This window comes from Ambystoma mexicanum, chromosome 9 (genome assembly GCF_040938575.1).
Source record: "Ambystoma mexicanum isolate Mex_15411 chromosome 9, UKY_AmexF1_1, whole genome shotgun sequence".
NCBI classification, from domain to species: Eukaryota; Metazoa; Chordata; class Amphibia; order Caudata; family Ambystomatidae; genus Ambystoma; species Ambystoma mexicanum.
The window spans coordinates 466,837,983-466,910,071 of NC_090931.1; positions in this window are offsets into that span (position 1 = coordinate 466,837,983).

Consider the following 72,089-nt stretch of genomic DNA (forward strand, 5'->3'; position numbering starts at 1 on the left):
CGTTAACAAGGAAGACACTGGGCCTCATTACAACTGAAGCCGGAGTTGTGATTTTTTCCGGCGCCTGGCTCCACAGAAACACCTGGGGATTACGACCCCGGTGTTCCTGGAAGTCAGGCGCCGGAAAAAGTAAATCCCAATTCCCATTGAGTCACGTAGGACTCAATGGGAATGGGGATGACGGAAGCATTGGCACCATTAATAACCGTGCCGATGCTTCCCGGAAAGTCTGCAGGCGGGTGCCATCCCAGACCTGGCGGCGGGACGGCATCTGCCCACAGACTCGCAGTGTGCCGGTCCGGTAACAATGGTAAAATGCAGCGTTATATCTAGCTCACTGATACCACTGCTAAAGCCAAATCGATCTCACTTTAAATTTACAGTCATCATTCAAACGTTGGAAGTAAATGTGATAGACACACAGATTTAAGTAAAGGTCATGGTCGCCATGCAATTCCGACATGCACAACCTGAAACAGACGTTGACAAAAAATACATGCTTAGGGCAACATGCCTCCACCTCGCTTAGGGGCACCCTCTAAACAGCAAGAACACAGAGAAGCCAGGGTTTAATGGTGAAGATTTTCATTGCAGAAACTGGGAGCTGCATAATAGCTCCACATATGAACTGGGCAAATGCCCTTTGCTAGGCAGTCATTGATATATTATCGCTCAACAATTTATCAGTCTGAATTGTTTGTGGTTGCATGCTTTGAAGTCATTCTTCTGTAAAATTTGCTTATACATGAAGGTGCCAGACACATGTGTATATTTTCACTTCTAGTGTGCTGTTTCTTTGTATTTTAGATTGTAGATGTATTACATAGTATGTGATGGAAATGTTGTATATAATAATTTCTGTTGCATTAGTGTACATTATTTGTTATTAGCTGTTTTATCATAACCATTGTGTTTTGGAAAATTATGAAATAAACAGCTTTCATTATGATGATTGGCAGACCTCAATGGGACTGCATTGTTCTCTGAGCTTCATCTGGATGCAGGTAACCACGCCCTGTGGCCGCACCTTGACTCTAGTTACATACCAATCCTCTCAACACACCTGCGATATAGAAGACACAAATCCCTCAGTTTTGGTGTGTCATCACTAGCGGGCGTTTTTCAAAATGGCATAGGTGAGAACATCTCTGACATGCCCAAGTCATTAATATAAGCAATGCCATTTTCATCCCTGCAGTGACAGAGCCTGAGCATCATGAGTGAGTCAGAGCCAGGACTTTAAGTGGGGTAAGACATCGACGGGGGCCCTCTTTGGGGGTGTGGCTTGCGGGATGGGCATGGCCTAAAAAGGTACACAAACCATAGTAAGGTACGCACATACATTTTTAACATGTATATATTTGTGTGCATACTTTCTGGTTTGCGTACTTTTTAAGCCATCTTTTTTTAAAACATTTGTATGTTCATCAAAGTTGCCTTGAAAGTACACAATTCAATCCATCTTTTATAAAGCTTTGACGACGAATAAAGCCTGAGGCATCTTTGTTCGGCAAAGCTTTATAAAAGATGGCTTGAATTGTGTACTTTTCAAGTCATCTTTTATAAACCTCGAAATATGTCAAGGAGTCCCCAGGTTCGCTGAGGGTTAAAGACGCCTCAGTGACCTGGGGAGAGGGTGGGGAAACCAAGGGACAGTAACTTCCTCTGGTGATGCCTCGTGCAAGGGGTCACCAGAGGGAGTTACAGTGACTGACAGAAGTGTCAGCCAGCCACAGTGACGCTCTGTGGCTGGCTGGCACTTTTGTCACCTTGCCTGACTTAATGGTAGGTGCATCTCCCTTTGCGGCTGCGGCCGCTGTGGGATAATGGGTCCCGCCAATATTGTGGTGGGACTGGCTCAGCAACACTTTTTGGAGACTGCCAGGGCCCAGCGACGGCTGGCTCCAGCCCACTTAAAGCATTGCTCAGGGCCATCCTTCAAGTTCTAAAACACAGGCAACTGCACTCCACAAGAAAAATGGTGAATTTTATGAGAACAAGCTGGAATTTTATGGATCTGTAGTTTAGACTGATGACGTGCCAGGAGATCAGAAAATGGTCCAAGATATGCAATCATCCCTAGCTGTCAATGCTCAGGAGACACACAATTTTCAGTGCATGCTCAGCTCACATGTTGTGAGAGACGTATTCTAAACTTGGCCACTGCTATTGACCATACGGAGAGCTGTTGTGACACTCCAAAGAGTGGCGATGACTTGTAAAAAGCACATGGCATTCCACCTCATGAAGCATGCCCTATCTGACAGCACCACCATCTGTGATCCAAAAAAGAAACACTGAGTCAGCTGTGGACGGAAATTGTTAAGGACTAGGAGCAATACTGCTACACAAGAAGGAAGGTGATGACCCAAATCCCATTGCCTGTGCCAGTCACGTACCCAACCCCCATGAGAGAGCAATAGAAAAAAAGTATCTGGCACGATGTGGGGCTGTTGACTTGCTGGCATCATAGGGCTGCTGGCGACATGATCTGCGGCAAGAATGCGTAATGTATATCTACAGGAGTATCAATCTGAGGTAAAACACCATCCAGTGGTGCTGCAACACCCGAGACCAGCCACCAAAACAGAACAGAAAGAAACAGAGGACACCGAAGACTATACATGTCTCTTAGTTGGTGCCCATCCAGTGGTGCTGAAGATGGGCCAGATTGCGGATGCCACTTGGCATGACGGGTGCCTGCAGGTCATGATTCAGGTTAGTTGGAGTGAGAACTGGAAAAAGATTTTGGCAGAAAACAATCCCAGTCCAAAAAAGACCTCCAAGCGCTGATGAGCACTTGGCAGGAGCTATCAGTCTCGCCAGTATTTCTGATGCTTTGGGGCACTATCTTAGTGCTGTTAATGTTCCTGACTACGCATAAGAGCTGTGCAGGAGGATCATGCTGGTCCTTGATGAATAGTGAAACCAAAGTCAGAATTCAAGAACAATTCTTGAATCAATTGTCTGGGGCTTGCGAAAGAAGGCTGGTGTCTACTATGTCAAGCAAAAGTGTAATGATTTGTTATTTATATAGAGCTTTCACCAGAGCATTGTACAGTTAACCTATTTACATACAATTATCACTCAATTGAAGTTGGTACTCATTTATTGACTTTGGAAGGATGAATGGCTGAGTTGACTTTGCAGGGATTTGAACCTGTGATCTGCAGATCACAGCATAAAGCACTCAACCAATTGAGCTATCTTACCAGCAAGGAGTAAGTTGCAAGTCAGCACCATTCATTACTACTGAGTTCAGAAAAACTTCATGGGAATACATTCGTGTCTATTTGGTGCATTTCCAGGTTGCTGGAATCTGTTGGTCGTAGTGGATGTATCCACAAGATATCAAGACGTTGAAATAATAAACTTCATTGCAGTAGAAATTATGACTGGGGCGCAGATAGGGAGTAGGTGCAAGTGGATCTAGGTCACCTGGCCTAAACCCCGCCCACCTGGAGCCTTCCTGGTTGTTGCTCTTTTTCCCTACTTAAGCAGCCCTCCAGCCTCTTTTCCTTTGCAGATGGGGAGCAGGTGCAAGTGGATTTAGGTCACCTGGCCTAAGCACCACCCACATTCTTAGCCCTGCCTCTTCCTTTCTGCTATTAACTCTTAGATCAAGGGTAACATCTGAAGAGAAGGGCAGATAAAGAAAAGGGCAATTCTTGTTTGGACCTGTTCGGTTATCCTTGGTTACGAAAGCAGTTTGTGGACAAAAAAATTATCTGAGCCAATTATCCGCAAGAGCGGAGCACCTGCCCACCCCGACCAGCCTATCAGCCAAAAATGGCATGATCGACCAGATCAAAGGTGACCGATCCAGAAGAAGTAACAATGCTTGGCCGCCTTTGTCAATTATCTCTGCGATGTTGGATTTAAGATCAAGTAGGGCAGTCCTGGTTCCGTGATTCACACAGAAACCAGACTGACCGATGGCGAGAATTGTATTTTGTAAAACAAAGCTTTGGTATTTGTCAAGTGCAAGTTTGTCCAGCCTCTTTTCCTTTGCAGATGGGGAATAGGTGCAAGTGGATTTAAGTCACCTGGCCTAAGCACCACCCACATTCTTAGCCCTGCCTCTTCCTTTCTGCTCTTAACTCTTAGATCAAGGGTAACATCTGAAGAGAAGGGCAGATAAAGAAAAGGGCAATTCTTGTTTGGACCTGTTTGGTCCAGGAGGACCCAGGGCCCAAATCCCTGCCCAGACAGCATGTAAGCATACACCAAGATGTGTTTACTCCCTCTGTCCCCAGAGGACATCCCCACCATCATCAGGCAACGGCAACTTCTCCGGTGCTGGGGTGAGGACAGGTGCCGTGTGGAACAGTAAATTGTGCATTTGTAAAAGTTTTATTCTAGCACCGCAGCGTGTGTGTGCCCACTCCCCTCTCCCTTTGTCCCAGTTGCTTCCTTGTTTGTTCACCCTCCCTCCATTCCACCACATTCCCATTGGTTGGCAGGCCCTTTAAATCAGTCACCAAGCCACCCCCTGCCATGGCAGCCCCCTTGGCCAAGGACCAGAGGCTAAAGACAGCTCCAGTGGTGTCTGCCGGTGTCCGCTGTGGTAGGACATAGCCTACAGCTGTCGACCTGCTGTGACTGATCAGGTAAGTGGAATCTGTGTGTCTTCTATTGTGCTGTGCTCAAATACTTAGCCAACAACTTGGCCGCGTGCGCTCCCTCGCATTGTAGGTCCCTGCATCCTGTTCCGTCCGATATCCTGCGTTTCCCTTCCTTTGTCACGCATTTTAGCCCTTCCTTCTTCAATCTGTCGTGTATGATATGATATGATATGATAGTTTATTTATATCGCACCCACAAACAAGTGTTCAAGGTGTGAATTTTGGTACCCTTCTGACACTGGGCCTCATTACGAGTTTGGAGTTAGCCATGCCCTTAATAAGGGCATGGCTGCCTCTAAACTCGGGTCCGGGTCCATGTTCCCGGAATGGGGAAATACCGGGCCATTCCGACCTTGGAGTGTCCGGTAGTTCCCCATTCAGAGAACCATCCCCATTCCTATTGCCGCCCCCATAGGGCTCAATGGGAATGGGGAGAATGCTAACAACTGGCCCATTAATGACGGGCCCGTTGTTAGCACGTTGGGCCGCTCGCAGGACCCGCTAAGGACATCTGGTAAAACCAGACATCCAGAGTGGGTCCCGCGAGCGGATCTCGTAATAGGGCAGTATGGGGTTAACGGCACCGGGATCTTTACCGGCGTCGTTAAGCCCATACCGCCCACCTCGTAATGAGGCCCACTGGCTGGTGTTGCACTGTTCTTCTGGAATTACTTTGCATTGGGCCTCATTACGAGTTTGGTGGTAGCCGTACCCTTGATAAGGGCACGTCTACTGCCAAACTCGCTACCGGCACCCGCAAATTGTCCCATTACGAGTTGAATGGGCCGGTAATTGCTCATTTGCGGGTGCCGGTTTGGCCGGGCTCCCGATCCCCATTCTGCCCCTTAGGGCAGAATGGGGGTGGGGAGCATGGTTGCACCAGCACCGTTTATAACAGTGCCGTTACAATCGCGAGTTCTGCTTGCAGGTGCCGCTCTGCACGCCTGGTCTGACAGGCGTGCAGAGCAGCACCCGCAAGAAGAACTCGTAATGTGGCGGATGGTAATAACGGCACCGGTAGCACTACCGGCGCTGTTGTTGCCTTACTGCCACATTCGTAATGAGGCCCATTGTCTGCATTCTTCTTCTAGGTTCCTGTTGTGTTCTGTGCCTCGTTGACTGTATTTTTGATTGTATTGACTTTGTGTTTCCTCTCTATGGTTCTTGATATTGTGTTGCTATCCACGGTTTGTGGCATCACATTGCAATTGCCTGCATTCTTCACTTCTAGGTTCCCTGCTGACCTCTGTGTTTTGCTTTTGGTCCTGTATTGCATCTGCTTTCTTTACTTGCAGGTTCCCTGTTGTGATGTGTGCTTTGCCTGATTCTGTACTACTTCTGCATTCTCTTCTTCTAGGTTACCTGCTGTGCTCTATTCTTTCTGATGGTTCTGTACTGCATCTGATTTGTAGGTCTGCTATTCTTGTTCTTTGTTGTGCCCCCCTCCCTTTCATGTCCCCTCGGTGCTGTCCTCCTATCTGTCCTCCCCTGTGTGACTTCCCCTATCTCCTCCCCTGCCTGGGCTCCCCTCTCCCTAACCCCACTCTTTCCACCCTGCACCCCCTATGGTTCTCTCTGTCTCACTTATCTTTTCTAACTGCTTTTCTATAGACTATCCTATCCCTCTCATTAAGTCTGGCAGGAAGACGTTCAAAAGGGACATCCCGGTCTCCAACCCAGGCCTCCCTATCACTGATACCTATACCAGTGCTTCCTCCAGACAGACCCTTCCTTACTGACATACTCTTTGTTGTTATCTCTCAAGGGCTATGGACCCCCCATATAGTCTATGTTCTCTCTCCTTTTTCCTCTTCTCCCATTAATGGTGGTACCCGTTGGGAAGCCCTCCTGGCCCCCTTCCACTCCTCTAAGACCATCATTAATGTCTACTTAAATGGCACTTTCTTGGTCCAGGGACCTCAGGCCAATATCCTCCTCGTTGATAGATGATTCCCACCCCTTATCAACTTCCTTTCCTCTCCTGCTATCCCTTCTTACCCCTCTCTGGCTCCGCTGCCACCTCCTTCCTCTGCCACCTCTTCGGCACCCCCCATGCTTCTCCGGCCTCCCTTTTGCCTCCCTCCTCTGCCACCCCCCTGGCACTATTTTCTCCCTCTCTGACTACCCTGCCTTCTCTTCCTTCCTCCTCTGCCCATCCTCGGACACCTCCAACACTTCTGCCGCGTGTACCTCTGGCCTGTACCCCTCCACGGAAGTCCTTCAAATGTGGTAACCTGATCCACATCCTTACTCTTAACTCTTGTTCAGCTGTCAAACACTGTTCTGACATCTGCCATCTACTGGAAGAGCTTGATTTGGATGTACTCGGTCTCACTGAGAGCTCTATCACGAGTTTCGACACTCTCCTTCCCAATGGCTACAAGATCTTCTCTGAACCCAGAACCAACCGTCCCGGTGGGGGCGTAGCCTTGATTTTCCCACAGTGGATCCCTGCTTCTATCATTCCAATGCACCACCACTCCTCCTATGAATGCCTGGTCTGTAGGCTCTCCATCTCTCCCGGACTCTCACTGTGGGCACTATCTACAGGCTGCCTGGCCAGGTTGCCCTCTTCCTTTCTGAGTGGGCTGACCTCTCCCCCTCGCTCCTTGCCTATACCTCCCAACTGCTCCTCGGAGACTTGCACATCCACCTGGATGCTACCAGACTTCTTCAGGACTCTTTCACAACCTCTGCAATTCTCTTTCTCTCTCTTTCTATTCTTCCCTCTGGGTTGACTAACTCTGCCGGGCACACCCTGGATGTTCTGATCTCAGAAGACCTCCCTTTCTCTAACTCTCTCGCCACACCTCTCTCTTGGAGTGGTCACATTCTCCTTTCTTCCCACCTCTCTCTCTCTTCCCCGCAGGTCAAGCCGACTCCAGCATTGCCACCTACCTTCTCGGTCATCCGGCCATTGAAGCGTGTGTCAGTTGAGGCTTTTGCTGCTACTTTCCATCCTCCTTCTGCACCTTTGACTGAATCACACCCTGACACAGCTCCCTCTAAGCGTCATCTCTAACACTCTGGATGTCCTTGCCCCTGTCATGAGGATCCACTTGGAGCCCAAATTCAAGTGCAACTCTTGGTAAGATTCTGACCTCACCACCCCTCAACGGAAATTTCGGGCGGCAGAGAGGAAGTGGAGGGCCTCGGGCGCACCCCCTGACAAACTGGCCTGATGCCTGCTCCAAGGCAGTGCAGACACTCTGTACTCACTAAGACGAGAGAGAGCCTACATCCAAGCCTGTATCTCTGTGGCACCTAACAACTAGGCCGAACTTTTGAAAATCTGCAAGGAGCTGGCCAATCATGCTGCAGTCTCTACCTTTCCTGTTCCCTTCCATGCCCTCTGAATGGCCTTGGCCTTTCATTTCACTAGTAAAACACAGGACATCCTATCCACCATCACTTCCTCTACATCCTCTTGCTCCTCCTCTACCACTCCTGGCCCGTTTGAAGCCGTCTCTCCTCCTCCTTTCTCCTCCTTTCCCCTGTTCACCCCTGACAATGTTTCTAGACAAGTCCAATCTATGAAAAGATCATCAAAGCAGGTTCTCCCCTGCTCATTCAGAATGGACCACATTGATAGCCTTGCTCCAGCTTCGGCCGATTTCTGCAATCACTCCTTTGCCACTGGAACTTTCCTCTCTCCCTTAAACCCTCTCTTGTGCACCCCATTCTAAAGAAGTCCTCGGCCGATCGTTCCTCTCTGACTAACTATCACCCCATCTCCATCACTCCTTTCCTGGGCAAACTCTTGGAAAAGCAGGCCATCTCCCAGCTTAAATCTACACACTGAATCTGTTGGTTGCCTCCATGAACACCAGTCTGACTTCAGAGCTGGCAGAAGAATGGAATCTGCACTCCTGAATACCCGTGAAGACTTGCTCTCCAATCTTGACTCTAATCTCCAGTATGTCCTCATTCTCTTTGATCTATCCTCTGCTTTTGACACAGTCAAACATGCCATCCTGCTAAATCATCTCTGGGACAACCTTCATATTACTAATCAGGCCCTGGCCTAGTTGACCTCCTTTCTCACCGACCGGGTCTCTCAGGTCCAACTGGGGTCTTTCCTCTTATCTATCTTGGTTTCAGGTATCTTCGTACCTACGTCCCAGCATTTGGGTGTTTTGACAAATCAACATAAAGTACATCACATTTTCTATAGCAGTCTTACACATCGGGCACACAGCAAACTCTTGGGATTTCCAAAGGTTAGTGACGCTTGCAACAGCAGGTATCCCTAATATAAAGCAAATGCATTAAGATCTTTCAAAAACCGGACTAATTAAATTGATGTATTCTATGGCAGCTTCAAACAACTGACTACTAAAATATTCGGGTCCAACTGACAGTTTTAAGGCATCACAAATTAGATTGTTTCTTATCTGGCTATTAATGGATAGTTTTACAGTCTTTCTTCCTACTACGAGACAAGTAGATTACTCAAATGGAGACCAGATAAGCCGTTTTTTACATGGGTGGACCATTTTGTGCTTCTACCTCCCGCCAGACTCAAGAAATGTAACAGAGCCTTGCAGTAAGGTTTTAAGTATTCCTGGCTCCACAATCTCATGCAGTATCTAATTGGGTCGTACTTTGCCTTGAGCACCACTGCGGGTAAAATACTTAACTCGAGAAATATTAGGGAGGACGAGGTGCACAAAAGTAACAGTAACAACTTTTAAAAATATTTACTCCCACTACATGGTAGCTTATTTAAGACCATATAACCCCATACCTCTGCACCGAAGGAAGCTGCTCGGGTTGATTGTGTCTGGAATAAATTAAGGGCAGAGAGACCGCTCCACTGCTATGCCGCATGAAAAAATATTAATAGCTCCATTACATTTTTCCATGCTAATGATAGATTTTGCTTTCTATGGTGCCTAACTCCCCAATTCTTGGAGCCTGATTCCCAAGTAATCAAAATGATTTACCTGTTCATGCCTGGTGGGTACTTAATACATGGTTAGAGTCAGACCAAGACTGCAGGTGACCAAGGATAGTCTTTGCAAACATTTTCCCAGCCCCATCTAATAGTGAGATGGGGCAATAATTAGAGACTAATTCTCTTCTACCCTTTTTATATAAAGGGATAATCTCTGCCTGATGCCACGTAGAAAGAATTAAACCAGTTCAGAGGATAGTGTTAAAGACTTTACAGAGAACCGCAACCCAAACGGTTTCCACAGCTTTATAAAGATCAATGGGGATAAGGTCAGGGCCTGCAGTCTTGCCTTTCTTCATGGATCGCAACACTACCCCAACTTAAAACATACGCACATTAAAATGCTCCCATTCAAATCATCTCCTCGGTGGGATTTTATAAATATTCGAAAAGTGAGACTCCCATTCTTCAGCCATTCTGCTCTTTGCCTACCACCATACTCCAGAAAAGGGTATTATCCCTCTGTTCTAGAGCATTCTACATGACTGACCACTTTTCACAAAAGAACTCCCTCTTTTTTGATACAATTAGTTCCTTGTAGCCTCCTCTCAGGGCCAGCAATTCATCTTTAACAGCCCCTACACTGGATTTGACACAAGTTATAATTTTCTCTTTGGACACGTGGCATTCTCTGTCATACAGTTTGGGTTTACAAGAGACCTTCTTCTGATTACAGGTGGGTGACTAGTGGGACAAGGTTGGACTTCATTTTATCAAAATCGATCAGCACAAGTGGTGTCAAACTCTTAGGACCACAGATGGACAATAGGTTACTCAGGATTGTCTGATATACGTTGTTGCCCTCTTTCAATTACACTAGCCCATTTTGCCAGTTTCCGTGCATGGCCAGTTAGCATGATCTGTGCTGAGATGTTGCATTACAAAGACCAAATCCCAGGTCTGAGCCGAGTCAAATTACTACAGACAAGAAAAAAATCGAGGGTTGATTGAAGCCAACTGGTAATATTCCGCGACCTTGGTCTACAAAATTGTATTGCAATCACTGCACCTGTGTCACACTTGCTGGAGAGATAGAGGTACAAGACCGCGCCTCTATGAAACAAGTAGGTTAATAGGCCCTCCTACATATAAATGCGCCACACTTCAAGTTCAGTGGTTCCAGAATTGCGGTTTTATTAGCACACACAATTCTAGAATAATTCTACCAAATTGCCCTATATGGTGACACGTGTTTCACCATCTAAACAGTGCCTTTCTCAAACCATGGCTGTGCAATATCAAAAACAAATTTCAGATCAATAATGGATATCAAACATAATATAGAGAAACACATATTATATTGTCAGATACAGCAACATGATATATTGCATAAATGTGATTTTGACATGTGTTGGTGTAGGAAAGAGATGAAGGATGGGTAAAGGATGATACGGTAAAAGAAAAGGTCAATGGGAAAGAAACAAAACTTATATTAGAATTGGATGTTTGAATCACCTGATTGTAGTCACTGCTATGATTACGATAATTTAAGGAAATGATAACATTTTTGAAGATATATGCAAACTGTTTTATGCACATGGTTGTAAAAAGGCACCTACATACGCCTGTATTTACTCCATTTTAAACATTTCAATTTGCAAATTGTACAACCAATACTTAAATCATTAGTTTACCTGTATTGAATGTCAACCGTGTCTGTTTAATGTGGTCTGTTGCAGTAGTAATAACCGGGTTAATTCCCTGAATGAAACATGAATTAGGGTTAAGTGATGCCACTCGTTAAAGCTATTGCACCTACGTTAACTTTATTGCACACCAAAGAGAAAAGAAAAAAGCGGAGGGATACATGAATGTACAAGGACCCTCTCATTTTGTCTTGTGCTATTTAAAGGGCTTGATGGAAAGCAATAAATACTGAAATACATTCTATCCGCGGTCCAGATTTGGATACATGAGAGTGCAAAATGTACATATTATACCGCTTCTAAGTTGCTACACGCAAAGATCCCACATCTTGATACGAGTGTGATTGTGCTTTCTCATCTGATACATGGTGAGTAAAACATGAGCGTAATCTAGCGTTTTCGGAATATTGAAAACAAGAGACACACAGTCTTGATACCTGCGTGATTGTGTATTACATAGAGAGTATTGAGTCGGATGCTTCTTAGTCGTGGTGAGTAACTAGGGATATTTAAAAAAACAACAGACATTTCCCGTGATGCGAGCGCTCACAAATATGCATCTCGCTTATAATAAATCATTGTTTGCCTCGCGTGCACATTAATGTGCCTTTACCATATGCACGTAGCTCTTTTGCCGCAACATGTAAGCTGCTTAGCGAGTCAAAAGAAGCCATTTCTTAGGTGAGGTTTTGTTGAATGGTGGCGTCATGGCAACCCATTATTCCTTTTTTGGTTGCCATGAACCTGTCGGCCATGTTTTGGGAAACCCCCAATGTTAAAAAGGCCAAGGACGTAAAGAAGTGAGGACAATGTGAATTAGTCATATGGTGTCTTTGCCTTGCGAATTTACAAATCCTTTTGGAATATACCAGTGCCCATCACAAGATGTGCATGGGGCAAGTGAAAATCGAGAAAATCAGGCCAAAAATTATATACGGGCGGATTGGTGCCAAATTTAAATCTGAACTTTAAATGCCCTATTGTCAAATATGCCTGCCTGTGCAGCGTGAGGATGAGATAATGTTGCAAGATGAATTATGGTATCTTGGAACCAGCAATCAAATATTGTAAATTAGTTTGATTACGTCTTTGCTCGGACTGTATGTGAAATATGTCAATGTGCGGAACTGCAACTTATTTGCCTGCTCGTGAATGTATATGTGCTTGTACCGTGGTATGTGATTAAATCATTAAATACTGGAAGTGGCTCCTTACCAAGTGTGTTATTTCTAGGTAGTGCCTTACCCTTATTAAATACTTGTGTTGTTGTCTACATGAGTCAAATTACATGTTAAATCCACTGATTCATAAAAAACAATACATTTCACTATCCATGTTGAGGCCATACTTGAGAGTTCTGAATTGGCAACTTTCAAGATTTCCGCCTCTTCGGCCAGGACTCTCGTGTTTTAGTCCAATGAATCTGATGTCTTTCTTGTTGCCAAGTTGGTGTTCCTGCTGCCAGTGTGTGGCTAATGGCAGAGTAAGATTTGGGCTGGCAATCCCAGACACATGTTCACGAAGACGTGTTCGGAGCTGGCGAATGGTACTTCCAATATAAATTTAAAATACATATTATAGCATACACCACATATTTAGTTTTACAATTAATGTTCTGTCTGATCATTGTTTGGTTTCCGTAGTTATCTCGAAAATGTGTTGACTTATCGTGCGCATATTGAGCAAGTGCCACACTTCCTGACACCAAAAGTGTCTTGTGTCAGCCAATTTGTTGGATTGCTTCTCAGTAACTTTTGGAAGAAGTGAAGGACTTAAATGGTTCCTTAATGTTGGTGCTCTTGTGAAAATGATTTGAGGTCCATGTTGTGTCCATTTGATTAAATGTGGGTCACGCTGTAAAAGATGGCAGTTTCTTTTTAAAATTCTTCTGATCTTGGAGTGGTCATGGGAATAATTGTGATAAATCGCACTTTTTCAGATTGGTGATCCCTTATGGCTTGTTTTTGTGCTAGAGTTTCTGATTGAGTCATGGCTGATGCCTTCTGCGATGCCTTTCGAAAGTAATTGACTTGATGACCTCTCTGTTTGAATCAGGATGAAAGTAGCCTACATTCCGTTAGAAAATGCGATTGGTCTTTACAATTCCATCTTGCACGTATAAATTCTCCTACCGGAATGTTATTCTTGACTCTCTGCAAATGACAAGTTGTCGCAAACAATGTTGAGTTAACCGCAGTTGGTTTGTGGAACTTTTTAGTGTACAAGGTGTTGTGTTTGACATAGATGGTGAGGTCCAAGAAGTCAATAGTTGTTGAACTCATGTGTGACGTGAAGTGAATCCCATATTTGTTCTGATTCAAACGACAGATGAATTGTTCAAGTTTATCCATGTCACATTTCCAGATCAAAAGGATGTCGTCTATAAAGCAGACCTACAAAATCACATGCTCATTGTATTGGCTATCAGTGTAAACTATGTCATCTTCTAACATCCCCATGAATAAGTTGGCGAGAGCTGGGGCATATTTAATACCCATTGCCACTCCTTGGCGTTGGTGACAATAGTTGCCATCAAACATGAAGACTTTGAAATCAAGTGTTGCTTGTAGCATTTCTTTCAGCATGCGTATCTGGTGAAAATGTGAAGCGCTGGTATCCTTGAACACATAGTCAATGGTGTGAATAGCTAGTTGATGTTTGATTGGTGTGTATAGGGTACGCACATCAAGAGATGCAAGGACATATTGTGGTTGCCACACGATTCCATTTAAGATCTGTATGGCGTGTGTCGTATCTTTAAGATATGCTTTCAGCTTTGGTACCTCAGGTCTGAGAAGATTATCAATGCATTCAGCTATATTCTCAGTCACCCCTCCATTGCCAATGACAATGGGTCTTCCTTCTGGTATGCATTGATATGCCTTATGCACCTTTGGCAAAAAATATATGGTTGGCATACGTGGATGTTGATTGTACAGATACTTTTGCTCTTCATCAGTTATGATCCCTTGTCTGTGCCAACTCATGAACATTTGCTGAAGTTCAAGCACAATATTTGATTGTGGATTGGAGGGAAGTTTTTCATAACAGTCTGGAGTGGATATATGTTGATATGCCATGGTTAAATAGTCTTGTTGGTTCATGATTATGATGTTGCCACCCTTATCGGCCTCTTTTATTACAATATTTGTGTCTTGTTTCAAGTTTGCCAAGGCAATTTTTTCCTCTTTGTTCAAATTCCATTGAATTCTAGGGCTTGTTGATCTTTTGTCTGCCAGTTGTTGAATATCATTTAATGGTTTATAGTCATAAGGTCGACAACAAAAATGTTGACAGTCAAAAAGTCGAAAAAAAAATGTCGAAAAAAAAAATGTCGACTTTTTTTTCAATGCATTTTTTTTTTGAAATGGGGGGGTTCCCCCCATACCCCCTTTTTTTTATTTTTTTTTTATTTTTCCCTTTTTTTTTACTCCCGAACCCCTAAAATAAATATATAATTAAAAAAACCGAAAGTCGACATTTTTTTTTCGACATTATTTTGTCGACATTTTTGTCTGTCGACATTTATTTTTCGACATTATGACTCCCCACCTCATTTAATACTGCCTTGTAAAAAACATTGATGATATTTTCAGGCACCATTTGAGGTATGAATTTGGATCTGTTCCTGAGCTCTATATCTGATATTGATCCCGGTACCACTTTCAATTCTTGTAATGTGTGCGTCATTTCAAAATTATCCGGTTCATCTAGCGTTCTCAACAGATAGATGTTTCCAATATCTTTAATGCTTAGTTGACTTTCTTGTCTGTGTTCAGGATCTTGCATGTGTTTCTTGACTTGGGTAGCACATTTTTTTAAAATTTTAGTTTGCGAATGTATTTAAAAAGATCAATCTCTAGATTGATGTAGTTTGATCTGCACGAGGAAGCGAAGCATAGCCCTTTATTAAGTACTGCAGTCTTAACATCAGTAAGTACTTTATCTGATAGGTTAAGGACCAAATTGTTTACTTGCGATTCCTTGCAGCATCTCTGGTGTTCGCCCTTGTTAATCTTCTGAATTTGTCTTGCGTTGCAAGATTTCTTGCGCCTCCCCTGCTCCCACCTTCCTCTTCTTCTGTCATTACTGGAGCACTCGAAGAGTTTGTAGGAAACCGAAAACGAACCTGCTTGGTTGGGAAATCTCTATTGCCTTTCCTTAAATGTTGGATTTGATTAATAAAACCTGATTTCTCCTGATTGGAGGCTGCTCCATCAAGGTTATCTGAGACAGTTGGACTATCTTCAGCATCCGACAATCCAGAAGCAGTATTTGGTGTGCTTGCTTTGGACAAGGGTTTGGGATATTCATTGTACTTCTCTTGGAAGGTATAAACCGGGTCTTCACGATAATCACGTTTGTCGTGAAAAAACGTGCAAAGTTTCCTTATCTTGATTTCATCTTGATATTCCTTTAAGATTTCATGTAGTTGTAGATAGTTCTTTTCTTTAGTGATTTCCAAGGATTTCATTTCAACAATCTCTTTTTTTATTTAATTTATTTGTGCTGTTGCTTTCTTCTGTTCTCTCGTAGCATGCTCAGTAAGAAAGCTCTAGCATATTCCTTGAACTTGTATTGAGGTTGGCCTCCCACTGTTCAGTAAGAGCTTTATCTTTATCATTAGTGAAGTTAGGGAAGATCAGTATACATATTCATCTGGGAATTTGTTGGTTCGTGAGATTGCTCTATAGTGATATGATCTCCCAGTACTTATCAATTTCCTTTTTAGACATTCTTTCTAGTTTGATATATTTATATCTGAGATCTTCAGGTTTAGGATTAGAGTTTGTAAAGGCGTGCACATTACTGCCACGTACTGAAAACAAATGATTTGACTCCTCGTCTCTATTAAGTAGATATTCAGCCATCTTGATCAGCGTATGGTCTGCAGTGAGTGTTTGTTGGCGTTTGAATGAAACAGAAAAAACGGGGGTTTGATTGAAGCCAACTGGTAACACTCGCCGACCTTGGTCCACAAAATGGTATCGCAATCACTGTACCTGTGTTGCACTTGCTGGAGAGATAGAGCTCCAAACCCCGCCTCTATGAAACAAGTAGGTTAATAGACCCTCCTACATGTAAATGTGCCAGACTTCAACATCATTGGTTCCAGAATTGCAGTTTTATTAGCACACACAATTCTAGAATAAATCTGCCAAATTGCCCTAAATGGTAACACGTGTTTCGCCATCTAAACAGTGCCTTTCTCACTCAAACCAGGGCTGTGCAATATCAAAAAAATGTTTAGATCAATAATGGATATCAAGCATAATATAGAAAAACACTAGTTTTATTGTCAGACACAGCAACAGCAGTTGTTCTTTGCTAGGATGTCCCAGCCTCAGCAGAGTATATTTACATATTTGTTTAGTGGGTTGATGGAGTGACACAATGGTGTGTGTGTGGATATTCAGGTGCTCTACATTCTATTCTAACATGGGAAGGTGGCTATGTCCTACGCTCAATGGTCAGGAGTCCTTCAAACAGTTCCCAAGAGGCAAACATAATTTTCATATAATCATCTCCTGTTGTAAAATTGGAACCCCTTGTACATTTGATGATATCTTTGCCAATTATTGACAAACAGCCTCGGACATAGCAAAACCAATAGAGACATTTATATTTGGGACTCTCTTGGGTATCAAAGCAGTTAGAAGTCAAACAGGGTATGTTGTGCTTCTCTATGGTGGGATTGTTCTTTGCTTTCATAATGGCAGGATTCCTTGCTCTCCAAGAGGCACTACCTGCCTTCCCAAAGGCAACAGATTAGCCCCAGATAAAGGAAGTCTTATAACAGGGTCTACTTTGCTGCATTATCATCGATGGAGCATTTTTCTGGGTTGGATGTATGGTAGGATGTCAGTCAGTCCCATTCCTTGTGTGCTCCTGTTTGTTCTTGTTGTTAACTGAGTAAACACCACCTTGGGAAGTTTAAGTGGTTTTCATTGGTGGGTGACTATTGTGTTCCAAACTTTGTTGTCTCGGCAGACCAAATATTAACAATGTCACCATGTCCTTCACAACCCTGTAAAGGAATGAGTCCCCCCCTCCCTCTTAAAGTGAATGTATTGAAGATAGACCCACTCCCCCTCAAACCAAACGTAGATAACCTGTCGGGGTAATCAATGACTTTAAATGTTACAGAAATCATAAATGCAGTGCCTTCTAGGAAAGCTCTTTTGGAAGACGATCTATTTTTTGGAGTCAAAACGTTATGTACCGTAGAGAATGTGTCAGGTAGTCCATGTCATGATACATTATCAAAGAAACTAGATTCAAATCAGAGCAGGTACCAGGTTTTTAGTTAATATAGGTTTGTCAGGTATTTTGTAATGTGGGCAGCCTTTTTGGGTTTGAGACAGGGTCAGGCACTCTAATATAGATGCTTGCTTTAGCATACAAAATGGTCAATTTCTTGCTAACTCATGATGAGCTCACTGGGCAGTTTTTTTAAGTTCGTACAGGGGACAATGGTGGGGAGAATGAGTGAGTAAAACCGGTCTAGCCTGGGTCTGAGTGGCAGATAGGATGATGAAACACAAGCAGGAAAAGGGGTTGTACATTCATCATGTCATATAAGTCAACGAATCACAGGCAGGAAAGGGGTTGTGCTTCTGATCATGCCATTACCTCACCTTCCTAATGTGTAAAAAGGAGGGTGAGCCTAGAGATTTTAGCAGAGTCCGAGAGATGTCCTGTAAGCTGTAAGTTGTGCCTGCTGGTAGAAATAAACCTGATGACTTTTTGAAACCAGTCTGAGTTTCCTGCTTTGCGCCAGAGTGTCTTCTTTGCCCAGAGGTGCCAATGCCCAGGAGAGAGAGTGATGGGACCCTCCTCTACAACCCTGATATCATGGGTCAGTTCTTTACTCAAGGCTTTGATTTTACGGAGAACAGTGTCTTTGACGTCAGAAAATGTGGGGTCCAATTTTCAATTTAGGACTGAATGATCACATACTTTAACATGATTTACTCCTTCCAGGTCAGTTTGCGAGGCACAGTCATGGTAAATCTAAGGGGCAGCCAAACAAGGGGGCGTCCTTTGCGTTCTTACCATTTTGTTTGTTCCTGTTTGGGTTTCCATTCCCATTGCCTTTTTCCTTGGGGAAATTTCCACCAGATCCAATAGATTTAAACACCACAGGGGGTATACCTTGCATCTGGAATCTTTGCAGAGGAGCTGGAATCGGTTCAAACATGGTATAGATGGATCTATTACTAAACCGTTTGAGGTATTAGCCTCTGCAGTTACCACCACTCTCTGCACATTTTGCAGTCTCATCGGCAGCTGCATCAGCTGTAGGCACAGGTCCTTTGGGGGCGCTGCTGGAACTAACAACTATTGTGTTGGCCCCAGAACCATACACTTCAATAATATTTGGGATTGTTAAGCAGCTATCTAAATTCTTGCTGATGTTCCTGACAGGTATTAGATAATTAGTTCCTCCTTCCTGCTCACTTTTTTTATGGTAGTCATGAAAGGGGCAAGTGGGTCCTTGGGCCTCATTACGAGTAGGGTGGTAAGGGATACCGGGCACCGGTAAGGAGACTGGTGCCGGTAATCCCTTACGCCCTACTATGAGTTCCTTTAGCGGGTCCCTCCTTTAACGCCTGGTCTGACCAGACGTTATGGACGGGACCCATTTAGGGAAATCAGAGCCAATAACGGTACCGCAATTTTCGGTACCGTTATTAGCGCCTTCCCCATTCCCATTGAGCCCTATGAGGGCTCAATGGGAATGGGGATTGGTTTGTTGAATGGGGATTTACCGGTCCCGCCAAGGTTGGACTGGACCGGTAAGTCCCCATCTCACCAAACCGGAGACGGTATCGTTATGGGTGGTAGTCATGGCGCAAATAGCGCCATGACTACCACCAACCTCATAATGAGGCCCCTTGTCTTGTGTTATTTGTCTATTTAGTTCCAAGGATTTATTCGGAGCAGGCAGGGCTCACTGACGGATGCCCTGATGTGATTATCGGGAGGGGCCACACACTTTCAATCGACCCGTATGTGTTGGTTGATACTTGGTTGACTTGCACCCTTATCACAGTTACCCTCAGATGCCCTGTTGTTATTAAAATTTTCTAAGCCATCAATATACTGTAGCACATGTTTGATTTCAGTGAACAAATTATTCACATCTGTTATTGGTTCAAACATTCAAGATATTTTATTTTTCCCAGCTCCCTGCAAAGTGTGGCATCGTCTTTTCTTTTCACCATACTTAACTTTGGTGAAATTCCCAACTAACCACCTTTTTATCACTTAGAGGACTTTAGATAGTCGTGGATTTTTAAGGGACCAGAATTTGCACTGTGTGAGCTCAGCTGACTAATTCCATTGAGTAGTGGGGCAGAAGAGGGCACTGTTGCAAGTCTACAACTTACTCAAGCTGGAGCAAACTATCAAATGGCCATATTCTGGGTAAAAGGCCACAGACTTACAGCCACATTACTGCACCCAGTCCTAATCAGTCAATGTTCAAGCAGGAATTTTGTTCCCACAGCTCAGCTGACTAATTCCATCAAGTAGTGGGGGCAGTTGAGAGCACTGTTGCAAGTCTACAACTTATGTTCAGCCTGGGGAGAGTTATCAAATGGCCATATTCTGGGTAAAAGGCCACAGACTCGCAGCTCACATTACTGCACTCAGTCCCAATCAGTGAATGTTCAAGCAGGAAGTTTGTGCCCCCGCATTAAAATGGTGACGATTAGCAAAACAATGTCTGTAATGTTGCTCAGCGTTGTTGTTCTTAGTTCCAAGTCACTGAACTCAGGCTCACTGCAATGAACAGCGAGGAACAGCTGCTGGGCTTAACCCCTCTGGCTTCATAACAACCTTTCCCCATTGCCAGATCTGTTGTCTCTGAAGGCTTGTTTCTTTGCAGGGCAATAGGCCTAGCCAATGTGTGACCGGAATGCAGGAAGGACTTTGAAAAGAGGGCTGCAATGAAGAGAAGCTGAACTCTAAACAATACAAGAAAATTAGTTTTATGATCAAAATGGGGGTCAATTTCAGATAAAAGTACAGAATGCCAGCTGTCAGCATGGCTTCATGAGATCAAAGGGCTGGCCTAGCTTATTATCTGCAGTGGGAGATCTCTGTCTGGCTGATGCATTCCTATTATTTATGACAAGAAGCCTATAAACTTTCAAAGTACAAACATCTAGAGGATTTATTGTGGATATTGTCAACAGTGCTGCCTAACAGGCTCTGGGCCTCATTACACGGCTATTGGCGCCATGGTTCATGCCGGTAAAATACCATCACCGCCTTGGTGGAAAGGGGAATTACCGCCCTATTCCAAGGTTGGCGGGGCGGTAATTCCCCCTTCCACCATTGCCCTTCCCCATTCCCATTTTTGCCCCATAGGGCTCTATGGGAATGGGGAAGGCGCTAATTATGGTACTGCAAATTGCGGTACCATAATTAGCTCCACTGGTCCCTTTGCGGGTTGGTTTTTAACGCCTGCAAAAAGCAGGCGTTAAATTCCCCAACCCGCAAAGGGACCTCGTAGTAAGGTGGTAAGGATTTACCGGTACCGGTAAAATACCGGTACCGGTAAACCCTTACCGCCTACCCTGTAATGAGGCCCTCTGTGTTACATGGCTTTAAGGAAATAGAAACCAGAAGGGCTCAGTTGGACTGTTTAAAAAAATGGAACTAAAGATCAAATGTATTAAGAAGTGCTTATAGATTTATATTGTATACTGAAAGAAGAAATCCAGAGGACAAAATTTATAGAAACGTATAAAAGGTTATTTATTTAGAATGATACAGAATTAGTGAAATTAATCACAAATAAATCAAAAGGGAGTAACAATTAAAAATTAAATGCAGGTAAAATCACAATTATAAAATACATAAAGAGTGACAAAAAATTAATTGGCTCCCATTAATCCAAAAGATCAAAAATTGATCCTAGTTCAATCATCCATTAGCAACTCACCATTCATATGAATACAAAATACTGAACAAATGCCATCTCATTACATCTAAACACCAGTAAAATACAATATTCAGTAGCATTTGTGTCTTTTCTTTTTCTATCTTGAAATGGATCTTAGTAATTATAAGAATAGGATTACATTTCCAGGACTGTAACTGGACCGACCGGTTTCAACATGTAGGTGTAGTTTCTTGCAAATAAATCAGGCTGCTTAAAAGAATTACTCCAGCATGACAGCTGATATGAACAAATTTCTCCATGAGGTGCATTTGTGTTTGTGAAAGGACTCTGACTTCAGTCTTTCTGTACGTTCTATCTTCCTAGAACTGGTCAACTTTAAGCTCTGCATTTTTTACAATGTGTCTGTATCTTCAGGAATTAATTGGAAAAACCTTTCATGACCATGTGACCATGGGATCAACAGATAACTTGAAGCCAATGTCTCAAGGGTCAAGCGTCCATATTAAACAAAAAAGTGCAGGATTAGGTTGAATTGAAGCAACGTTGTGGGAACAATCAAATAAAACAAACACATGAGGCTCCCTCTCTCCCGTAGTTTCCAGGACCTGCTGGTCAAAATGCCACTTCCAGTCTTTTGGGGTTTTAAGTACACTTTGATGTTTGATTTTTGTAAAAATTGTCAGACTGTAGCTCTTTGCTGGCTGTGGAGTCGGCACCACCACCTCTCGTACTCAGGTCATCTTAGTGTGGGGCAGGCATCAGACTCTTTAAGGTGTTGGAAAATATTGCAATGTGCCCTGGGGTTGTAAGCCTTAAATTTGTTGTTGATGGTGGCACATACTTCCACAGCCTCTTCAGCACTTGGATCTCAACCTCCATGTTCGGGTTGATTAGACCACTATATATCTTAGTTGGAGATATAACGCTGTAAAGACCATCACCTAGGAGGCCAGTTTAGGATGCCCATGAGACTGATCCTCTTTTAGTGACTGAATTGAAAGGAGCAATAGTTATTCCCTAAAGAGGGAGAAACGGGTGAAGCCGCAATAGTTTATGGTCTAAAGTTTTTTTTTGGATATGTGCTGTAACAGTACGATCGATGAATGCGTGTGACCAATGGAGTTGCTGGAAACAGACAACGAGAAAGTGTCAAGAATTTGAATGTGGAAGACCTGATAAATAAAATGTATCTCAGAGGAAAAGGCTTTAAATATAAAATTGTGAAAGGTGCAGCGCCACCAGTGGTTGAAGTGGGCAAGGGTGGTTGTGAATGGTTCTCCTCTACTTTTTGATCTGGGTTCATGCTGTAATGCAGATCCTCAGCCCAAGGTTTAAATGGGGAGATCCACCATCTAGACAGCCTTTATCCAGTGCCCTTGTGTTACACACAGTGGGCAACAAAAACCATCCAACCAGCAACACAAAATGAGGGTAGCTTGAGGAGCAATGGGGGCATGTAAAGGTCTTAAAAGGTGTGTGTGTGGCTATTGCCACACCCATCAAACACAGAGAAGCACTATTACTTTGAGGGACTTCAAGTCCTGCTATCCTCTGGGTGGGGGCCATCTTGGAGCCACACCCATCTGTTTAAGTTCACCAAAAGGTCTGAGAGTTCCTCTACCAAGAACAAACATGGCCAAATAACCTGTTCTATGGGAAGGTGTCCACTTGGGAGGGTCTACAACCACGTTTTAGCTCACTGTACCATTCACAGAATCGAAATATTAATTTGCATATCAGTCTGGTCCCACTGACTTAGCAAGTCCATCACCAAAATGCTAGGAAATTCTACTCTGAACAAGAGTACCAACACCAACCCCAAACATGTGTTTCGGGCTAGTTGGGTGTCATGAGCACTGTTTCCAAGGAGTCAGGACAAGCCCAACATCCCCGGAAGCAGGCTCACAACCCCCGCCCCTGGTCCCAACCGACCCCTATCGGGGCCCTCTTGACCATGTCCTGGCGCCGTTGGCGCCAGGCTCATAAGAATCACCAGTCCCGGCGCCAGAGGTGCCGGGCTCATACTTTGGATAAAGGTGCTTGGGTGGACTTACCTGTAGCAGACCATGCTGCATACTCACCTTCACAAGTCCTGGCAAAATGAAGCCCCAGCCTTCTGCTGGGTGGGACTATTTTTCCGAATCTGGAACTACTTTCTTACCTGGGTGGGGCTGGCATCACTCCTTGACTCTGGAACACAGGAACTCTTTTTCTCTTGGGCGAGGCTGAGGAGGAAGACACCTAATCACCTCAACACTATTTAAACCACACCCGATTGGAAGAATGTGCTTCGCGTTATTCTGCATCTGCAGCAGGACGCTCACCGAGTCAGCTCCAGTCTTCTGGTGATATCTTCTGCTCCAGCCTGTGAAAACAAGTCAGATCTTCACTTACCATCAAGGGATCCAGTCTCCGGCTGCACCTGTCAGCAAAGGAACATCAGGTTAGCAAAAGGCAACGCTTTGGCAGCCGCGCTTACTTACCTGAAACCACGGCATTTTCCGAATCCCGCGGCCTTTACCTGCAAGACAAAGAACTCCGGTCAACGCTTTAGCAGCCGTGCTTACTTACCTGAACCCACGGCAGCTTCCAAATCCCACGGCCTCTACCTGCAAGACAAAGAACTCCGGTTAGTGCAGAAAAGGGGGGAATTGGACGCAATTATATTTTCATTTACCCGAGCTGTGCGCTCCTCGCCATCTCCTCTTCTGCTGCATCTCCGCACCTGCAAATCAAGAAAAAGACATCAAGAGGTGTGAATAAACTTGTCAGCAAGCACATTACTTACGTGCTCCTCCACGTGCACGGACCTTCATACTTACGTGCTTCCGTATGCTCAGCATATAGCATTTCGGCACCTAAGAAATAAAGGCAAAGACTTCATTAAAAGGTGCTCTCGAACTTTCAAACCGACCAGCATCCGCTCGTGCAGAAACGACAGCATCGCTTCTTCAGCAGCTTTAAACCTCTGAGGCTACAAGAGACTTAAAGCAGTCCCAGTGAAGTAACTGGAACCCAGCACCCCTGCATCAGTCGCAGGATGGAGAGCCCAGAATTTACATATCTAAGGTGAGAGCTCATTCAGACTTTGGGCCTCAGGGAAAAGAACGAATAAGGAGGAGAAGCTCAACCAACAATCAGCCATTAATACCTTTTTCTTCCGCCTGCAAACACCTTACTCTAAAAGTCAGACATTCCATAAGAGGAGGTCCGGTCCAGAGAACCATCCGAGTCCTGCGCTTCTCAATTGAAGACACGGTAACTGTCCAGCCAGGATCTGCGCCTCCGTGGGAACCAGGTGAGCGTTACAGAACGCGAAGCCCTCCAATAACTTCCTACCCAGGCGCAATGGAAACCTCAGACACTGACCAACTAGCCCAGCTATTAGGGGAATTAAGAGCAGAGGTACATGCAGCCCGCCAGGAAACGAATGCCCTGAGGAGAGAATTGATTGTATCAAAAGAACGAACTGATGATCTTGCCAGACAGTTGTTACAATCACAAGCGGGGCAAACCCCTTTGCCTATGGGAGGGAGCTACATTCCTGCAGCCTCGGCCAGTCCGGTACAAATCAACCTACCCGGAAACGTGCCTTTGGCTCGCCCGAACGCTTCTCCGGTGATCCTAAAAGGTTTGCGGTTTTCATCAACCAGTGCCGATTGCACTTTCTGTGTAGACCAGCTGCTTTTTCGACGGACCAGACTAAGGTAGCCTTTGTGCTTTCATATCTTAGCGGCAGTGCTGCTGATTGGTCGGTTCCTCTAGTTGCACAGGATGATCCGATTCTTCACGATTTCCAAGCATTCCAGACCAGCATGGAAAGACTGTTTGCAAGACATTCCCAGGGCCAGGCCTTGGATAACGAACTCCTTTCCCTACGGCAAGGCAATCAGGATCTCCTGGCTTATATTGCGTCATTTAATAGGCTAGTAGTTGAAACCAGATGGCCCGAGGACAAGAGGATCACGCTGTTCCACAGAGGTCTGCGGGGAGAACTCAAAGATATTCTAGCTCAGGTAGTGAATCCTCCTCAGGATTGTTCTGAATACATTCATTTAGTGGTCCAATTGGCTCACAGATTGCAAAACAGGAAGGCAGACCGCTCCAGGTTCGAAACTCGAGTGTTCTCCAAACCACAGAATTCCACCAAGGGAGCTGAAGCCGTAGAACCTATGCAAATAGGGGTCATGAAGGGCCCTTTAACCCAGAAAGAACGCAACAGGAGAAGACAGTTGAAGTTATGCCTCTATTGTGGAAATTCAGGACATTTCCTTCGAGAATGCCCAGTGAAACCTTCAAAAAAGACAGTGGGAGCTTCTGATAAAAATACCGAAAGGCCGGAGCCGGGAAACGACCTCACCCGACAAGTGTAGAGGTCCGCTTGCCGAGCGTTAAAACCAGTTCTTTGACCTCGAATTTCATAGTTTCAATGGTCCTCATGAATCCAGAGCAACCGGATCGTTTGCATGCTATTAAAGCATACATTGATAGCGGAGCAATTGGTAATTATGTAGACCACGAAATGGCTTCCAGGATGAACCTACCCCTCTGTCCTAAGGCAATTAAAGACGTTATTACCACAGTGGATGGTACGGAAATAGCTTCTGGACCAGTGACCCATAACACCACGGAAGTGACGTTATTAAGTCAAGATGGACATTGTGAGGTGATCATGTTCGATGTGATCAAGGCTCCTCAATTCCAAGTAATATTGGGGATTCCCTGGTTGGAGAAACACAATCCTCAAATTGATTGGCGAGCAAAGACAATACTGTTTCCAGAGTGTGCCCCCCCTTGTTATCCTCGACCCAGTATTGGACTAGCAGCGACAACATCCGAAAGTCCGCAACTGCCTATAGAGTATCAGGAATTCCAAGACGTTTTTCAGAAGGAGCAGGCGAATACTCTACCTCCCCACAGGTCGTACGACTGTCAGATAGACCTGATACCCGGATCCACTCCCCCCTGTAGTAGAATTTATGCCCTTACCGAGCCTGAAAATCTTCATTTGCGACAATATCTGGACCAGTACCTAGCCAACGGATTCATCCGTCCTTCAAAGTCTCCAGTATCCTCAGCTCTGTTCTTTGTGCCGAAAAAAGAAGGTGACCTTAGGACCTGTATAGATTATCGTGCCCTGAACCAAATCACGGTAAAGAATAGGTATCCCTTACCGCTAATTCCGGAACTCCTTGACCAAGTTAAAAACGCCTGTATATACACCAAGCTAGATCTTCGGGGAGCGTACCACTTGGTACGGATCAAAGAAGGCGACGAATGGAAGACGGCCTTTCGCACCAAGTATGGACTATTTGAATACCAAGTGATGCCCTTTGGTCTTTGCAATGCTCCGGCCGCCTTCCAGTACTTCATGAATGACGTTCTTAGAGAACTTATAGACGTTTGTGTAGTCGTCTACATTGATGACATCCTTGTGTACTCATCTTCTGAAGCAGATCATCAGAAACACGTCAGAGCTGCTCTTGAAAGGCTTTGCCAACATAAACTTTTTGCCAAGCTTGAAAAGTGTGTTTTTCATGTCACCGAGGTCGAATTTTTAGGTTTCATTTTGACACCCAACGGGGTCCACATGGACTCGAGGAAAGTTGACGCTATCATCAAGTGGCCATCACCAACTTCCGTGAAGGGAGTACAAAGCATGTTAGGTTTCGCCAACTTTTACCGCAGGTTTATCCCGGAATTTTCACGAATAGTTCAGCCCATTACGGCTCTTTTAAAAAAGAATAAACGTTTCGAGTGGACAGCAGAGGCAGAACAGGCCTTTCAGGAGTTAAAAGCCAAGTTTATCTCAGCACCTATATTAAAACACCCGCGCCCGGACCTTCCTTATATTGTTGAGACCGACGCCTCCAGCTTGGCAATGGGGGCGGTTTTATCACAGAGGGATCCAGAAACTAACCAGTTACACCCTGTGGCATTCTGGTCCCGCAAGTTCTCGGCGCCTGAAATCAACTACACCATCACTGATAAAGAACTTCTAGCTATTAAGTCCGCCTTCAAGGCCTGGCGGCACTACCTCCTTGGAGCCAAACACACAGTCACAGTAATCACCGATCATCGCAACTTACAGTAGTTGAAGACTGCTAAAGCTCAATCCTCCAGACAACTTCACTGGGCTCTGTTTTTTGCCGAATTTGACTTTGTAATCACTTATCATCCAGGCAACAAGAATGGAAAAGCAGATGCCCTTTCCCGGATTGGAATGGAGGAACACATGGTCAATCCTGAACCCGTACCTATAATTCCCGAACAAAGAATCCTGGGCCTGGTCTCCTCGCAATCCATCGAAGATATCGAAGCAAAAGCCAAACAACTTGTGACTCCTTCAGATTTACAGAACTGGCAACAGAAAGGAAAGGACTTCACCGTGTCTAAGGATTTGCTTTATTTTCAAGGACGACTATACTTACCTGGTACTGATTTACCAAGACAGGTAATTTCTTGCTACCATGATTCTTTAATGGAAGGACATCCTGGCATTGCCAAAACCTCAGAAAAGATCAAGAGACACTTCTGGTGGCCGTCATGGAGAAAGGATATCAAGGACTTTGTAATGTCTTGTGGGGTGTGCGCCCAAAACAAAAGTCAGAAAGAAAAACCAGCAGGCCTATTACACCCACTAGACATCCCGCCACACCCCTGGCATACCCTTTCCATGGACTTCATTACTGATTTACCCTCATACTCCGGATACAACACCATTTTAGTAATCGTGGATTTGTTTTCTAAAATGGCCCACTTCATCCCACTGAAGGGCTTACCCTCAGCTTCAGTCCTGGCCCGAGAATTCCTCGAAAACATTGTTCGGTTACATGGTTTCCCTTCAATTTTGATCTCAGATAGGGGAAGCCAGTTTATATCGCACTTTTGGCGAAATTGCTGTCGTCTAGCTCAAATCGATGTGAGACTTTCAACCAGCCATCACCCCCAGACCGATGGGCAAACCGAGAGGACAAATCAAACTCTGGAACAATATTTACGTTGCATGCTGCAACAGTCGGAAAGTAATTGGAAAGACATCCTTTGGATCGCCGAATATGCCTACAACAATTCGATCCATTCAGGAACCGGAAAAAGTCCCTTTTACCTCTTATACGGGATTCACCCTCGAACCTCCAATCTTGATCCACCTCAGGATCTCGGAACACCTGCCGTAGATCATCTACACACTGCTATCACTCAAGCTTTCAAGGAAGCCACGACCCATCTTCAACTAGCTAAAGAACAGTATAAAAAGGGAGCAGACCGACATCGAAGGGAGGCCCCCCAATACCGGGTTGGAGACCTAGTTTGGTTATCCACTAAACATTTAACTCTTAAAGGGCCTCGCACCTTCAATCCAAAATATCTGGGACCATATCCTGTCACCGCCATAATAAATCCAGTGGCTGTCAAATTGGGCTTGCCGTCCCACATGAAAATACATCCAGTTTTCCATGTATCTCTACTAAAACCAATGCAGCCTGGGACCCGATTGACTAAAGCTCCAGAACCTATTCAAGTTAATGGAGAACTCGAATTTGAGGTTAAAAACATCCTGGACTCCAAGATCATTAAGTCCAAGCTATACTATCTGATTGACTGGAAGGGCTACGGGCCTCAAGAACGATCATGAGAACCCTCGGAATACGTCCACGAACCTAACCTAATCAAAAGATTCCGCCGAACTTTTCCCGACAAACCAAAACCCCCGGGGGAGACAATTTTGGGAGGGGCATTGAGAGGGGGTTTTGTCATGAGCACTGTTTCCAAGGAGTCAGGACAAGCCCAACATCCCCGGAAGCAGGCTCACAACCCCCGCCCCTGGTCCCAACCAACCCCTATCGGGGCCCTCTGGACCATGTCCTGGCGCCGTTGGCGCCAGGCTCATAAGAATCACCAGTCCCTGCGCCAGAGGTGCCGGGCTCATACTTTGGATAAAGGTGCTTGGGTGGACTTACCTGTAGCAGACCATGCTGCATACTCACCTTCACAAGTCCTGGCAAAATGAAGCCCCAGCCTTCTGCTGGGTGGGACTATTTTTCCGAATCTGGAACTACTTTCTTACCTGGGTGGGGCTGGCATCACTCCTTGACTCTGGAACACAGGAACTCTTTTTCTCTTGGGCGAGGCTGAGGAGGAAGACACCTAATCACCTCAACACTATTTAAACCACACCCGATTGGAAGAATGTGCTTCGCGTTATTCTGCATCTGCAGCAGGACGCTCACCGAGTCAGCTCCAGTCTTCTGGTGATATCTTCTGCTCCAGCCTGTGAAAACAAGTCAGATCTTCACTTACCATCCAGGGATCCAGTCTCCGGCTGCACCTGTCAGCAAAGGAACATCAGGTTAGCAAAAGGCAACGCTTTAGCATCCGCGCTTACTTACCTGAAACCACAGCATTTTCCGAATCCCGCGGCCTTTACCTGCAAGACAAAGAACTCCGGTCAACGCTTTAGCAGCCGCGCTTACTTACCTGAACCCACGGCAGCTTCCGAATCCCGCGGCCTCTACCTGCAAGACAAAGAACTCCGGTTAGTGCCGAAAAGGGGGGAATTGGACGCAATTATATTTTCATTTACCGGAGCTGTGCGATCCTCGCCATCTCCTCTTCTGCTGCATCTCCGCACCTGCAAATCAAGAAAAAGACATTAAGAGGTGCGAATAAACTTGTCAGCAAGCACATTACTTACGTGCTCCTCCACGTGCACGGACCTTCATACTTACGTGCTTCCGTATGCTCAGCATATAGCATTTCGGCACCTAAGAAATAAAGGCAAAGACTTCATTAAAAGGTGCTCTTGAACTTTCAAACCGACCAGCATCTGCTTGTGCAGAAACGACGGCATCGCTTCTTCAGCAGCTTTAAACCTCTGAGGCTACAAGAGACTTAAAGCAGTCCCAGTGAAGTAACTGGAACCCAGCGCCCCTGCATCAGTCGCAGGATGGAGAGCCCAGCCTTTACATATCTAAGGTGAGAGCTCATTCAGACTTTGGGCCTCAGGGAAAAGAACGAATAAGGAGGAGAAGCTCAACCAACAACCAGCCATTAATCCCTTATTCTTCCGCCTGCAGACACCTTACTCTAAAAGTCAGACATTCCATAAGAGGAGGTCCGGTCCAGAGAACCATCCGAGTCCTGCGCTTCTCAATTGAAGACACGGTAACTGTCCAGCCAGGATCTGCGCCTCCGTGGGAACCAGGTGAGCGTTACATTGGGCTTCATCAGTGAGGTGAAGGTGTGCCTCTCTAAGCACAGTGAGCTTGGATATGGATATGGAAATGTATATTTCTCCTCTTGAAAGGGCCCCCAGGGGTCCCTCGTGCTATGGAAACAAGGCACTGACCATACACAAAACGATGCACCAGACACGAGGTTTCAAATTCCCAATGCGAGGGTTTATTGCAAGCAAAAGATTGTATCAATTTGCCAATTCTGATCTCACGCCCCGCGACGTGAGTTTCCTAGACCTCGAGGGACGCAAGAGAGCGAATTACGTACATCAGTTACATATATACAAAATGAATATCATACAATCAGCAAAGTCATGTTCAACACCCCTCTGTATTAAGTTCCTTTGAACTCGGGATGACGTTGGACATATCCGACGAGTATGATGATTGTAATGCTTTCGATGTCTATTCTAGTAACAATGTGCAATTTAGAAAGTGCGTAGGCATCTTTTAGAACACAGTGGTTCTGTTCTTGGAAGCAATCTGTACACGGGGGAAGAGCCACATTCCAAGCTCTGCTATCTATGAGGTACTATATGTGTCCTGGGGGCCGACACGTTCTAAAGGGTTTTGCGAAGGGGGGCCGTAAGAAAAGCATAATTCAAGCCTTTAACTGTATTATTCTAACATATTCTACCATCGTACGAGACTAGCTGGCAGCTGTGAAGTGATTAAATGCCCTGCAGCTTCCTCCCAAGGCTACAGAGAGGGAGCATGGGCATTCCTCTCTGGGCTACTCATGAGGAGTTTCAGCAAACTCTTCAGTCCCGCGACCTTGTCCTTTCATATTCAGACAACAATGTTAACAGTTGAGCAGAGTAAGCAGAATCCGCAAGAATTGCAAGCTGCAAAGCAGTTTTTAGACAAAAAGCAATGAGCAATGGTTAACAAGCAAAATGGCGATTCTTGCTACATTTAAAATGGCCGCTCGTCGGTCAAGCATAGCAGTTTATATTTCTATAATTTGGTGCATAAGACGGTTGGCCCACGGCCATCAAGTTACGTCTATTATTCAAATGAAGGGTATTCATTTTTCCAGATTGACAAACCCTCCTTTTGGCCGTGTGCCTAACGTCTTATTTATTTATTGTATCCTCCTCTTCTGAGGAGGAGTCTGGGGTATCTATATCTAAATAATCTCCATCATTAATATCTATCGCCATGAATTGTTTTACTATTTTTGTTTCCTCAGTGTCTCTGTTATTCCGGCCATGTGTTTGTTTTCCTCTCAACACCATGTGCATACATCCCTTAGTACATCCATCAGTTATTTCAGTGCATATTATTGGTAAGCATTGTATGCAACAGGAGCATGTTATGAATACCCCGAGTACCATCATTAGTATCGAAATTAACTTCCATCCCCAAGACCGCAATAATCCCCATAACCAGGATTCTATCCCCAACCTCCTGCTTCAGTAGAGAGTGTGGAACTTATGACATGTAATTTCCGGATCGATTTAAATATCGTAGGGGAGTAGTCACCTATATACACACAGCATGCGGTTTTTACGAGCTTGCAAACTCCCCCACGATCAACTAATATTATATCGGGAGCCATCCTGTTTTGGAGTGCCATCAGCCTTATTCCTTTTTCTTCTAACGTCATATTCAATAAAATATCTGTTGTGGAATCTATTATTTTTTGTAATATTCCAGACAGTTTTCTTATATTGTAAGAATGTTCTATTTGGGACAAGAACGGTATAAATGATTTGGCTATATCCATTGCTATCATTCCATCCTCACTACTCCTTCAATTTCAACCTTTTGTTCGTCTGGCTACTTCTGCTGTTTCCAAGAGGAACACTCCTGGAAACAGTAGACATAGGTAGCATGTACCTCTCCAGTTCCTAGGTAACCATGGATATGCTTTTTCTCCACATATAAAATAAACAGAGTTTCCCACGTACATGGGTTCTATTTCATGTTTTAAAACCACTGTGTTCAGGCAGTTGCTAAACGTTCCTACTTTATAGGAACCCTTTTTCTGTAGACATAGGGGAGCAGTTTTGGGGCTGTGATCCACTGTATAGGCAGGGGGCACATCATCTTTGTTCCATTCATCCCTCATCCGAAATGTCATTACTGATGTTCTTTCTGCTGGCGGGGTTGGTCTATTCTGCCTATGTAATCTATCTAGTCTTGTTATTTTTCGTGTATTCTTTCTCACAGGTTCTAGTGCAAACACGCAAGCTTTTTGGAATATGGAACAACCCACAGGTCTCATGATTACTTCCTCAAATTCATTCATATTGGTCTCATCTAGCTGACCCGTATTGCTCTTGTTCCATTTCCCAAAGAACATTGCACTTAACGTTACTTCACAGGAATAAATCAATGGCAATGGTTGTGCATACCAGCCTATCCCTTTCCCACCGTGCTGTGGTAAATGGGCGCAAACCCAGCAATCTTTTTTCTTTAACACCGCATGGGTCATGTTCATGATGAGCAACAATGTATTGTTGCCATATCCTTCTCTATGCCTCTCTTCCATTGGGGGCAAAGTACCAGTGATTACATGAACCGGGCTTTCAGTAGCTGTTTTTGGCAAAAGTGTTTCTAATGGGTGGACGTACTCCAGGAACCATAGTGTAATAGCTGTTATTGTTGGTACTATCATACTTAAGAAACATAGGACCAATGTCCAAATCAGTACCTTATTCCTTTTACCGTGCTTTTTTCCTTAAATTTACAGTCTCTAAATCGATTATCTTTTCAGCGGGGGTGCAGGAGGAGGATGAAACCGGTCTTGACTTGTTCTTCATCGTCCTTCTTGCTGGCGAAGTTCGTCGTGAATGTCTCTCGTTCTTGATGCCAGAAAAGTTCAACGAAAAAATGTCACAGTTCAATTCTGCCAGCCTTTTCACAGCCTGGATCATTTATCCACTCCCGAGCAAGATTAGTTGTTCTTCCTCCCACTGCTCAGACGATTTCTGAACAGTTCTTCATTGATAGAGTACCATGTGCATCCAGCTTGTCCCACTCTGGCTTAGGACACAAGTACTCTATCAGCATTAGTACTTATGTGCGTCCAGCTTGTCCTGCTCTGGCTCCTGACACATGTACTTTTATAAGTGCACTGAGGAGCCGTGAGTCTTGAATTGTCCGACTTGCACAATTCTCACACTTCTCTCCTCTACGCCCCTGGTTCCTACTCCGTCCGTGAGTAGAACCAAAGGCCAAAAATAAAAGCACCAAAGATCTGTGGATCACTTTGCCTGTCGAGGCCGCAGATTATATCGATTCACTCCTGCTATTGTATGATCCGTGAATAGTGCTGTTGCATTTCCAGTATCAGGCTCAATATCAGCCTGTGGCACAATGATGCGCAGTGATGGGCGTCGTGGCAATGATGTTGTTTCTTTCTCTAGCTTTGGTGCATTTGCGAGAACTGGTGGGCGCCAAAGGGGTGCACGCGTTGTTTCTGCTCGTGTTTGCAATGCAGGGTTTGTGTCGCTCGGCAGTGATGTTGTTTCCGCTAAGCAACGTTGAGGCACTTTTCGCCCTTCCCCCTTACTGGCAGCCTCCTCAGACTTTGTTTCGAGTTTCACTTCTCGCTTGGGCTTTGTTTCAACTTTCACTTCTCGCTCAGGCTGATGCTGTGGCACTGGACTGGCAACAGTTTCTTTTGTTTCCGAGACCGTTTCCTTTCTCTGGTCATCGGAATGTGTCAGCAGTCCTGGGAATCTTTTGGCATGTGTCACATGGATCCATGCCTTCCGTCCGTCCACTCGGATGGCCGTCTGTGTTGCCAAATGTACTTGATAGGGGCCGCGCCACCTGGGTGCTAATGCTGTCTTCCGTTCAAAGTTTTTGATTAACACCCAGCTCCCAGGCTCCATTGAGTGCCCCGGTCCTGTATATGGCATCGGCAACGCCTCCTGCACCTGCTGATGAATCAAACGCAACTTTTGTATTAAAAGTCCACAGTAAGTGCTTAACATAGGATGCTCGACCTCACATAATCTTTTGGGCTGCGGGGCACACCATACATTTGCTGGTCTCCCCATTATAATCTCATAGGGGGAGAGCCCAGTCTTCGCCTGCACAGACGTACGCATACACAAGAGCGCCAGGGGTAATGCATCCACCCAACTCAACTTGCTCCCAGCGCAAATTTTCGCTATCTTTGACTTCAGGATTCCTTTGTGTCTCTCCACAAGCCCGGCAGAACTGGGATGCCTGGAACTGTGGAATCGCTTCTCTATTTGCAGACCTGCACAGATCTGTAGCACTACTGCGCCCACAAAGTGGGGGCCGTTGTCTGACCACAGGACACGGGGCAACCCAAACCGGGAGAAATACTCCTTCAGCATTACTTTTGCTGTGGACATGGCAGTACAGTCTTTTAAAGGATATGCCTCCACCCACTTGCTGAATGCACAGATTACCACTAACACGTAGTTGTAGTTCTGGCACCTTTCCATTTCTATGAAATCAAAATGGACCACCTCAAACAGCATAGAGGGTGGGCCGAAACTACCTGATGGAGTTACGGTTCCCTTCCCTACATTGTGTTGCAGGCACGTGATACAATTCTGCACTAGCCTTTCTGCATTCTTTTTTATGTGCTCATTCTTCCATACTGTGGAAAAATGCTGTACCATTTTCTTTGCGCAAATGTGGGTAGGGCTATGCGCCATTATGACCATTGCAGTTACGTAACAATTTGGCAACATCCAGTTCTTTGTTTCCTTGTCCACCCAACATCCTTCCAAATCTTTACTCAGCAGAGCCCTCAGCCCACCCCTGAATCTCTTTGGTCGTGGCCTCAGCCTGCATTTCTTTGACTGTGGCAACTCCATTCTCTATCATACAAGGTACTTCCTCAGTCTGTACTGTCATCATTTTATTCCCCAAATCTGTGCTGTTTGCTTCGCAATCCTGTCTGAAAACGCGTTTCCCTCTTCCACTCTACATGTTACTTTCTTATGCGCCTCGCACTTTACTATAGCTAAGCGCTTTGGAAACGTGAGCGCAGACAACAATCGCACAATCAAAGGGCCATGTTGAATCCTGGCTCCATGTGATGTCAAGAAACCCCTCTCAGCCCAAAGTCGGCCAAAATTGTGAACCATGCCAAAGGCATACTGGCTGTCAGTATAAATATTTATGTTCAGATTCTCAGAGAGTTCACAGGCTCGGGTCAGTGCTATTATTTCTGCGGCTTGTGCCAAATTGTAGGGGATCCTTCTGCTCTCTACAACTCTGTTTAGGGTAGTAATTGCATATGCAGCCGTTGATGTGCCATCAGGTAATTTAAAACAAGAGCCATCGCAAAATAACTCCCCATCTGGCTCTTTTTGTGGGATATCGCTCAAATCAATCCTTCCCTTTGTTTCTTCTTCAGTGATCATTAAACAATCATGGGGTGGTGATTCGTTGTCACCAATTTCTGCTATGGGCAGTGGCATTAATTCTGCAGGATTCAATGTGCTACACCTCATAAATTGGATGTGGGGTGTAAACAAGATGAGCTCATATCTTGTCAGTCTAGCTGAGGTGAGGTGTTGCGTCTGCGTCCTATTTAATAGAACGTCTATAGCATGTGGCACCATCAGAATTAAAGTGTGCCCCAATACCATTCCTTCTGTTTGTTTCAATGACGCAGCAGCCGCTGCGACGGATCGCAAACATCGTGGTAGTACGCGCGCTACAGGGTCCAACACCCAAGAAAAATAGCCGCACGGCCTATTTCTTCCACCTTGTTCCTGTGTCAAAACGGCCAATGCACATCCTTCACTCTCACTCTCAAATAGTCTGAAGATCTTTTTATAGTTGGGAGTGCCTAAAACTGGCGCAGCACACAATGCAACTTGCAATTGCTCAAACGCTTTCTGACATTCCTCATCCCACTGCAAAGGCATCTCTGCATCCTTTTTAGTCAATTTTATCATCGGCTTCACAATCAACGCAAAATTACTGATCCACTGCCGACAATAAGAGGCCATGCCTATTACAGCGCTCACTCCTTTTTGAGTTTTTGGAATAGGCATACTAGAAATACTTTCTATGCGTTCTGGTGTTAATCTTCTCCCTTCTTTCGAAAGTAGGTAACCCAAATAAGACACCTCCTTTTGATTATACTGGAATTTCTTCAAACTTGCCTTATGACCATGGGTCGCTAAATGTGTCAAGAGTAATATAGTACTTTCTTTGCAGATCTCTTTCATGTCAGCAGCTAATAACAAGTCATCTATGTACTGCAAGAGTATGCAACCTTCAGGTAGTTCTAGTATGTCTAGCTGCTGTTTTAGCGCTCAGCTGTAAATGCTCGGGCTTTCTGTATATCCTTGTGGAATGCATGTGAATGTGAATGATCGACCTCCCAGAGTGAACGCGAATAGATATCTACTGCTTTTATCCACTGGGATGCTAAAGAATGCGTTCTTCATATCGACTACACTAAAGTATTCTGTAGTGGCCGGTATCATTGTCAGTATTGTTGTGACATCTGGGACCAAAGGGAATTGTGGGTCTACCACTTTGTTTAATGCGCGCAGATCAATTATGAAACGATAGGGTACCTCATTGCCTCCTTTCTTGTAAACTGGAAGAATCGGGCTGTTGCACGTGCTACCTGCGATTTCCTCAACCACCCCCAATCTCACCAGGTCAGTAACAATGCTTTTCAATCCCTTCTCACCTTCAACAGAAATTTTATACTGGGGAATTCGTGGTAGTGTTACACCTTCTTTCAGAGTTATTTTTGCTGGCTCTATTTTCAAGCATCCTACATCGTTATCATGCATTGCCCACAGACAGGTCGGTACTCTACTTAGCTCTTCTGGTAATTCTTTTGACATAAATTCCGTCACCGGTGCATCGTGAGGCCACATCGTGAGGAACACCCCGTCTGCGGTACAATGTACGACTGCATCCAATTTTCTCAACAAATTTAATCCTAGCAAGTTCTCTCCACAATTTTCTGTCAAAAGAAATGGACACTGTTCCGTAAATGGTCCTATTGTAATTGGGACAGCTTCGGACATGGGGTTAATTACTGGTGTACCTGCGAACCCTACAGAAACATTCTTCTGCCACGACAGTGGTATTCCGGAACCAAGTGGTGGTCTATCGAGCACTTCTGTGCCCCTGTATCCACAAGGAAACGGTGCTCCTTATTCCCGACTCTCATTTCTACTTAGGCTCCTCTCTGATTCACGGGAATAGACATTGGTTCTGACCCCTGTCGTGGGGTGTCCTATTGCGAAAATAACACATCGTCCGATGTGTAGTCACCGCTACTGCTGTAATACGTGTTTGGTTGTGTATCAAAAATATTCCCATTTTCCCCTCGATGTCCTCCACTCTGATCATTTCTCTGTTGGCCCTGCCCGCACTGATTTTGGTTCGAAACACTTTGGTTCAATGTCTGGTTCTGTTGTGCTTGGTTTTGGCCATATGATTGGGTTTGAGTACCTCCATTGGTATATCCCAACTGCTGCTGCATGTTACTTCTGCTTGGGCCGTTTGACCCATGATGTCCTCTATGAGGCCTTCTCTGACCAAACCCACCTCTATTCTGTAGGTGCGGGCATTACGCTGGCCAGTGTCCTTCCGCCTTACAGTACGCACATTGATTTAATCCCAATGACACCCCATGCATATTATTCAAATTTCCCCGGCCTTGTGCATTACCTCTACCTCTATTGTATCCAATGACCTGCTGCAGTAACACCCTTGTTTTTAAATTTACTCTATCCTTCACCTCTCTTTCTTTCGCCACATTTACCCTGTTCTCGTAATATTGGGCTATGTGTAATATCTCACTCACCGGTTTTGCTGCCCAGGAACTTTCCGACGTCATTAACATATCTTGAATTGGCGATATTAGTCCCCTCACATATTTATCAACAAATAGCCTTTTCCCCGACTCTGTGCTCACATCCTGCCCACTGAAGTCTGTGAATACTCCTTCAAATCTATTGAAATAATCTGTTACTGGCTCATCCTTGCCCTGTACACATGTAGTTAATTTGTCCCATTGAATCCTTTTTTCTGGAATTATTTCCCTCAATCTCTGCATTATCCGTTCTGGTAGATCTGCCATGCGAGTTCCCGGATTTTCCCCTACTTTTCTATTCTTATCCTCCAGTAGTAACTCCGCCCATGTGGCGCCAAATGCCCCCGCGTCATCTACCGTCCTCATCTGTTTCCATATATCTGCTGGCAAAATGGCTGGGAAAATCAAATCTATATCGCTCATAGTAAGCACTGCTGATCTCAGGGTTGGCTCTACTTCCTTGTAGAACATTCTTTCTTATATCAGGAATCGTCTGTTTTATAGTATTCACCTCTTGCCTGGAAAAGGGGACATGCACATACTGGGCGGTGAAATGGGCTGGTGTTACCTGCGCTCCTACTGTACCCGTCGCAGGGATCTCTACTTTTGGTACAAACGTGGGCGGGACCTCTCTCATTGGAAATGCCCCACTCACGGTCCCTCCCCCTTCTCTTAGGTTCAATAGTATTCCTAAATCCCGTGATAAGCCTGTTTCTCCTGTACTTCGCTCGAATGCTCTCCTGTATACCGTTAGTATCTCAGGTGGGCTGGCCTTATTATTTTTTATATCCTTTTCCATCAAATGTTCAGCCATCGATTGTAGTGCCTTTCTTTTCATTGGTATGGAATATTCATCAAATATATCATGTATAACCATTGTTGGAATACTAGGATTTTATACCCATTTTACCGCTTCTCGTATACATACTTTCAATTTCTCGCCCTTCTGTACAGATGACATTGAATGTCTCCGCTGTATGTAGGGTTCTATCGTCCCTCTCCCCTCTCCTCTAATATCCCAACCCCTGTACCCCGGGGCAGCAAACATTTCGGCATATTCATTATCCAACTCATTTTTAAGATCAAAAAGTCTATCCACATGTTCCTTCACTTTTTCATCTTTTATTCTACAATATGCTAGTTGGTTCAAATCTAACAATCGTTGTGGTGGTAACTTGTCGAGCAACTTTTTCCATTTTCCCACCAGAATTTCTCCCATGCATTCCAACACTACCTGTCTCTCGTCTCTTCTTCGGTACCCATACAATGAGGCCAATGCTGCCGTCTCCTCATTTCCTTCTATGTACATTTCTGCCTCTTGCCGTAATTCAATCTTTCTCTCTTTGCTGATCGCGCTTCAAGTTACTCGTCCAAATCCTGTTTCTTCAGCCCCGCCTCTCGCCTCCCCAGTCTCAATCTCTACTTCGGGAGGGGCAGATGGTGCTGAATCTGTCTATAGAGCGGGAGGTGCGGATGGGACAAGTGACACAGGTGGCATCTGTGAAGGGCCTTGCTGGGTGCTGGGAAATTGTGTGTCCGCGGTCTGCGCTTGTGGGAGTGCTTGCGCTGTGAGCGGGGCTTGGGTTAACGCTTGCGTGAGGGGAAGTGCTCGGGCTGCGGGAGGGGGTATGAGAGCTATTGGTTGGGCCCACGCAGTCACTGCTGGCGTGTTTGGTTTCGATTCTGGTTTTGGGCCTCGACCCGTGTTAGTTAACAAATGTTCCATTGATTCATCTGCTATGTGTAGTTCCCGCTGCGGGTATATTCTGTCTATGTTCATCTGGTCCCGTCTCCCTTCCCGTCTTAGACTCTCAGTCCACTCCTCCTCTTCCTTCTCTTCTGCTATCTCAAGCTTCGTTTTGTGCCTATGCGCATGCTTCTCTCTACTCCTTAGTCGGAGCATCGCTTCCCTCCTCCAATCTTTGACGGTCTCAAAAGCTGCAGGTCAAGCTTTCTTTCTAATCAGCACCCTCTCTAGGTTATCTATCCTCCCCATCTCAAAACTACCAGTAATCGGCCACTGATGGTCGGGTTGCTTTCTAGTTTGCCTATGCCAAATTTCACAAAATATAATTGCACCCACACCATATTTCGCATACATATCATAAGCTGGCGTTCCCCCAGGCGGTGCACTTTGGCCATATTCCAAGGACTGTCTACCGCAGCTGAAAAGCCCCGCTAAAGTGGACAGTACTCCAGGCATGTTTCTTTAATCTTCCCCTTTGCTTAGCCATTTTTACCTGGACGTTTGAGTTTGCAAAATCAACACTCTACCAAAAATCAGGTTTCTCTTTGAATCGGGGAATGACTCACCTGATAAAACAAGTCGCCTGTTCTAGCGCAACCTCTCCCCACGTCGTGTCTGCGCTTCTCTGGCTTCTGCCTCGTCTCGGGACCCTCGCCTCCTTTGCCCTCTGGCCCGGTACATCGATCAGGGATCAGATGTGTGTAGATCTGCGGAAGGAATCTCTCCTCTCTTCTACAGGGCGCCCCGTACACTTCTTGATCCTGGCTCGACCGTTCCGTCCTCGCCGTTCTTCCGCCTTTACTCCGTTACAACGTATACGATGGGACGAGTGGGGGAGGGTCCCTATTCGGGCGCCATCTTGAAAGGGGCCCCTAGGGGTCCCTCGTGCTATGGAAACAAGGCAATGACCATACACGAAAAGATGCGCCAGACACGAAGTTTCAAATTCCCAATGCTAGGGTTTATTGCAAGCAAAAGATAGTATCAATTGGCCAATTCTGATCTCACGCCCCGCGACGTGAGTTTCCTAGACCTCGAGGGACGCAAGAGAGCGAATTACGTACATCAGTTACATATATACAAAATGCATATCATACAATCAGCAAAGTCATGTTCAATACCCCTCTGTATTAAGTTCCTTTGAACTCGGGATGACGATGGACATATCCGACGAGTATGACGATTATAATGCTTTCGATGTCTATTCTAGTATCAATGTGCAATTTAGAAAGTGCGGAGGCATCTTTTAGAACACAGTGGTTCTGTTCTTGGAAGCAATCTGTACACAGGGGAAGAGCCACATTCCAAGGTCTGCTATCTATGAGGTACTATATGTGTCCTGAGAGCCGACACGTTCTAAAGGGTTTTGTGAAGGGGGGCCGTAAGAAAAGCATAATTCAAGCCTTTAAATGTATTATTCTAACATAACCTACCATCGTACGAGACTGGCTGGCAGCTGTGAAGTGATTAAATGCCCTGCAGCTTCCTCCCAAGGCTACAGAGAGGGAGCGTGGGCATTCCTCTCTGGGCTACTCATGAGGAGTTTCAGCAAACTCTTCAGTCCCGCGACCTTGTCCTTTCATATTCAGACAACAATGTTAACAGTTGAGCAGAGTAAGCAGAATCCGCAAGAATTGCAAGCTGCAAAGCAGTTTCTAGACAGAAAGCAATGAGCAATGGTTAACAAGCAAAATGGTGATTCTTGCTACATTTAAAATGGCCGCTCGTCGGTCAAGCATAGCAGTTTATATTTCTATAATTTGGTGCATAAAACGGTTGGCCCACGGCCATCAAGTTACATCTATTATTCAAATGAAGGGTATTCATTTTTCCAGATTGACACTCTGTGAAAGGTACGGTTAGCTAAAATGTGTTTGTAGACCCTCCTGAGTGGGCACTTCCCTATAGAACAGGTTATTTGGCTGTGTTCATTCTCGGCAGCGAGGCTCCCAGTCCTTTTTGTAAGTCATATTTTCGAAGCCTCATTTGCTTGCTTGACAAAATACATGAGTGCCCATGTGCAAAGGGACGAGTTTGCCCAGAATAGAAATAAAAGGGGAGGTGGGGGGGACAGCCTTGCCTAATATTTAGTTCTCTAAATAGTAATTTCAAAGTACTTTGTAAGCTCTGGCTCTGGATTTGACAGAAGAACAAATAAGCATTGGCAATGTCAACAGTATGGGATTTTGTGTGGGCAAGGGAAAGGCACTTGCCAGGCACTTCCATAATGATATTAACTGGCTATTGATGGCAGCAGGTGCAAAATGGTGCGAGTTCATGGGCATATAATAGTAGTGCCTGGCAAATTCCTAATACCTATACACAAGCCAAAATGGTTTCCTTTGCCAATGATTGTTTTTAACAGGACTTCAGTGAAGGACACACACAGGGCCTCATTACACGGACGGCGGTAATAATTTACCGGTACCTGTAAAATACCGGTACCGGTAAATCCTTACCACCTTACTACAAGGTCCCTTTGCGGGTTTGGGGGATTTAACGCCTGCTTTTTGCAGGCGTTAAAAACCAACCCGCAAAGGGACCCAGGGAGCTAATTACGGTACCGCAAATTGCGGTACCGTAATTAGCGCTTCCCCATTCCCATTGAGCCCTATGGGGCAAAAATGGGAATGGGGAAGGGCAATGGTGGAAGGGGGAATTACCGCCCCGCCAACCTTGGAATGGGGCGGTAATTCCCCTTTCCGCCGAGACGGTGCCGGTATTTTACCGGCATGAACCATGGCGCTAATAGCGCCATGGTTCTGCGCCATTCGTGTAATGAGGCCCACAGTGTTTATAAATAGACTGACTGAAGCTAGACCTGGTTAAGACATTTCTATTAAACCAGTAGTGCATTTAGAATGTAAATTAAGTCATTACCTCTAAGAAGACTGCTTTGAATAAACACTGGTAGGCACTTTGATTGCAATGTATAATGGTAAGGCTTGATTAAAGAGAGTTCAAGAGTTCCCATGAAGGGGTGTTTTGGGTGGGGAGGGGCAGGAACTGGGTGGTCATAGGGATTAGCATGGCCATGGGCAGTCAATGGGTGGGCAAAAACTAAACAACACCTACAAGCTTTGTGTCCCTCCTCACATGCCATTTCTCCCGATTTGTACTCTAATGCAATTGTTTCAGTTTATAGGTGGCGCCAAAGCTTCACCTAACAACCTAAACTAAAAAGGAATTACTGTTTCTTTTTCATTACAGCAAAAAGCGCAAAGACTGTTTTTCCAGTATGTTAATACCCCCACTTTTAACAGCCCATTTGGCACTGAACCAGTTAAAAGGTAAACAATTAAAACATAATTCAGTAATTACGCTTCAGTGATGTAAGTGGAGAGACCAAACTAAGATTGTATACCTTTTACTGGAGTTAACATCTCATGATATATGTTAGATGGTTTGTTTAACTCCCAGGTCCCCCTCCCACTTTGTATGATGACATAGTTACAGTGTACATATATATTCACTGAACAGTTTTTGTTAAAGGGATGTTATGGTTAAGTTGGACTAATCAAAACCTATGAAATTCAGTGAAAAAACATTGTTAAAGGGACATTATAGTTAAGTTGCACTAATAAAATCCTATCAAATTCAGTGAAGAAATGTTGTTAAAGGGACGTTATGGTTAAGTGGCACTAATAAAAACCTATGAAATTCAGTGAAAATACGTTGTTAAAGGGATGTTATGGTTACAAGTAAAACCAAAAAACATTGAAATTCGCCAGTTATGGTAAGCTAAGCAACCATAACTCACACCGCCACTGTGTACTGCTAAAACCAACACCCAGGACATCGAAGATGACATGACAAATGTTTAAAACTGCATTTTCTTCCGATCTAGGGTGTTTCAAGCTGAAACCTTACCCTTCCACAGCTCCCAGACACATTCTTGGTTGTACTGGCAACTTTTTACAACTTTTCAAGGCCTATCTGCAACTCGGTAGTCTGTGGACAGCATGACTGTATGCGGACAGTTCCTCCGAAGAGACCCACCCATCACTTTCCCTCATTCTCAGTCTGGCTATCCAGGAGAGAGCACCTGCTTTGCTGCTTTGCAGATCTGTTTTGCATAACTTTTTTGGAAAACATCATGGCATCTGTTATGACCATCACTCCTTCCCACCCACCCCCACCACCACCACCACCTCAACAACCTGGAGGGCCTAGAAAGGGGAACAGGCGCAGTGATATGGATGATGAGGATCAAGATGAGGTGGAGGAAGTCCCTATCTCCAGCACCAAGAGTGAGTCCTTGTTGGGACGGTTTTTCACCACTTGTGGAAATATGCTGAAGGCTTGTGCAGCCAAGGTTCAATGCACTGAGTGCAAAGTTGTATTCAGTCGCAGAAAACCGGGGCTGTATTCCTACAGCACCACCTCCATACAGCGCCACAACCACCCGGGTACTCTGAGGAACGCAATACCTTTCTCAGGGAAATGTTGTTGCCACCCTCTACCCCATCTTCTTCAACTGCTCCTGTTACCATAAAGCATACTCCTTAGGGTCAGAGGATCCCAGCGGCAGCTTCACAGGCCATACAGAACACTATTGACCCTTACCTTTCGAGGGTCACAGTGCTATGTTTGTACTGTGAAGCAATGATTTGTAGGGGGGAGCAGTTTTGGAGTGCTTTGAGGCCGCGGTCAAGGAGCACGAGAAACACTGCCACCTACCTTGATTAAGGCCCACCCAATATCTTCCTCTGTCCTCCTGCCCCTTCATCTCTGTGGTTGGTGCCCCTTACCTCCCTCCCTTCCCCTCCCTCCCCCAACTTAACTTGCCTCTCCTGGAAAAAAACACAAAAAAGACTCCCAAAAAAATATAGAAAACACAAACAACACAAAAAATGGTTCCTTTAGGAGCCACTTTTCCCAGTTAAAAAATAGAAGTGAGAAAAAAAGTCAGAGGTGGCTTTGCAGCCAGCATAGTCCGCAGACAGCACGGCAGTCCGGACACATCTACAAAATTCCAAGCGTGGGGTGACAAAATGGAAATCATTTTAATTGTTTTTCGCGCAAAAATGGTGGCTCTTAAAAGAACCTTATTTTTTGTCTTTTTGACTTTAATTATTTATTTGATTATTTGTTTTATATACTAAATGAACAAAGATTCTACACAATGTAATTATTGTTTGTTCACAAAAACTACTTGAATGCATTTTTAACGTTTTCCAGAAAAATCTGATCGTCCATATCAGTTAGCTGCACTCCATCTCTCTGAAAAATGTTGACAATATTGCAGTTAATGTTCTTTTTATGAAAATATGTCATGCCAACATCTTGCAAAAAAGCACCCACAGCTTTATTTACGTTCCACCTTACTTTTTCCATTTGCTGAAGACATTTCTTTGAACGCATCCACATTTGTCTCTGAGCAATCCAAGAAAAACATTATTTTGGAATTTGGAAACATTTCCATCAACTTTCCAAATGTCTCCTTCATTGCAAACCGAAGTATCGTACCCCAAACTGTTCCCTCCATAATGAAGAACAATGATGTCTGGATGTTTTAAGTCAACCACATTCTTACAAAGTGGCAGCAAGACCGCCCTCACACTCCATACCATGAAAATTCAAATTCAGGGAATCCAAGATTTTCTCCCAATCAACATTGCTCAACATAGACCTTCAGCCATTGGATCCAAGAGTCCCCCAAAATTCATACACTCTGCCTCCTCAAAGACATGGCCATAGCCATTTTCGGCGCTCTTAATACTCCTGCAAACAAAATTCCTGCTACCCTCTATTCCTGTACACCACACCCAGTAAACCTGATTGGTTAATTCCTACAGTCCTCATTCCATGCAAAGCATCCATAAAACACCGGAATGTGCATGTGCTGTCTGTGGCTACTATAATGTCTGCGGACATCGCAGCCACTCAAAGGGGTGGCGGGGTATTTAAACTCAATTTCAGTTATTTATTTTTTAGTGGTGGCTCTGAAAAGAACCTTTGTTTTTGTGTGTTTTTGGGGGTTTATTAACAAAACCCTTTCTTTTGCTTTTATGTACAGTAGTACTATACACTCTACATCGTTGACCATGGGCGTGAGTTTGTCCATTAAAAACATATTTTTCAATTTCGTTACCCAATCTTCTTTGTTGCGGGTCTGGGGCCTTTTCCACTTCTGTGCCAGGCCGACCCTCCCTGCCCACAGCATGGTCTCCCACATTCTAGGGTATCTGAATATATCCGAGTCCCTCGCAGGGTCCCTTTGGCAGTGTTTCCTCTACCACCTCTGCCATCCACCCTCGCAAGTTGTCCCAGTAAAACTGTATTTGTGGACCATACCACCACATATGGGCCCTTTAACCTATAAGGCTGCACCACTTTGGGCTTCATGGTGAGACCCCCGGAAACATTTTGGATATTTTGAGAGGGTCTCTGTGCCAGCCCTGGAATACTTTAAATTTGTGTTCCATGTCGGCGGTGAAAAGGTTCCCATGGAAAGCTATCTTAAAGACTCTATTCCACTCTTCCTCCATAAGTTCCACCCCTGCTAGGCCATCCCAGTATTATCGGAACCCCCAACTCTCTTTTAAATTGTGGGTGCTGAGTACCTTGTACAGCTTGGCCACCATCCCCCTTCTTAAGCCAGCGGAGTCAAGAACCTTCTCAAAAGGTGTTAGGGGTCTCTTAAGATTTTTTCCCCATTTCTGGTCACCCAGGAAACCCTTTAACCTCAGGTACTCAAATACTGTGATCATGTTTGGGCCCAGAACCTCCGCCAATTCTTCGTATGCTATGAATTCTCCCTCTCAGAATAGTTGGCCCGCCCTTTCCAGACCTTTCTCCGACTAGTGTTTTGCATTTCAGAAACCCTTGTCTACCAGTCTAATTATGGGGCCCCATAATGACACCATCGGGGAGAGCCATGTGGAGAGAGATTCCGTTTGCACTCCCTTCTCCCACAAGGACCACAGTACCCCCAATGAGGGATGATCGCGTAGCAAGCTCTGGATATCTTTTCACGGAGCCCACAGAAGATCCCTTACTTTGAGTGGATGTGTAGCCATATCTTTTAGGTTGGTCCAATAGGTACCCTTGTCATCTGTCATATTTTAAAGGAGGACTCTAAGTTGAGCAGCTTTATGATAGAGGCGGAAGTCTGGGAAGCCAAAGCCCCCCTCCTCCCTCGGGAGGGTGAATATGTAACGCTCACCTGATTGCCACGGAGGCGCAGGTCTGGCTTCGAGTGCTGATGCTTCTTCAATGGTGAAGCGCAGGACTCTGAAGATGGACAGGAAGGGCCCTCTACTCTGGCTTCTCTGGCTCGCAGGAATATTCCCCTGTGCGTGAAAAGGGAGTATGACCTACTGACTGAGTTATGCTCAAGCCTCCCACTCTCTTCCAACCCTCTACGATACCCTTCCACGATTCCCCGTGAAGTCTCACCTTAGGGTCAGGAAGGATGAGCTCTCCATCCTGCTTCTGATGCAGGGGCGCGTTGAAACCCAGTTACTTCACTGGATTGAGGATTGAGGAGAGTTCAGGTAAGCTTGACTATTCAGGTAAGGCTCTGTAAAAGTCCTGTTGCAAGTTCAAAAGTCCAAGCTTAATAATAATGTTCATTGTCTTTTTGCAGCAAGCGCTAATGCTTATGTCTTTTTTCCCCTTAGGGGCCGGGGTTCGGAATGTCGGAGATATGGCACTGACCCGAAGTGAAACGTGCAGTTCCAGTTCCAGTAAATGGCAGGTTAGTTCTGGATGAGCGCTCGGGAACTGTCTTTGCATACGCTCATTCAATGTCTTTGTCTTTTTTCCCCATAGGGGCCGGGGGCCGGAAAATGCCTGGAAGCGGCAAGACCCGAAATGAAATGGGAATGACCCAACAGGTAAGTCTTGTTCCCTTCCTTCTCTCACCTCTTATTCTTGTCTTTTTCTCTAGCCTGTGGGAAGTGGCTGTGTATCCGGATGATCGCTGCTGAAGATGGAGGAACCCAGGAAAGGTGAGTGAAATGCAGCGCTGCAGCGATCGTAGCAAAATGCTTTTAAAAAATAATGTCTTCCCTTTCAGGATCGTCGGTGATGTCTCCGTGGTGCAGATTTAGCTGGTAAGGTCTCTTGTCCCCCTTTGCAGGTGACCCAGGATGCTGACAGGCGTGGCTGAAGTCCAGATGCAGGAGCTGACACGGTGAGCGTCCAGCTGCGAGGAGCAGAACAACGCGAAGCGTGAGTTGCTGATCGGGTGTGGTTTAAATAGCTTTGGAAGAAGTCCCAAGTGTGTATCCTTCCTCCGATCAGGTATGTATCCTTCCCTGACCACACCCGGGTGGAAAGTAGTCCCACATGTAAAGTAGTTCATTCAGGCCTCAAGAGGGCCTGGATGTGGCAGCATGGTCTGCATCAGGTAATTGCACATTAAAACACTTGAACACATGTCTAGCTTTATGAGCCTGGTGCCTAAGGCGCCAGGACAGAGGTCCAACATGAGCCTGGCGCCTAAGGCGCCAGGACTGCGTCCAAAGGGCCCCAGCTTGGGCCTGCTGGCACTCCCCTGGGGGAAATGATGCCTGCCTCTGGGGTCGCTGGGTCGGACCTGGCTCCTTGGAGGTAGGCATCATGACAGAATAGGGCCCTCCTGGTCCTCGAGGGTTTGCCCTGCCAACCGAATCTCTGCACTGCAAGTTGGAGCTTTCTCTATGTATTTTCAGGAACCTTCGTGGGGAGGGCCATGAATAAGTACAGAAGTCTCAGTAGTATGTTCATCTTTACTGCTGTCATTTGGCCGTACCAGCATAAAATCAAGCTGCCCCCGTCAGGGAAGATCTGTTTTAATGTCGACGAGAAGGGTATTATAGTTTCCTGACACCAGTGCTGATTGGTCGCTAGGGACACACACCCCTACGATGTCCCGGGAGGATAGCTTAACGGCAACGTGCGCGCTTTGGAAGCAAGACGACACGAAGCAACACAGGTTCGATCCCCGGGTCTGCGCTTAGAAACCTCTGGATGTTTAAGCGCATTATAAATACGCAACGAAGACAACAAAAAAAAAACAATTACGCAACTGAAAAAACAAACAATTCCTGTAACAGCGCCTCGATGCCCGCAGGCTGTGTGAGCACTTTAAACATGCAAAATAAAAATATATGATTGCCGTTTTTTCCACCCTGACCCCATGGAATGTGACCTAGAGCCCAGGAGCAGATCATCTGCTCAGAGGGGAAGTAACATGTATTTGGTTTTATCAATTTTCTGCCCTGAGAAGGCTCCAAATGTATTAATCAGAGTAGGAGGGGTGGGAACGACAACTGCGGGACTACTACATATCCCAGGATGTCATCCGCAACCCGGGAGAGTTTGAATTCGACCTAGCCCCTTCTTAGCCCTTGGATTTCTGGGAGTGTCCTCACTGCTATCGCTAGCGGTTCCATCATAAGTGCATATATTAGGGGGAACAGAGGGCATCCCTGCCTGGTACCCCGGTAAGACTAAAAGGCTCTGTAAGCTCCCCATTTAACTGAACTTTTTTTTACTGGTGGAGCTGTGTATAGGGCTGCTATCCACTTCCTCATATGCTCCCCGAGTCCCATCTTCTGTAGGAGGGCCATCATGTATTGCCTTTCCACTCTGTTGAAGGTTCTCTCCGAGTCGAGGGAAATCAGGCTAGCATTCAAGTCCGTTCTCCGTGCATAATGAATCAAGTCTATGGTTTTCTGGATATTCTCTGAACCTTGGCGACCCCTAATAAAGACCACTTAATCTCTGTGGACCAGGGTGGGTAATACCCCCTCCAATCTCCTGCCGAGGACTGTGGCTAGAATTTTGACATCTGTATTAAGCAATGATATCGGGCGGTACGAGGAACACTCTGTCGGGTCCTTACCTTCCTTGGGTAACACTACTATTATAGCACCCATCATCGTATCGGGCAGTATCACCGCAGTGAGGACAGCATTAAATACTTTAGCCAGGTGTGGGGCGAGGGTGGAGCGGAACAGTTTGTAGAATTTCACCGCAAACGCATCTTCTCCTGGTGTGGTCCCTCCCTTCATCGTCTTAATCACCTGGATGATTTTCTGGATGATTTCCTCCTCTGTTATGGGGCCTCTAGGTCGTCTGCCACCTCTCTAGCTAGACCTGGTAAAGGGATCTTTCCCAGAAACTCCTCAATTGGGGCCTCATTGCTGTTGAATTCCTAATTGTACAGCTTTTCACAGTAGTTTGGGGTATCGTAGGTCAACCCGTCTTCAACCGATTTAGTGGCTATTACCATGTTACTTTTCTGGGCTTCCCTCAATGTCCAAGCCAGTATTTAATCAGCCCTGTCCCGCTTTTCGTAATATTTCTGTCTGAGGAACTGGAGATTTTTTTCCATTTTAGACAGCAAGAGATCTTTTAGTTGGGTTTTATATTGGTCTAGGGCCCCGGCCTGAACTGGGGTGATAGACTTGCCTGGTATTAGACCTGGCTAAAGCTCAGCAATTTTTTCCTGAAGGGCTTTTCCCTGCATGACCCATTTTCCTTCATGCCCCCTCTTTTATCAGGACCCCCGGATGGTGGCTTTGAAAGTGTCTCATAATATGTGTGGGCTAACCTTCCCATTATCGTTCAGGTCAAAGTATTCTATTATGTGTTTTAGAACTAAGAGATTAGTGAGTCTCTCAACAGGGCATTGTTGCAATTCCATCTAACCTTCACGTTGGCACCCCCAACCTCCCATCAAGGTAACCTTCACTAGGTCGTGATCAGACCAGGGGATCGGGTCTACCCTTTGGTCTTTTGCGTGGGCTTGCAGTGAATTATCCACTAAGATATAATCTATCCTGGAGAAGGTTTTGTGGATTTTCGAGTAATATTTATACAGAGGATCGCCCCCCACTGTGGCCAGGAAAGTGTCCTCCAAGCCCAGTTCCTGGTTAGTCTTGTGAAAACTCAGAGATACAGGATCATCCGTTGCCTGGAGAGTTGGGGGCCATTCTCTTCCTGTGCCGTAAGGGGGTCAGAACCATATTGAAGTCCCCTCCTACAATTAGGGTGCCTTTCACAAAAAGTCTTAATTTGTCCCATACCTCTTTCCATAATTATGCCTGACCTTCGTTTGGGCCATATATCACTGCCAGGGTAAATTGAGATCCCTGGAGCTTTCCTTTCACTATTAGATCTTGACCCTCAGGTCCTTAATCGAGGCCTCAGTTTTGAAGCCTACGTCCCTGGCCATGATGTTCCCACCCCTCTTTTTTTGTCTTGTATGAGAAATTTCGTCTTTTCAGTGTAATAATGAAAGCCCAACAGAATAGAGTGAGGACCCCTCGTCCTGCCCCCGCCCTATGATTGCCTGTCTATAGTGTGTTCCCTGGTCGCTTCGTTCCCAAACAAGAGACGGATCCCGTCTCTGATCACTCGACAGATATCCCTCTCTGTCTCCGCTTCCACCTCCAGGACACCAAAGAAGCAGAGGTTATTCCTCCTCTCCCTGTTCCCAAAGTCATCCAGTTGTCGGGCTCTATCTTCATCTCTCTTCTCCTGCGCCGCCAGTCTTATTTCTGTCTGTGCTTCCAGGACGGAAGTTGACGACTGGTTAGTTTCTAGCTGGAGCAACCTGTCCTCCGCTTTGCCTACCCTTTGGTCCATCGTCTCTAGCTAGAAGCCCTTCTCCATCGCTGTGTTGGGTCTTTAGATTTTCCGGATTTATCCATTTCGTATTCTAGGTCCAGGCTGACTTTGCCCCTAGTCCCTACTCGAAACCGGAATTCCTGGAGGGTTTTCTTCCAGCTCATATAGATCTGTCATGACTGGTGTAGATGGATAGAGATATATTGGGTGGTGGTCACCTTCAAGACGGGCACACGCCCCTGCGTCCTCCACTGGGGGCCAGAGGGTCCCACAGTAATTTTCCCTGGTCTATGAAGTGAGATGAGAATAACTCTTCGCTGTGACCTTGGCCTGGTCTCCAGCAAGCCCAAATGCTGACTAACACTTCTGTGCTTCAATGTTTTCAGGGAGCCCCACGGGGTGGGGGGTGCACCTCCTTTTTTACTCCTGGTTATTATTGCTGGTATGCATGGTTGCCTTCTCGCATTGTTAGTCTCCTCTAGGTTCTACCCGGGCCCTATTGGTTTCTAGAGGGCCAGTCTGGAGGGTCGGTGAGGATCCCCCCACGCCGTGGACTTAGCACCCCTCGTTGGTCCTGGCGTCAGACTTGTTTGCTTTGCAGGATCTAGACAGGTAAATATTGTGTAAGGGAGGAAGGGTCCTTTTGACCCCCCCCCTACATCCCGTATGAAGTGGAAGTTATGCTCATTCAATTGCTTGAGATGTCCCTGGGTCCAGGCTACTGGTGATGAAGCTTGGAAGCCATTGCATGACACATAACAAACTCCATCTCGTACGTCCCCAGAATCCATTTTGAATTATTCTCGACTGTGATTTCTAACAAGCCCTCTCTCCCTTCTCCCAGCACCGCGTACAGCTGAGCCCCGCCTCCTCCTCCCCTGTCTATGCCGTGGCTGTTCAGTTCTCACGGAAGCTTGGCCATGAACTGTTGCAAACTGACAATGTATTTCTTCTCTTCCTCTGAGATCATTACCCTGTGTGTGACCGGGCCGAAGCATGGCTTATGAGAACCATCCATCTCCACAAACCTGCCCCAGCTCCTCTAAACCCCCTACTTTTAGGAATTATTGCCTGTATAACCCTTGCTCCCCTGTGTTTCTTTCATGTAGCAGACGGAGGGACCCATCCCCATGGACCACCCTAGATGGCCCCCATATAACTAATCCACACAGATCATATATTCTCCCTGTACTAACACCTATCAATCCATTTGGCGCCATGCCAATAATTCTCAGGAGGGCACTCACAGATAAGGCACCTGGACCGTTGTGCCCCTGTCCCCAATGAGACTCAGGTTGAGAATGTGTGTCTTTAACTGCAATTTATAGATGACCCTGCATATTTTGTCTAAAGTTTTTATGTCTTATATTAATCACTACATGCCAATAATTAATGTGTTGCATAGATTAGTTAGATGACTGATGGTATGGACTCAGCCCAGCTGACCCACATGCCACAAGAAGCAACACGTTCAGCACCAGCCAATCAAGCAGCACCACCACCTTATAGCATATAATGTATTAGCCAAATGAGCAAATGAAGTGGCACCCTGTAACACTTATAGAAATCATCATCAATGATGAAGATTGTGGTTAAAGGGATGGTCTAGTAAACATTTTAATTTAAAAAATAGATAGGCCACATAAAAAAAAAATACTAGCATTCTCCGTTTTAAAACTTCCTATGTAAAATTTTGAGCTATTCAAGCTCAAAATTCGCAAAAGCAAGCACATGGGCGCAGCCATTTTGTGAAATGGAGGCCCTCCTGTGCTGGCTTTTGCTTTTGCGGCACTAATGAAGGAAAAGCCAGCCAGCTGTAGTAAACAAAGGCTACCGCTGGGTGGCTTTCCCTTCATTAGTGCTGTAGGCGGAGGACGGGGACCGGAGACCAGAGCAGGAAAGCTGCAGCTGAATCTCGGTAAGTGCTATTTATTTTTTTTACAAAAAATAAGCACTAGCTGCGTTTTTTTTTCTAAGTTTTCCGGGCTGGAGGAGCCCGGAAAACTTAGAAATAAAACCTCAGCTTTAAAAACATTGTATTTATGTTAGCGGTCGCTTTTGAAGCGACCGCAAACATAAATACAACGTTATTGTGTTGGAAAACGCTGCAGTTTTTCTTTCCAAGTTTCTCAGGCTCCTCCAGCCCGAGAGACCCAAATGGGAAATGCTAAATGCTGCGTTGTCTGCCTAAATCTGCTTTCCCATTTGGGGCTCTCGGGCTCCCCGCGGGGAGCCCGAGAGCCCCAAATGGTAAAGCAGATTCAGGCAGAAACAACGCGGCATTGCGGAAAACAACCGCGTTGTTTCTGCCTGAATCTGCTTTTCCATTTGGGGCTCTCGGGCTCCCGACGGGGAGCAGATTCAGGCAGAAACAACGCGGCATTGCGGAAAACAACCGCGTTGTTTCTGCCTGAATCTGCTTTTCCATTTGGGGCTCTCGGGCCCCACGGGGAGCCCGAGAGCCCCAAATGGGAAAGCAGATTTAGGCAGACAACGCAGCATTTAGCATTTCCCATTTGGGTCTCTCGGGCTCCCTACGGGGAGCCCGAGAGCCCCAAATGGGAAATCAGCTGCAGGTAGAAACACTATGCGGCATGTAAACATAACCGCGTGTGTTTCTGCCTGCTGTGGCTTTCACTTTGGGTCTCCGGTGCTCCCCTGGGAATCTGCTTTACCATTTGGGGCTCTCGGGCTCCCCACGGGGAGCCCGAGAGCCCCAAATGGAAAAGCAGATTCAGGCAGAAACAACGCGGCATTGCGGAAAACAACCGCGTTGTTTCTGCCTGAATCTGCTTTTCCATTTGGGGCTCTCTGGCTCCCCACGGGGAGCCCGAGAGCCCCAAATGGAAAGGCAGATTCAGGCAGAAACAACACGGCATTGCGGAAAACAACCGCGTTCTTTCTGCCTGAATCTGCTTTTCCATTTGGGGCTCTCGGGCTCCCCACGGGGAGCCCGAGAACCCCAAATGGGAAAGCAGATTTAGGCAGACAACGCAGCATTTAGCATTTCCCATTTGGGTCTCTCGGGCTCCCTACGGGGAGCCCGAGGGCCCCAAATGGGAAATCAGCTGTAGGTAGAAATACTACGCGGCATGTAAACATAACCGCGTGTGTTTCTGCCTGCTGTGGCTTTCACTTTGGGTCTCCGGTGCTCCCCTGGGAGCACCGGAGACCCAAAGTGATAGCCACAGCAGGCAGAAACACACGCGGTTGTGTTGGAAAACGCTGCGGTTTTTCTTTCCAAGTTTCTCAGGCTCCTCCGAGCCGGAGGAGCCTGAGAAACTTGTAAAGAAAAACCACAGCGTTTTCCAACACAATAACGTTGTATTTATGTTTGCGGTCGCTTCAAAAGCGACCGCAAACATAAATACAACGTTTTTAAAGCTGCGGTTTTATTTCTAAGTTTTCCGGGCTCCTCCAGCCCGGAAAACTTAGAAAAAAAAACGCAGCTAGTGCTTATTTTTGTAAAATAAATAAATAGCACTTACCGAGATTCAGCTGCAGCTTTCCTGCTCTGGTCTCCGGTCCCCGTCCTCCACCTACAGCACTAATGAAGGGAAAGCCACCCAGCGGTAGCCTTTGTTTACTACAGCTGGCTGGCTTTTCCTTCATTAGTGCCGCAAAAGCAAAAGCCAGCACAGGAGGGCCTCCATTTCACAAAATGGCTGCGCCCCTGTGCTTGCTTTGGTGAATTTTGAGCTTGAATAGCTCAAAATTTTACATAGGAAGTTTTAAAACGGAGAATGCTAGTATTTTTTTTTTTATGTGGCCTATCTATTTTTTAAATAAAATTTTTTACTAGACCACCCCTTTAAAAAGTCATGTTTCTGTATTGTTGGCAGAGCGCTCTTGGAGCAGCAGTCCTCTGCATGCCTCATTTTACTATTATATAAAACATACCTTTTTTGACTCGCAATCTTTCTCCTGGTCTCATTCCCTACTGGGGTGTGTTCATTTATTCTTAGTTTTAAGTTTGTATGAAGGGGAATGTCCGCTTTCATTTGGTGACCCCGACTAAGTGATGATACGGGGAAGCCCCCAAGCATTGCAGCGAGATCCAGGGCACCCCCAACAAGACCGCCTCCACCTATGGCTGACTGGTACCCTAACACGTGTCATTCCTGAATAGGTTCCGCGGGTCCCGGCTTTGCAAATACCCAACCTACTGCTTGCCGGAGCCGGGTTCGGCTCTTGATTGGGGGCGGCCCCTGATTGTGCATATACCATGCACCAACGCTCTCGGATCAACACAGGCACGTGAATATTGATTGCAAGGAAAATTAAAGGAGGGGTAAGGGTAATGGGTACAGAGTCAGATTAAGTAACGGGGGAACAACTCGTGGGTTAGAGTATGGGGGTCATTACGAGTTGGGCAGTAAGGGTTAACGGTCACCGGTAATGATGCTGGTGCGGTAAACCCTTACCGCCCTATTCCGAGGTCCCTTAGCGGGTCCAAGCAGGAACGGCTGGTCTGACCAGCTGTTCTCTGCGGGTCCTGTTAAGGGACCTTGGAGCTAATAACAGGCCCGCAATTTGCGGGCCCGTTATTAGCACCTTCCCCATTCCCATTGAGCCATATGGGGGCTCAAATGGGAATGGGGAATGGTCAACTGAATGGGGATTTACCGGGTCCGCATAGGTCGGAGTGTCACCGTAAGTCCCCATTCAGCCAGAGCGGATCCGGACCCAGGTTTGGCTACCTCCAAACTCATAATGACCCCCTATGTATGAGTAACAATCTTTCTTTCTTCTTTCATATGGTCATTAGGATTTTATATAAGGTGACAGAATAAGAGGAGATACAGGAACCTAGCTCCAAAATGGGGTAGTACTGTCTCAACCAGTACAGGATTATAAAAGGTGAAGGAGAAAAAATTGGGAGTCTTTTATATGGAGAAGACTCGGAAAATATTAGTTATTCTTTCTCTTTTCTCTTGGTAAACCTTCCCTAGATGTTGGCACAAAAGGGGCCAGGGAGGGGAGATTGTGGAGAGTGAGTGGGAGGGACAGACTCTGGGTCCATAGCAAGGGGTACAGAGTAATAAGGGAAGTACAGGTACATGTTTTATGTTCTTTGTTGAGAGTAGGGTATGTCAGTGTGTTACGTCAATGTGTTAAGTGTTCGATGTTTTGTGGTTATTTTTAATCACTATGAAATGATAAAAATTTGACTAAAAGGTGTGATTAACATGTTTTAATGTATACAATAGAAGGTTTTGTGGCAATATAATTTTAAAGAAATAACAATTGATGGTAGCGATTGGGACATCTATAGATATACACGCACTTAATCAGTAAGTACACATAATGGGAGAAGACATGCCCTTCTTGCACATATGTCAACGCCTCCCCTTATACAGTGAGAAGATACAAAAGTATCATGAGCAATGGTTAACGGAAATCAAGGTGGATGAGTCATCCCAAATATGGCCAGAGGGTGGGTCTTTTGATAAGACAGTACTGGATCTTGTGGCAACATACTTATCGATCAAATACAAGGGAAAACAGCTCCAAAATAGAAGAGAGGTCTTAGACCTCTGGCGTATGTTTGAGAAGGTACCTGCTACTAAAATCAAAGATAAAGAGGCAAAACCACAGGTGGAAGCAACACAGGAAGAGAGTGGGGAAGAAAACACTAAGGGGGAAGAATCTAAAAGGCTGTACCCATTATTGACCAAACCTGCTGAAGGATATAGTGACCCACTATATTTGCCCTGGCCTACTGCACCAACCACACCAGCAACCGCCCCTCCTCCCCTTACGACCCTAAAGGTCTGTACGGCCCGACGAGCGCACCCCAGTACATTTAGGACGCCTCACTCGGGATGTAGAAAATCAAATGAGCGCTACCCAAGCAGAGTTAACGCTACTAAGAGAACTGTGTGAGAGTTCGCAGCTTCACCTAGGGGGTGGGCAAACTCCCCGTCCCGGCGTCAAAACATTCCTCTGGCAAAAAGGAGGGGAACAAAATTAGGTAAGGGGAGATGGAAATCAAACCAGCAGATGCCTCTCATTCACAAGGGGACGGGAAGGCCTCAGTACATGCCTTGGGCACTAATGAATAAAGCTAACTTGCTGAAAACACTGCCCCCGCTTTCTGGGGGTACTAGCAAGTGGATATATGCCTTTGAGAAAAACACTGCATTGGTCCCATTAGCAATAGGTGATGTCAAAAGCTTGTTAGTATCTGCAGTGAGCGACCAGGGTGTGGGTGAAGGCAGGGATACCTGGAGTGACAATAGATTGTGACTGCTATGATGGGGCTTCATTTAACATTTTGAGGGCGCAGGTATGGGATGCATTGCAGAGAACCTTCCCCTATACTCCAGATTTGCATTAAGCAATGCAATGTACAATGGGGGAGAATGAAGATGTTCCAACTTACATTCTTTGGTTGAAGGATATGTGGAGGGTGGAGACGGGCACCACCTGGGACCGGTCTACCTCCCTCTTCTATTTCATTATCAAACAAGGCCTCCCAAAGGAGGTACAGAACGCCTTGGACAAAATTGCCAGGATGGAAACCAAGGGTTGGCCCGAAATACAAAGCATTATAGTGCTCCACTGTAGGAGGATCAAGTAAAGGGAGAAGGAAATTGCACAAAAAAGATTAGCAGATGAAGCAAAGCTTGTACAAAATAAACTGGTGAAGGTTGCAGCAGTAGAAGCCACCCTCCCCACAGACAGACTAGGAGATGGAGAGGAGGGGCAGATAGCCTTACAAGCGAGAATGGCAGCAACGTAGGCAGCAAACGGACAGGAACAATGGGCAGGAGAGGAGCAGTATTGAGGGCCCCAATGGCAAGGAGACCTGGAAGAGGAAGAGTTGGGTACCAAGGTCAGAGAGGGGGCTATGGAAGACAGGGACCCAGAGGGGGGGACAAGGGGTATGTTGTTAATGTGGGAGGTGGGGCTACTTTGCAAAGGAAAGTCACACCCATCCCATGGCACACTGTCAAAACATACAAGGGTTCAACAACAAACAGCAGTATGGCCACCCCCACCCAGGCAGCCCCTATGGATTGCCTATGTGTGGATACAGACAAGAGGAACAGGTCGATACCCGCCAGGTACAGGAGCGAAGAGCAATACTCCAAGGGACACAGCAGCGATTGACACGTCAGAACCAAATGGTAAATACAAACAGCAATCCTTTTGACACTACAGCTAATGGCGTTCCTGCACCTTTTCGAGGGACGCCCATGGTAGGAGAAAATGTTTTTCTTTCCCAGGGACAAACACACACCGAGACTAGGACAGCCCACAGTGAGCACTTGCGTGTCCGAACTTATCGACTACCCTGCATCCGGATGAGGAACCGCTGGTAGGGGCAGACATAGTTAATAGACAGTTCATCTTTATGGTGGTCTCGGGGGTGGAAATCATGCCTAATGGAAGGCCGGTTTCTGCTGTCAGACCGGAAGTTGGAAATGCAGGGTTTTTATGGGGTTGTGGTCATGGTCAGATACACTAACGATCTAGACATTACGGTAGGTGGGAAGACTGTGCGAGCATCCCTATTGTACCACAAAGACCCACTGATTGATTTGCGGGGGAGGGACCTCCTTAGCAAGCTCAATATGACGATCTCCTTTACTGAAAGAGGCATAGTGTGCTCGACCCCAGGGATATGCCCCCTTAGAGTGATATTATTAATTAACATGATTGCCAATGAGATAGCAGTTTGGGGAGTGCCAGTTGATGCAGACATGTTTGTGTATGGAATACAGGTTTTGGCAAGAGTAGTGCCCTAGATAATGTGACAAGAATGGAGAATACCTTCTGACTTTGTTTTCCACCCCGTAGCTGCCCCCGAGGTGATGCCTGGGACCATGTTGTGCCTAGATTTACAGGGTGTGCAGGTGTTGGCAAAACGTATCACAGGGATAGGTTTGGACATGCATGGATACAAGTGGGTATCTGGTCAATCCATCGAACACCAAAGCATCTAATACCAAACCATCAAATAATATGCAACGAAATTCCATTCCATCGAATAGCCATTTCATTGTATTTATTTCAATGGATCCATCGAAATTAGAGGGGTGAGTTTTAGGGGTTAGGGTTGGGGCTAGGGTTAGATTAGGGGTTAGATTAGGGTTAGGGGTTAGGATTGGGTTAGGGTTAGGGTTGGGGCTAGGGTTAGATCAAGGGTTACATTAGGATTAGGGTTGGGGCTAGGGTTAGGGTTAGGGTTAGGTTGAGGCTAAGGTTAGATTAAGGGTTACATTAGGGTTAGGGTTGGGGCTAGGGTTGGGGGAGTGGGCAGAGGGGGTGGAGAGAATGGGGGCGACCTGCCAATATACAAAAACAAATTAAAACGTTACAAGGAGCTGGCCAGTGCCGACATTTCTGCACTGGACAGCTCCATGGAACGTTTTAAAGTTACAAAAAAAGCATTGAAATGCTATCTTTTACATGCAAAAATGCATTTCCATTGAAACCACTCCATTTATATTTTTGATGGACTTGTTTAGATGGAATAGCACTTTTACATGTAAAAGATAGTCTGTCGATGCTTTGGCATTCTATGCTTTTTATTAAATTCTTTGGTTTGTCGTTGCTTTCTTTTCAATGTAATCACTATAAACCATGCGAGTGCGAACAGTTCTATGCATAGACCCCAAGGTAGCACTACTTGATCGAAAGGATAAAGAGTTGTTCACTGACCATGACAATGATGGAGAGATAATAATTTGCATGCCCTGCGATATGATGATTCAGCACAGACAAGTGACAAATCTCCCCATGGCCATGGTCAATACACCCCCAACTTCTTTTGATGAAGACATGCAACAGTTGCCCACCAAAGTACAGACGACTAACCCCCATGATGTAGGGCTCTTAAAAGAGGTCACGCCAGTTAAGATAAAACTCAAACCTGGGGCAGTACTACCTCATGTAAAACAATACCCCCTTGTCAAGGGAAGCGGAAAAGGGAATAAAAGAGACAATACATGCATTATTACAACAAGGCATTATAGTATCATCAAATTCCCCATGTAACACAGCAATTTATCTGAATAAAAAAAGCAAAGGGTGGGGCTTGGAGGATGATAGAGGACTTAAGGCCACTTAATGACATCATAGAGAAGGAGTTTCCACTTATCCCCAACCCTGCATTCATTTTGTGCAGCATTCCAAAATCCGCCACATGTTTCACAGTGGTAGACCTGAAAAAATACTTTTTTCTCTGTACCACTGCACCCAGATTCACAATACTTGACAGCATTCACGCTAGGGGGGAAAAGGTACGAACATTACAGGCTACCAAAAGGTTACTGTAAAAGCCCGAGCATTTTTTACAGAATACTGCATGAAGACCTTGGAAATATCAATGTCAAAAGCACAGTGATACAATACGTAGATGACCTGTTGGTTTGCAGTGAAAATGAAGAACAGTGCAGGGCAGACTCCATTGTATTACTACATTTATTGTCACAAAATGGGTACAAGGTGGACAGAGGGAAATTGCAGTACTGCCTAGCAGAAGTGGGGCAGCTAATATCAAAAGATGCCAAGCGCATACTTCCTGATAGAGCAGCAGCTGTGCGCGCAACAATCCGACCCAAAACAGTTAAAGATATGGTGAAATTTCTCAGCATATGTAACTACTGCCGAGCATTTATATTAGACTATGCATCATACACAAGGCCCTTGTTACAAGCACTAAAAGAAGCACAGCGAGAAAACCCAGTAATTACATGGATACAAGAAATGACCACTGCCTTTGCCACGTTCAAAGTGATAATTTACACCGCCCCGGTCCTAGCCACACCAGACTACGTACAGGAATTTTACCTGTTCTCACACTGTGATGGGATCCTCATGACATCGGTCCTGATGCAAAAGACATAATAAGCGCACAAACCTCTAGCTTACTACAGCGGCACACTCGACGCTGTGATGTGAGACACTTTGCGTGCGAACAGGCTCTTGCTGTCGCCGCCTTCACAATTGAAAAAGGCACCGCGATTGTGATGGAATGCTCGGTAACATTGTTTGTTGACCACTCCTTATTCACAATTCTTGAAAGATCCAAGTCTACACTCACAATGCAAAGAGCAACAGCATACAAGATTATACTTTGTAGCTCCAACATTCACATAGTGCGCTGCAAAACAGTAAACCCAGCCATATTCATCACAGAGCTATTCACAGTGGAGGACATGCAAAATCATGACTGTGCCACATACGAGGGGGAAGGTGATGACATTCCCAAAGCAAACGAAAATGCCCTAGGGAATGGTGAGGTGTACTTTGTGGATGGGCCATCTTCAATTTATCCAGAGACCTCCTGTAGCACTAAGATAGCACAGGAAATGTAGTAATGCGCTTAGAGCTTCTACATCTTGCGTTTCAACCTTTGCCCTTCCCAGCACATACGGCGAAACAACACATAGCACCGGACATACAGGAAGACTGGTTCATTCCACAGTTGCAGGAACATATAGTGAAATTGACTATCGAATGCACGACATGTCAAACATACAACTCTGCTATGACTTTGAGAACACTGCGAGGAACGTTTCCCTGCCCCATCGGACCCTTCCGTGAATTGCATATTGATTATGCAGACATGGGGGATAGGTGCAATAGAGTAAGATATCTCATAATGGTGGTCTGCCCCTTTTCACACTGGGTGGAGGCAGGGCTGTGCACCCATCCAGATACAAAATGAGCAGTGAGGTTTTTAGTAAGAGAGGTTTTCCTGCAATGGGGAATTTGTGATGTTGTACGCTCTGACAACGGGACCCACTTTGTAAACAATCTTTTTAAAGAGGTGACATCCCTGCTAGGAATAAAACACAAGTTATGTTCCATTTACCATCCACAAGGGAATGGAATTGTTGAAAAAATCAACAAAAAATAGGCTGTCAAAATTGTGTCCCACCATTAAGAAAAATTGGGTGTATAGCCTGCCCCTGTTACTGTTTCAATTGCGCACATAGCCAAGTAAAGACCACCACTTGTCCCCACATGAGATAGTAACAGGGAGACATGTGCAAACACCAATCTCTCCAATTAGGAGGATATGTGATGCAAATAGAACAGCCACGATACTGGGCGAAGAGTTTAAAGATTATTTGATTAAACTCACATGTGCAGTAAGAAGTATAGCAAAAGAGGTTGCATCCCCCTTCACACAAGAAACTTAAACTGACACGAACACTGCAGGACCAGATAGTCCTGACACACAGTTAATGCCCAGAGAATGGGTGTACATTAGGAGCTTTGTGAGAAGATGGAAATCTCCAAGATTTCACGGCCCTTATGAAGTAGTGTATTGCACACCATCTGTGGTGTAAGTTAAAGGCCTGAAATATTGGATACATCTCTCCGACTCAGGAAAGCACACAGCAGTACAATACCAGAGGAGAAAGAGCAAGGACAAGAAAGCACAGCTGTACCCTAAGCAAAATCACAAATTAATGAGTGGATAAGGACACAGGGGGTAAAAAGGATGCAACATGTGTAAATATAAGAAAATGTGGAAATATTGTAAATAATGACAGAAAAAGCAAGATTTTGTAATGTTATATAATAGACAAATGTGCATTTATCGGGGCGCTGTTGCGCCGAAGTAAGATGGCCGCCTAACTGCGGAGCTCCGAGCTGGGAGAGCGTACAAATCCCGAAAAAGGACTCTATTGCTGCGGCTATCCTCCTGTGTGCAGGCGGTGCTTCCTCCTGAATACATCCGCTGCACTACTGCGGATTCCTGGCCCCCGAGGCCCCCCCTGGGGACCGTATTGCTGCCCTCGACTCTGCCGGGACTGAGTGGGCCTGGCCGCTCCGCGGCTCCACCGGCTGCAGCTCTCCCTCCTACTTCAGGGCGCGGTGCTGCGGGCCGCGCTGTGGGGGAGGGGCGCCGGAGCCCTCCTCGTTGGCCCGGGCCCGCCGGCTCCCGTGGGGGCCCTGCGCTCCATCGACGGCCTCATCACCCTTCTTGCAGGCCCCCACGCACCCTGCCTGGGCCTGTGACCGCCTACATCTTATGGCTCCTGCGGCGCTCGTGACGCCACACTGCCCGGCTCCCCTGCCTCGTGCCGCGGGGAGCGGAGACATCACTGCGGACCCCTGCTTCTCCGCATCGCCTGCCTTCGGCGCCCCCCCTCCGGAGAGGCGTAGCCCCCCTGATCCATGACAAGGTAGGGAGGTTCGGGGGGGAGGGGGCCGCTTGGTTTTCTCCCGTCTCCCACGATCCTGGGCTGCAGTTGAGCCTGTGTGCTGCGCTAACCACCGTGCTACTTCTCCCTGGCTGCTGTCCCTTGTTCGCTCCAGTGTACTCTGCCTGCATTGACTTTGGACCCTGAGCCCCAGCGGAAACTTGTTCTGGGGCACTGCAGCTCTCTCCGGCCTCCATCTCACCTGCCCCCCCCCCTACCGATCCACCCCCACGCCGGTGGCGCGGCACCATATCAGGTCTGAGGGCGTGTGGGGGTGCGGCTGTGTCCTACCTCGGAGGTCCCTGCGGCTACCCCATCCACCTGCTGCGGACTTGGCTGACCACTACTTGTCTCCCTGCCACCCCGGCTCTACTTCTCTCCCCTGGTGGCCCGCACCTGCCCTCACTGCACCATCGTCCTTCTCTGCCCCCCCGTTCTTCGGCTACTGGTTGCTGCCTCCAATCACAACTCTGGATCCGGACCCCTCACTGTGCAACCTTCTTGTAATACCCCTCTCAGCTCCACTTCTAGCCCACGGACAATTGGCTTCCCTCACCTATCACCAGCCAACCCACTGCTTACCAACTGTGTGGGCTCTCCAGCGCTCCCAGGATCTTGCTAGCAGTCCGCCAATAACACCGGAGCGCTCCTAGAGGAAGGGCCCTCGCCCCCTACAACTACGGAGCTGTCCCTACACATCACTGGCAACCCCACTTCTGGCCTACCCCTCTGGTCCTTGTGCCTGGCGGTCTCGCACTGTGTGCACTGTTGGGGACCCCTGGTGCGCCTACCTATACACAATGGCTTAGTTCGGTCACATGGGCTCACAACACCAAGCAGTCCTGGAGTGCAATGCAGTGTTCCCGCTCCAGGCCGAGGGATGCCTGGCCGAGATTTCGAGACTATATCTCTGCCCTGGCCTCACCATCAACTTCCGCCTCTGCTTCCCCAGGCGGTCCCCCATAGTGGATGTCCTGTTAAAATGTATGTGTTAATAACTTGTACTCTCCATTCTTCCAAAACGTCATATCTTGGTACATTTTGTATTGCCTAAAATTCTCATTGCGTGCTTTCTGCACTGGTGCCATGTGGCTCCCTCTGTTTTCTTTGTTGTGCTGTCAAGTTAATAAAAAGAAGTTTAAAAAAATAAATGTGCATTTATGATTTGCTTCCTATCTACCTCCCTCTTTTCCTGCTTCCTAAAAGTATGTATACTATAATTCACACTTTCCCTGCTATTTCTCTCTCTCTGTCTCCCTCTCTCTTTTACTAGTTTCTCACATAAAAAGTAAATGTATATAAATGAATGTGTACTTAACCCGTTATATCTCACTCTACAGGTACAAACATGGTAGAAAGGAGAGCCCTCAATAACAGCGCTACACCTATCGTTAGCAATAGGGGAAATATTAGTGTCACTAGAGCCTACTCCTATGAGTGTGGCTTATGTTTTACTGCTATTGTGTTCTCTACAATATTGTAATGTTGGCTAAGCAGGCAACTAATGAGAAAGCTGTTATGTGTGCTCTTTGATACCTCACGTCCCGGTAACACCTAAAATCCACATACCCTAGGAAACGCCTTTTGCGGATGCCCAGTGTCTTATTCATCTGGCACTGTGTCGTATTTGGAGTTTCTTCCAAGCACACACTTGGGTGATTACGAGTTTGGCTGCCTCCAAACCCGTGTCCGGGTCCGTGGTGTCGGAATTGGGACTTACCGGGACATTCCGACCCTTGCGGACCCGGTAAGTCCCCATTTCAAAAACCATTCCCCATTCCCATTCGAGCCCCCATAGGGCTCAATGGGAATGAGAAAGGCGCTAATAACGGGCACACAAATTGCGGGTCCGATATTAGCTCCCTGGTCCCTTAATGGGTCCCGCTAAGGGCGGCTGGTAAAACCAGACGGCCCTAGTGGGACCCGCTAAGGGACCTCGGAATGCAGCGGTAAGGGGTTAACGGCACCGGCATCCTTATCGGTGCCGTCAACCCCTACCGCTGTACTCGTAATGACCCCCACTGTCTCATTGCAAATGCTTGAGAATGAGAAAACCTGCCACAGCAAGCCCCAAGGAGTGTTATGCATAAAGGGACCTTGTTTTGTCATAAAAGGGACAATGTTCACGGAAAATAGATGGCAGGAAGAAACAGTCATGTGTAAAGCAGAAGCGTTCCAAGGACTATCTGATGACAAATTTCAGTGGCTCGAAAAAACATGCACTCCAACCTGGTTTCAGCACATCGCCAAACTGACCTGTAACAGGTGTACTTACACCTCCCGTCATCATGGAGAGGTACTTGTGCCCTGGCCATGCTGCATTGAGCCCTGATGGTAATTCCTGAGAGTCATGTCCAAGGGGAGGGGGTGCCAGACAAAATGACTCCAGCCCCCCAGTCAACAACTAAAGAACCCCCTACGTATGACGTACTGTCGGAGGATGAGTTGTACAACAGAGTGTCTTGAAAAAGGAGGGCCTCAAATTACATGTCAACAGAATCTTCTGAACTCTTGGTGCAAATATCTGATGAATTTAAGCTTTTCAAGTCAGTAGAGGCATTTTTTGCATCACTCCTACCAAGTATCCAGGCTCGAGCAAACACCAAATGGCTCCAAATCAATTACTGGGAATTGATCCAACTGGCAAATGACACTGAAGATGGGTTTAACGTCATCAAGGTGGAACTCAGAGCCCTAAGGTTGATGACCATGCAGAAAAGATATGTGCTGGACCTGCTCACAGCAATTGACAGTGATGTTTGTCGGAAAATCGGGAGCGTTCTGCCGATGCTGACAATGGGACATTATCACACGTGATAGCTGCAGTACAGAATCTCTGTGAAAGAATGAAGAATGAAGGTAGTGTACAGTCTAGCAACTGGTTCAATGCACTTTTTGAATGGATACCGTCGTGGCTTGGATCTGTCATGAAGCTACTGGTGCCCATCGTCATACTTTTTCTGCTGGTTTTTTGCGTGTGCCAGGTCGGGATTTGGTTTTGTGCAAAATCAATCCCGAAAAGTGCAATGATGATGGTGACAATGGGCAGCCTAGCAAAGGGGCCACAGGTTGCAAGAGATGGCCAAGTGCAAACAGGAGAGAAACCTGAACCTAAATTCCGAATGACCACGGTGTATAACACAGGGGACAGAATAGACAACCTACACCATACAACTATCAAGGAACCTCATGAATTAGAGTGGTACACGGAAGTATCGGTGGACCTGGCTGGGGAAGCGGGGTGAATTTATATGACCTTCACCCCTGATGAATATGCCAGAAGGGGACAAAGCCTGAGATCTGTCTGTAGAGCGTGGATGCCCATCAAGGGGACCCTGTGTTTCTTTCATGTAGCAGACGATGGGACCCATCACCATGGGCCACCCTAGATGGCCCCCCATATAACTAATTCACAGAGATCATATATTCTCCCTGTTCTAACACCTATCAATCCGTTTGTTTGAACCATGAGGCACCATGTCAATAGATCTCAGGAGGGCACTCACAGATAAGGCACCTGGACCATTGCGCATCTGTCCTCACTGAGGCCCAGGTCAAGAATGTGTGCTGTTAACTACAATTCATAGACCACCCTGCATATTTTGTCTACATGTTTTATGTCTTATATTAATCACTACATGCCAATAAGTACTGTGTAGTCGACTGATGGTGTGGACTCAGCCTGACCTTCACTCCTCCCAGATGAGCCCAGCTGCCCCACATGCCACAAGAAGCAACAAGTTCAGCAGCAGCCAATCAAGCAGCACGGCCAGCTTATAGCATATAATGTATTAGCCAAATGAGCCAATGAAGTGGCACCATGTAACACTTATAGAAATCGTCATCAATGATGATGATTGTGGTTAAAAAGTCATGTTTCTGTATTGTTGGCAGAGCGCAATCGGAGCAGCAGTCCTCTGCATGCCTCATTTTACTATTATATAAAACATACCTTGTTTGACTCGCAATCTTTCTCTTGGTCTCATTCCCTACTGGGGTGTGTCCATTTATTCTGAGTTTTGGGTTTGTATGAAGGGGAATTGCTGCTTTCATTTGCCTGGGTGGGCACACGCCCCGGATACGATCCCGGGGGCCACCGCCCAGGATGCAGTATAGCCCTGTGGTCTCTCCCTCCGTCGGAAGCTGTATCTATTCCCGGGATGGTGCCCTCCAATGGTCTGCGGGGTCCTCTGTTACTGAGATTCCAATGTGGGGAGAGGCACTGACCCCTCTTTCTGTCCGCCCAAGTCCGTGGGATGCTCTCTTGGCACAATCCTCCACTAGCTGGGGAGTGTTCTAGTGGTGCCCTCTGCGGCCTGCTCTCCCAGTGCGTGAAGTGATCAGGGTTGTTCTGGGTCTGTGGAGGCCCCTCTTTCCGACACTCGGATAATTGGTCTGACGGGGGCCTTCCCCATCGTTTTCCGGACCCCCAGGGCAGTGGTTGCCTTCTGGGCCTGGCAGCCCCACAGGACGGAGGAATTGAGACCCCGGGCTCGGAGGGCACCTCCCGCAGCCCGCTGCACAGGTTCTCTTCAGGACCCAAGGATAGCCCAGGACCCCAGGCCCGCATTCAGTGACTGATGGGGGGTGTAAGAGGCGTCTATGCCACTTCTTTCTTCTTTATCCCTGTTCTTCCCCTTGCATGTATCCCCCCTAGGTCCCACAAGTTTATCAACTGGTTGGCGATCTCAGCCCCCTGCCAGTGGCCCCGGGGCCACCCTCAGGAGGCCTGCTGCTCCTCACCTCGTTGGTGCCTTGGATGGAGGATCTTCGCGGATGGAGGATCTTCGCGGGCAGATTCCCAGTCCTCACTGTCTCAATATCCCTGATGGTACCCTTGCCTTGTGTCCTCAGCGGTTCCCCACCTGCGCCTCCTAGTGCTTCCACAGGCTCCCCTGTGCCGCTTACTCGTGTCCCGCCAGTTTTGCTTGGTGTCCTGGGGAGCGGTCTTCCTGTGCGCGGGCCAGACAATGCTCCAGTCGGGCCCCTCACTTTCCCCCAGCCACTCCCACTATGGGGCTGGACCCCCCCAGTCCAGGGTCTCCATGTTCTAGGCAGGCAGGAGGTGCCAGCAGGGCCGTCCTTGCCCACAGGGAGCGCCACCTGGGGGGGGCTCACCGTGGCCTCTAATCTCTGCAGCCCCTCCCACTCGGAGTCAGGCCCGGGCTCCCCTCTACATTTGATCTGTGTAGATTCTTTCCCTCTGGTGGTGCAGAGCTGCGAGGACCCGTTCTCCGGTCGCTTATGTCCCTCGACGGTAGACTTTCGGTCGGTGGGTGCCATGTATGTCCCCTCACCGATTCCACAGGGGGGGCCTTCAAGAGGGGGACTCAGTTCACTTGAAAGCCCGGTTTGGCTGGAGTGCGGCCCTCAGGCTGTCATCGCCTGTGCAGCCCCTGGTGTCCTCTCTTTAACTTTTTTAATGCAAAGGCTCCTAGCTTGAATATTTTAAATGATTGGCATTCAGTCCATGTATTTATCGAGTCTGAATTCCACCACTTTAGCTTGGCCTTTGTGGGATTAGTTACTAACAAATCCACATCTATATTTGTTTTAGTCAAATTCACCCTACACTCATCACCCAAAGCTGCAAATGATTTCATTGGTTCCATACTGGCATCTATAGCCATAAACAAAGGTCCCAGGTAACACTCTTTTGTTTTACATTTTGAATATAAAGACATTCCAGTCAACTATCGCCTTCAATGAAAGTAAACCCAATTCATATCAAACAATTTGTATTGGGACAGAGTTTGGGATTGGTAATTATGCATTCCAAAATAGCCCTTCAAGTAGGTTCCAGTCTGGTTGATTCACTGTCAAACTTGTTTTCCCTCCATATGTCACCACTTTTACTTTATAGAAGTTCCCAACAGGTACGCACGAAAATGTCCCATATCTTGCACGAATAATTCTGGCTTGGGAAATCAACATTTGCATCTTATTCTGAATGTCATTTTTGTATGCCAATTCATTCTTTGCGTCACTTACTATGATGCCTAGATATCTATACTCATGGGCTAAGGTAACTCATTTTCCACCTGTATTCCACTTTTACGTTTGACCCAAATTATTTTTGTTACAGTTCCAATTCATCACATTCGATTTAGTTACATTTATGGACAACTTATTTGCCTCTGCAAATCTAGAAATATTTAGAGGGTAATTCATAGAAATTCGCACAAAAGTGGCGCACGAGGTTGGCGTACAGTGTCCCCGTGCGATACACTGCACCAGCCGCGTGCGAAAAAATCCTTTTCATCGCACAGCGTATTCATGGATTTTAGCCTCCGAAACCAGCCGTGGCGCAGAGTGGCGCAGCGACCCTGCAGCAGAGCCAGTTACGCCCCCAAGAACGCCCTCGCAAAAGGAAAAGCCTTAAAAATTCCCAAATCATCGCAAAGGGCTGCGCTAACCCTGGACCAGTTCACAGGGCTGCCAAACAGCAAACGCCAAGCGGGGAACGTGTATTTCAGTGGTTCTCGGGAAGTTTCACACGCGATTGTCCTGGGTACGTGTACATCAGGGGTGCGTGGGAAGTAACACACCCGATTCCATCAGGGCACGTGTATTCCAGGGGTGCGCGGGAAGTATCACACGCAAAAACAGCAGGGTACGTGCATTTCAGGGGTGCGCGGGAAGTATCACACGCGATTCCATCAGGGTACGTGTATTCCAGGGGTGCGCGGGAAGTATCACACGCAAAAACAGCAGGGTACGTGCATTTCAGGGGTGCGCGGGAAGTATCACACGCGATTCTATCAGGGTACGTGTATTCCAGGGGTGCGCGGGAAGTATCACATGCAAAACCAGCAGGGTACGTGTATTCCGGGGGTGCGCGGGAAGTATCACACGCAAAAGCAGCAGGGTACGTGTACTTCAGGGGTGCGCAGGAAGTATCACACGCGATTCCATCAGGGTAGGTGTATTCCAGGGGTGCGCGGGGAGCACCACACGTGAATTGCACGTGTGGGTCCTCCCACGTGTTCCCTCTACACCCTCCACGGCCCCTGCAGGCGGCCCACACCACAGGGGACTACCCTGCACATGTCCCGCAGGCAGCCCATCCACCATGCCCCCCAGCCAACCCACATGTCACCTTGCACTACTGCCCACCAACGCATGTCCCCCTGCACCCCCAGCCCCCAGCATCCAGGGGCAGCCTCCACCAGGCCCCACTCATGTCCAATTCATGTCTCCCAGCACCCCCACCCCCCAGCAGTGCAGGGCACCCTCCACCAGGCCCCCACTCATGTCTCCCATCACCCCCACCCCCCAGCATCCAGGGGCAGCCTCCACCAGGCCCCCACTCATGTCCAACTCATGTCTCCCATCACCCCCACCCCCCAGCAGTGCAGGGCACCCTCCACCAGGCCCCCACTCATGTCTCCCATCACCCCCACCCCCCAGCATCCAGGGGCACCCTCCACCAGACCCCCACTCATGTCCAACTCATGTCTCCCAGCACCCCCACCCCCCAGCAGTGCAGGGCACCCTCCACCAGGCCCCCACTCATGTCTCCCAGCACCCCCACCCCCGCAGTGCAGGGCACCCTCCACCAGGCCCCCACTCATGTCTCCCATCACCCCCACCCCCCACCATCCAGGGGCACCCTCCACCAGGCCCCCACTCATGTCTCCCATCACCCCCACCCCCCAGCATCCAGGGGCACCCTCCACCAGGCCCCCACTCATGTCTCCCATCACCCCCACCCCCCACCATCCAGGGGCACCCTCCACCAGGCCCCCACTCATGTCTCCCATCACCCCCACCCCCCAGCAGTGCAGGGCACCCTCCACCAGGCCCCCACTCATGTCTCCCAGCACCCCCACCCCCCGCAGTGCAGGGCACCCTCCACCAGGCCCCCACTCATGTCTCCCATCACCCCCACCCCCCACCATCCAGGGGCACCCTCCACCAGGCCCCCACTCATGTCTCCCATCACCCCCACCCCCCAGCATCCAGGGGCACCCTCCACCAGGCCCCCACTCATGTCCAACTCATGTCTTCCACCACCCCCACCCCCCAGCAGTGCAGGGCAACCTCCACCAGGCCCCCACTCATGTCCCCCTGCCCCACCACCCCCCAGCATCCAGGGGCACCCTCCACCAGGCCCCCACTCATGTCTCCCATCACCCCCACCCCCAGCAGTGCAGGGCACCCTCCACCAGGCCCCCACTCATGTCTCCCATCACCCCCACCCCCCAGCATCCAGGGGCACCCTCCACCAGGCCCCCACTCATGTCCAACTCATGTCTCCCAGCACCCACACCCCCCAGAAGTGCAGGGCACCCTCCACCAGGCCCCCACTCATGTCCAACTCATGTCTCCCAGCACCCCGACCCCCAGCAGTGCAGGGCACCCTCCACCAGGCCCCCACTCATGTCTCCCAGCACCCCCACCCCCCAGCATCCAGGTGCAGCCTCCACCAGGCCCCC